The sequence below is a fragment of the Bactrocera dorsalis genome, chromosome 5 (assembly GCF_023373825.1).
Source record: "Bactrocera dorsalis isolate Fly_Bdor chromosome 5, ASM2337382v1, whole genome shotgun sequence".
Classification (NCBI taxonomy): Eukaryota; Metazoa; Arthropoda; class Insecta; order Diptera; family Tephritidae; genus Bactrocera; species Bactrocera dorsalis.
In genome coordinates this window covers 58,688,237-58,760,325 of record NC_064307.1, presented here as the reverse complement: position 1 = coordinate 58,760,325, position 72,089 = coordinate 58,688,237, and the positions used below count along the sequence as shown (strand labels likewise).

The 72,089-nt window shown below is 36.2% G+C and overlaps 2 protein-coding genes across 2 annotated transcripts in view; both read left to right on the top strand.

Annotated features, from left to right (window-relative positions):
- LOC105221892 (knirps-related protein) overlaps window positions 1-11,998 on the top strand; it is a 71,999-nt gene extending 60,001 nt beyond the window's left edge. The window contains exons 2-3 of the mRNA XM_049457578.1: window positions 807-884; window positions 9,564-11,998. Of these exons, the coding sequence (XP_049313535.1) occupies window positions 807-884; window positions 9,564-11,825 (2,340 nt within the window). The 3' untranslated portion in view covers window positions 11,826-11,998. The remainder of the gene's footprint in view (window positions 1-806; window positions 885-9,563) is intronic.
- A 36,368-nt stretch (window positions 11,999-48,366) lies between these two features.
- On the top strand, window positions 48,367-48,738 carry LOC125778901 (uncharacterized). Its single transcript, XM_049458515.1, has one exon. It carries the CDS (start codon window positions 48,367-48,369, stop codon window positions 48,736-48,738), a length of 372 nt encoding a protein of 123 aa, XP_049314472.1.
- Window positions 48,739-72,089: the final 23,351 nt, after the last annotated feature.

Sequence of the window (72,089 nt, the reverse complement as noted above, 5' to 3'; positions counted from 1 at the left end):
TTTCGAAAGTCGAAAACTAACAAATTTTTTTCATCTTAAGCAAGAAAAGCTTAATATGATAAGCTAAATATTTCAAATTGAGCGCTTCTGCAGATGTGCTAATCTTTGTTATTCATTAATGCTTAAAAATCGGGTTATTTTTAGTTATATTTTTCCTTATATTCTTGACAAAAAAGTTTTATAATTTCAATATTTTTTTAATAATTATATAATATATACCTAATTATTTACTAAAGCCAATTCTTTTTTGTAGCTTACTTACTTACTTGTATAGTAAGTTTAACGCACGCTTGTCACAGCCAAACGCCAAAGACTTTAGCAACGAACTTGGCAATATTTTTCATGTTTTTCTTTTATGCAGAAATATAGCAAGTCAAGCTTTAAAAGTTGTAAAACTCAGGATGATATGTGGAATAAATAATGACAAGTAGAAATTTTTAATTTATTTAGAAATTCATAAAGCATGGATATATTCCTATATTGAAAACTAAGGTGTTATTTCCACAACAAAAATTTATTTTCTGACAAAAACTCTAATATTTCTTACTGATTTCGCTTATTCGATATTCAGAGTATACAAAATTATTATAACAAAAATTTATTCAATTTTATATATTTAAGTCACTGCACTAATTTTTAAATTTTTTTCATAATGTTATTAACAAACGCGCAATTTCTTCTTCTTTAATATCTAACATGGTCATTCTTAGTCTAAAAATTATATTAAGTTCACAAATTTGTATAGTGTATTTTCGCTGAATATAAATAGTTAATTTTAATTTCTTATTTGATTTGTTATTTTACAGATGAATCAGACTTGCAAGGTCTGTGGAGAGCCGGCAGCGGGTTTTCATTTTGGCGCCTTTACTTGCGAAGGTTGTAAGGTGAGTTCAACCATTTGTTATTATAAATGGTATTATATAATATTATGTTTTGGTTACACATATATATTTTATTTCACAGTTTTATACATTAAAAATATATTATTAAATTTTTTTTATTTTAAAATTTTTATATACACTGCTGTATGTTCTTCAAAATTTCTAAAAAATATTGATTACTTAAAGGCAGCTCGGTAGTACGAAAAAAAAAATAAAACAAAAAGTTAGATTTTACACATTATTTGGTACTTTTTTGCTAGCCATAATTCGGAAAATTGTTAACTTCTAACGATAACAGGACACGCCGATCAGTAGGATCACTTGTCGATGAATGAACAAGTAATGCTCCAATATAAGCAAAAGAGAGCTGCATTCATATTTAATCCACGCAGAAGGTTGGACTCACAAATATAGTGGAGCACCTTTTGTTAGCACCATCAGAGTTAGCGCGTAATTCAAAAAATATTTATTCTATTTTTCCTCAAAGGCTTTTTGGTGTGTGTGTCCTTACTAATACTTAATATATCTGCTTTCGGAAAGCTGTCTTCTTTAAATATTGAAATAAATAGTTCTATTAATTACTTTCTATTTTTCACCAACAGAGTTAGCATGTAAATTGAAAACTGTTAAGTTTTAGTAATACCTTTCTAGCCTCCAATTATTGACTGATAACATTGCAACTGTTGTTAACTCGGTCATAACCACATCAGCGGTATACATGCCAGCAAATTTCTTCTTCTTTGCTCAGTCATCGCATTCAATACACTTCGGTACTACTATCTGTCGACACATTTATTTCCTTCGTAATGCCTCAGATACAAGTGTAGGGCTCTTAAAATTAATAAATGCCACCACGTATGACCCCCCCTTCAACAAGTAATTCAATAAATCTAAAGCGATAGTCGTTTGGCACAATAACTGCTGCTCATACAATTGCTATTCTAAAACTTTTCCTCATTACTCGCTTGAAATTGTAAAAAAAAAATCTCGTTTACTCAATTATATAACAACAACATTATAAGCACACATTTGAGTGCACACATGTGTGTCTGGGTGTGTGCTTGTAGTGAAGTGCACTGGCAGAGTTCGTGCAGCGTTGTTATTTACAAGCAGTGCACTATGCTATACTTGCAATTGTTGTTGTTGTTTGCAACTAGTTAATGCGACTTGCGAACGACCTTCAACTCATCTTCATCATTAGCTAATGTTATGCGCATATGCAGGTGTATACACGTATAAATACTAGTATCAATGTATGTGTTTGTGGCTTTGTATATTGCTTACAATACAACAATTAAAGCTGTGTTTGTTGTTATTGCTGATATGGCGCTCATTATGTAGACACATTGTGCTGCTTGCAGTTCGCCGTTTTGCTGTTTGTTTCTTTATTTCGCTTAGTGTCTTTTTTTGCTTCAATTTTTGCGCGATTTTTGTTGGTTTTTTTGCTAAGTTTTCGCTTAAGTTTTCTTCTACGTCTAAAGCAAGTTCAGTGCAGCTGATTTTCTTTCAGACTAATTTTTTTTAATTTCTTCAATTCTTATGTTTTTTAGATATTTTTACTTCGATATTTCTTTAATTTTATTTATTTCGATTTTGGATTTTTATTTATTTCAAATTTTTTAGGTCGATTTGCTTTTTGTTTTAAAGTTTTTTCTTTACTTTAAAATTTTTTTTTTAATTTTTTGGTTTTGCTTACATTAACATTGACTTGCTGCACTGCTGCAGCGTAAGAATTTTTTTTGCTGCCAGTTCAGCTCTGTTTATTCTTGATTTCTTGCTTCTCTATTGCATAATGCCGGCACTTCCAGCGGCCTCACATTTGTTCTACGTACAAAAGACTTAAGCCACGAACTTGGTTTGCAAAACGAAACAGGCGATACGCGTTCAAGCATCAAAAATATTGCTTTACCTTATGGAAATCGACAATTGTAATTAAGTACACCGTTAGTTTATTTATTGTGTTCCACTAAATGAAATTAAATGAAGCATATCGTTGGGTGCTCATTAAGTTGGCGGCCTACACAAGTCGCTGAATTGGCGGTTTTAGGCTCGAACTGTGTGATTTCATATGATCGAACGCTTTATTTAGTGATGAAAATGAAAAATCGTGAAATTAGTAACAAAAACCAAGACTGTTTGTAGACTAGTTTTTAGTGATTCATAAAAAATCTAGCATGTTACAACATGAAAGCAGTATTAAGTGTAACAGGGCATGTGAGACATTGCTTGAAATTAGCAGTTAACGTCCCAGTCCACAAAATTTAATAATTCTGTAACCACTTCTTCTTTAATTTAGAAGGTTATGTCTTATTATGCCTTCATTTTGCCCTGCTTGAGCCGCTCTAAACGTTCTTTTTGCGTTTTTTTTTTATACTTTGTGAGTTAAATATGACAAATAAAACATGAAGAGTTAAGTAAACTTCGTGCAAGCCTTAGTAAAATGCATTTGTATGTGTGAAAGTAAACTTTAAATAAATGAAGTGAAACCAAACAGAGCCTTTTATTGCTACTTAAAGCCATAAATGAGTGGTATAATAATTTGTGTGTACATACTGATTTGTCATATGGATATAAGCCATTCTAACGGTATTTTATTTACTGCTAATGAGCGAAATTTCTCATTCTCTCTGCGCTCTTTTTAATGCTATCACAAATCTCAAATGATAATAAAGGTGTAATTATAAATAAAAGCAAGCAGTCCTTAGGTATCAGGAACTAATGAGATTAGACGGGAAAATAAAGGGTTGGAAGGGAGAAATCGTAAAAACCAGTTGCTTAGAACAATAGAAAATACACAAGAGGTAATTACGAAAAGAAGTGAAATGTGATAAAATGGGTGATCCAAGCAATGGTGTTTTTTGCAACAGATCATGCGTGAGTCGTGTCAAGTCGTGAACAACGTTCGCAAATCGTTCAACTTTATAACGAAAATTCAATATTGATAAAATATTGACAAAATCAAAAACTGAAAAACGCTTTAACTACTACTACTTTAACACTGAAGCTTCATAAATATTTTGCTTCAAGCTTAAAAACGTATCAAAATTTATTTATCCTTTTTCGAACCGATTTTGATTCCGATCAGCTTGTATGACAACCTTTTGATATAATAGTTCGATCCACGCAATATTTCAAGATATTATAGCGTTGCTTTAAATAATAACGCATGCCAATTCCATGAAGATACTTTGACAGATAAAACTTTTTTTCATCTAAAGACTTGCTTCTAATCGCTTGGTTAATATTGCAGCTATACGAGTATTATAAGTACTTAGTATGAGATCGACGATGCCGAGAAATAATTTGCATCTTAGGAAGAAAAAGATATGTCAAAATTTCAGAGCGATATCTTAAAAACTGAGGGCTGATAACTTTATACATACTATTTCATAAGATCCCCGATGTCTTCTACTGTGTGTCAAAAATGTTTTTCCCTAAAATATTTTTACTGCAGCCAAACAAAAAGCGTTTTGTAATAACGCTTCCACTCCGATATGCTCTCAACCATCAAAAATTAATAACCAAAAATTAAACACCCACTTGGCAGTGATTCATACGACGAAGCAAAGCTCGACCTTTGCACGGCACAAGCGGCAAGCACGAGGTATAGCTTTGTGGCAACTTACTCACCTGTATATACATACAAAGCAAGTAACTGCAGCGCAGTTGCCACCTACAACATTAACCATTGCCGCAAAAAGCAACGTGCCGCGGTCTTTGATTGTTTTTGTTGTTATTATTTTCATTGCAAACAGCAATATAACGTTATGTTGTTGTTTTTATTTACAATATTCCGCTTTATTTTTTCCGTGACAACTAAGCAAACAGACAATTTAATTCAATGCAACAAAGCGCAAATGGCAAAAGCCAGCAAAGCTGTGGCAACTTGGTTGGGGCTGCTTAATTATTATACGAAAAGCAAAAACAACAATTATTGAATGGCTATAAATAGTGGACAGAAATAAAAAGTACAGAAAATTTGAAGAAGCAAGCAAAGATATAACAACAAAATGCACTCAAATGCATTTAGCAGTTATACTCATAGTATCCACCTGATTGCAGGTGAAGTCAACTAAACTGAGGTACAAAGTTGGTTCGCTGGAGTTGACTGGCAGCAATCAGTGCTGTACATACTACAAGGAGAAAAAAAATAGTAAGACTTTGCTCATAATTTTAAAGCTCTCACTTTATTCTTCAAAACCTAAGACGTGTCCCTTATAATAAAACCCTTGGCCAACGGTTTCTCTAATCCTCGAAACAGTTATGTAAGTCAGTTTCCGGAATAGATTTCAATGCGCGTAGCGTTCAATGGCTTCAATTAACTTAAAGGACTATACCAGTTTTCGTGAATTTTTTTAAGAGAAAGTACCCTATTGAATATTTCAAACTTCTTTGAGCATAATAAGGTATATTTTCAGTTACATTAAAAAAATTTTTTTTTATAAAAATGTTGAAAAATAACGGAGTTATAGGCTGTCTTCGGAGGTGCCCAAAAAAAAAGTGTCCCAACTGCTGGCATGATTCCGGTCTAATGAGTAGCTGAAGCAAAGAAAAAATTGTAAATTACTCCATGACGTACTTTTCATAAGTATTTCAATGTTAAATCCAACAATAATTTTCTTAATTACCACAAAAATATGAGGATCCAGTTACCAAAGTTACCACATTCAAAAATATTTATTAAGACCGCACATGAGGAGCTTTCTCCGTGCAAAATATTTCAGGTCGATATGGCAAAAATGTAGGATCGCAGAAAAGCATGAAAAGAGTGAGCCTGCAAGTGAAACATACCAACAAAGGGAAGTCTTTTCTCCAAAATTTCTCCTTTCCCCAGAAGAGAAAACATTTGAGGTCTTGTTACTCCCAACGTACGCTCAAGAGTGTCTAGCAGAACATCAACATAGTTTTTGGAACGTGCAGAATATTCATCGTCATAAGCGTTCAGATAATTCGTGGTCTAAATCAAAAAGCATACAGTGAGAAAACTGTTCTTAATCGGAAATGTTCCGTACTGTTCCAAGAACAAAACTCTAAGTTTATAACAATTAAACAGAGGATTTAACTTCCATATTTTGAAACTCACTCAATCAACTGAGGGAATTTCCATTACCTCATACGCAGATGATTGTACGATATTGAAATGAGGCAATGGACGCGACGACATGTGTTGGAAAGTAAACAGCATTCTATCCCATCTTTCTCTCTTCTTGTCTGCAATGAGCTTTACACTTCCAACCCCCCCGACTAAATCCACACAACTATATTTACTAATTGCAACTATTCTGACTGTCAACAGCCGTACAACTTTTAATGTTATATTAAAAAATTTGTGCTCCTTCTCTCCTTAGCCAGCGCGATTACTCTCATATTACAGTAACAAAATCCTCAAGTCCCTAATCGACATCTCGACAGCTTTTGGAGTAAGAACAAAAAAACATTACTGACATTGTATAAGGTAATCGGCTGATAAGGTCGCCTGAATGTAGTGAAACGCAGACAAAGTAGCTTCAAACCAGACTTCAGACGCAGCAACCGCCATTCACAGTGGATCCATCAACACCTTCTCAATGGCCTACTTGGACTCAAACGACCACCTATCCAAGACGAATAGCGGGAGTTGCCACGCGTAATTTATAGTGATCCTTGTGCAATTTCTTTGCGAATAATGTTGGAAGTTAAACTTCTGCTTAACCAGAATTGACCCATACACACTAAATGTATACCCAGCGTGCAATTAGTCCAGGCATGAAACTAACAATTCCTTTGTATATCAAGCGAACTCCACTTATCTCACAGCCCTTTTATGTTACAAATAATAAACTTTGATTTTCTAAAAAAAATAATTTTACGCAAATAAAGCGGCCTCGATGAGAACGATAAAAAGATATGCTGAAAGATATGATTGAAAGTTCGGCAGAAAGATTTACAGTACTGCCTCTAGTAATAGAACTTTTTATGAATATTCAGCTCATCTCTATTTATGAGCCACCTAAACGTAAACAGTGATCTCTTCTTACTAAATTTTTGACCTGCTTGGCTGCCATATCCTAACTATATTTGATTTGTGGAACAACCGCATGGCGAGTTTTGGATGCGCATAACTTTGCTTGCAAGCATGAAACCAAATACGAAATGCAAATTGATTAACTCCATAACAAAGTAGTATTATTTTAATTACAAATAATTTATTCTTTCGTAAAAAGTACATAAAATCAATGGAAATAAAAACTTTAAACCAAAAAATCAAAAATCGGCGCAGTCAAATTCAACCAGCCGGCACCACCAGCGACGCTTTTAAGGTTTATTGGGCATCAAGATTACTAGGTCGGAAATGCGCTCTTTTAGTTTCGTAAATGCCCCAACAAAGTCAACAACAATGCACAACAAAGCTAGGTATGTAGCAATCGCTTGCTAAAATTACAAGAAAAGAGCAAAATCAAGAACGACGGCACTCAAAGACAAGCAGTGCGCCACAATTACGTCAGTATTTACAAGTAATTCAACGAAACACCAAGCATAGATGCCAAGTAAATACACACACACATATGTACATACAAAACTAGCAAAGAGACGAGTGTGTGAGGCGTGTGGCATTGAGTGAACGCGGCACGTCACAGCGCCAGCAGTGGGTGCAGGTGGCGTATGAGTGATGTTGTGCGGCATGATTTCGTTGAAGATGCAACGGCAAACGGTATTTGCTTGTCTTGCATTCAACATTTTATTAGTTTTTATTTGTAAGCGGAGCTCTTTTTTTGTCTTTTGTAGCCTCAATTGGCAATTAATGAGTTTTTGCTTTTGTTTGTGTGTGTATGTGTGTTTGGTGTTTCTATTCGATTATAGTTTCTCGCTTATTTGGCGTATTTGTTTTGGTTTGTGCCCGAGTTGGCACACTTTGACATTCACACTGCAGCAACGGCACTTCGCGACAGCTGACAATGTCGTGGCTGTCAATTTGGAAGGTGTGAAGAAGATTAGTGCGCTCCAATAAAGCGAGTAAGGCTGCAAACGAATTGGAAATTAGAAACCGTAACAGCAACACAAATAACAGCGCAATCTAGCAGAAGAACAAGAACAATGGCGCTGCTTCGGCATTAATTAGTTTTGTGCAGAGTGAGCGCCAGAATTACAGAAAAGGGCAAGTTTTTGGAGCAAGGTGTGCTAACAAGTTCATTTTTAATGATTGTAATGCTTTTTTTTAATTATTTGTTTATGTGAGAAATCGTAACGTTAGGAAAATGAAATTTGGTGCTCAAGGCCTTTACTTTTATTCGAAAAGTTTTAAATATTTTTTTGATGACGGCTACAGACATAATACTGATTTTCTGATCACAATAAACTTGATAATTTTTGTTAAATAAGTTCTGTTGAATAAATATTTAACTAAGTATAATTTTGCAAAATCTATATACAAACCTGGGACCAGAGTAGTTTAAGAGTATATTTCGTAGGCATTCATACATCAATTCTTGGAAGTTACTTCGTTTCTGTAGAAGCAGTGCATCCATCGGTTAAAAATGATGCTAATTATATTTCACAAAGCAGTAAAGAACACGTGTACGAATATTTTGAATTTATCTTGTTTGTTTTAACCAATGGATATACCATACTTTAGCTGATCTAAAGTTATTCTAAGATGCAAACTTTTGATCTAGTAAATATTTACCATCTCCAATGGGTTCTCATTCCTTCAAAGTGGCAATATGACTTATTTCTAGTTGATTGGAATAACATCGGATACTTCAAATATTTGCTCCACTTATTTCCGACAAAAAAATCTCTACATAAAAATTATGTGCTTAAAAATTCTTCAAAAATCTTAAGAAAAATTCTACAAATACAAAGACCAATTTGCTTAAGATATTTTGCTTTTATCGATAATTATCGATAATTATCGATAAAATATCGGTCATGGTTTTATCGATAATTTTCGATTATTATCGGTTATCGTTTTTATCATTATCTTTAAGAAAATCATCAAAAATTTTTATCGATACACATTTATTCAGTTTATAATAACTAAATTTATAATAGTTATCGATTGCTAAAAATTAGGCGATTTCGATAAGATGCACCACTAAAGTCGATTCTAAGGACCAATGATTTTTCATTTTAACGTATTCAAAGATGTTTGGGAAACAGTTCTACTACAATACCAACAATAAGTAATGCTCGAAAACGCCGTTGCTCATTATTAACCGACAAAATTTTCGAAATTTCGATTACTATGAGTATTGTTGAATATTTATGCCGACTAAAACTAATATTGCTTATCATTATCGATAATTGATATCGAATATATTTTTTTATCAAACACTCTTATTATTTATCGCTACTTATATCGATATATTTGTTATCCGTATATTGTTAGTGTTATCGATTATTATTGGCATAGTTTGTTAACGGTGTTTTTACCTTAAGGACACTGCTTCAATATCAACTGTCTTTGTTAGCAATAAATATTCATCTATCATCACGAATAATCTATCATTACGAATATCGAGTAATCTTATACCAAATTTATTTTATTATAGTTCCTAAATGAGCAACAATCATTCACTTTTGTTCTATTATTTAAATATTATAAGCATAGTAGCCACTGAAGAAAATTGCGTAAAATTTCGATAGTGTTTTTCTTCAACCTCGTCAATTAATCACTCATAACTTTCTTATTTATATTTGCAGTCCTTCTTCGGCCGCTCTTACAACAATCTCTCCTCCATCAGCGATTGCAAGAATAACGGTGAATGCATAATCAATAAGAAGAATCGCACCGCCTGCAAAGCTTGCCGCCTACGCAAATGCCTGCTTGTGGGTATGTCCAAGAGTGGTTCACGTTATGGCCGACGTTCGAACTGGTTCAAGATACATTGTCTTCTACAAGAGCAACAGCAGCAAGCAGCGGCAGCAATGGCAGCACATCATAATAATCAGCAGCAGGCAGCGGTGGCAGCCGCCCACGCAGCGGCACAACATGGTGGACCACCACTTATGCCGGGGCAGAAACCACCAGTGCCGCACGGCTTGTCACCACATGGACCGCCCAGCAGCGCTGCAGCAGCTGCCGCACTTGGCATGCTGGGTCATGCAGGTGCCTACCCGGGACTCTATCCGCCACGCACAAAGGAGGAATTGCTTATGTTGGGACTCGAAGAATACGCTGCGGCAGCAGCTGCAGCCAAACATCCAGCCACAGCATCACCAGCCGTCAGCTCACCAGATTCGCACAATTCAGACAACTCATTAGAAATGAGTACGCGTGGTAGCGCTGGCGCCAATGCGTTGCTACACTTAAGCGCTAAACATGCTCCAGAAGCGGGCGGTGCGTCTGCGACAGCGCCGCCACCACCGCAACTACGCAAAGACTTGCCACATTTCCTGCCGCTGCCGTTCCCCGGACTCGGTTCGTTGCCAGTCATGCCACCACCTGCCTTCCTACCGCCGTCACACTTGCTCTTTCCTGGCTATCATCCAGCCTTGTACTCACATCATCAAGGGCTGCTCAAAACTTCAGCGGAACAACAACAACAACAGGCCGCCGCGGCTGCTGCCGCTGTGCATCAATTATTCAATTCAAATAATGTTACGCAAAATCGTTTACCACCCGCGATGCAAGCGCCCAGCTCACCATTGACAACGGCTACCACTGCGCCATACAGTAATAAGTTGGATGCTTGTAAGGATGCGGAGCGCGTAACGCAAAGTTCGAAGTGTGGTGACGCGCTCAACAACAATCATATACCCAACGGCAGCAAGGCGGCAGAGGAGCTCACGAAGCGTTTCTATTTAGACGCTGTGCTCAAGTCGCAGCGCAATAGTCCGCCGCCAACAACAACGAAATTGCCCGAACATCCGAAACACGATTACTCCATCTCCGCTCTAGTGACGCCGAATTCAGAGAGCGGCCGCGAGCGTTTACGTAGTCGGCAAAGCAACGACGAAGACGAGGAATGTGAGGAGCGGAATGATATTACGCGGCGTTCCACAACTGCTGCTAATGATGCGCATGCGCTTATAGGCAACGGTGGTGATACTGACGAACGGGCCAAGGCGCAGTGCGATAATGATGAAGATGACGAGGAGGAACTGGTCGTGTCAATGACGCCGCCGCATTCGCCTGTGAATAATCGCACACTCAACAGCGGCGCGGATAATAGTACCACTGCGACTAATATAAACAATACTAACAACAACAACACCACGCCCGCCACTACACCAACGCCAGCTGTGGCGACGCTACCGACCGTCTCCCCCACTGCGGCAAAGTCGTCACATCAACAGGACAACCCAATTGATTTGAGCATGAAAACATGCAGTTCAGTGGCAAGCAGCTCGCTTAGTAGCAAATGCAGCTCCACTGGCTCTGTGCAAGCAACCGACAGCGACAACGAAATCGAGTGTGTAGGTGAGCAGGAAGAACAGACGAAGTGTCGACAACACAGTAAAGACGCCGAAAAGCAAATGCAAAGTTTCAAGCCGCTTGCGGAGTGCGCGGTGGAACCATTACTCCAGGTGGAGATTGATGACTCGGATAAACCAATTGACACAAGGCCGCTAAAGTTATGTGACAACAACAAAAACAACAATAATAATGACAACAATAGCGCTAACAATAATAATAACGGCAACAAAAGTAATAACAGCAAAAACAACAGTAATAACAGCAACAACAACAGTAATAACAGCAACAACAATTCAACGCAGCTTATCAACTCAAGCGATAGCGATGAAAGCGTTCTGCAGTTGGACACCGTGAAGCGTAAGTTACAGCCCGTTAGCAGCAAGCCGTCAGAAGGTGATGTGCTGAGCGCCAAGCGTTTGAAATTGAGCGCTGCGGCCACGGCGTTGGAGTGCGTCGCCAATATAAAAACAGGTGTAGACGATTTTGTCGGCACGGCGTCTAAAGCAACAACAACTACACCATTGGATTTGACCACTAAGGTTTAGACTTTCTTTATGGAGTGAAAATATTAGTTTAAATATTTTAGTTTCTTGTTTTTGTAGATCATTTTTATAAAGTATATTTGTTTATAAAAATTTTCAAAAATTTTGTTGAGGCCACTATTTAGTTTGCCTGGACATTTAACTTTACTATTATACCTACCTGTAGATATTTCATTTTTGACAAGTTTTCTAAAGGTCACTGATTCACAGGCAGCAAAGTTTTGAAATTTTGAATAATTTTTCTTATTAAGGCTATTAACCCAAAATAGCTGATTACTTTCGAAGTTTTGAAATTCATTTTATTTTTTCCTCCCCTAAAAGATACTTACTTTAAATAACAACTAAATGAAATCTCTTAACAGATGATCATGCGATCTTTTAAAAATTATCCTTTTAATGATTTCATCCATCACACTGGTTTATTTATTTGTGATATAAAAATGGTACTTATTTATGCAGCAATTACCCCAACTGTCACTTATTCATTATTCAGCTTACTCCAGTCAATATAACTTCACAAGTGATCATCTGTGTTCTCCCACCAAGTTATCATGTTGCCTTTCTAAAACGAAATTAAAGCAAAAATCATAATAAATTATGGCTGCGTGCTTGTAAAAGTCATCAGCTGCTATAAATACCACAGTAAAGCGCTATAGCAGCGCAAGCGCATAACTAATTGAGTTCAGCCGTCGCAAGCGTAGCTAAAACATACATACAAACTCAAACGCCAGGGTAATTAACGAATTTTTCGGTCATGTTATCACTTCATTGCCATTAAACTAAAGATATATTGACTATCAACCGAAAATGGCGAAATAGATAAAAAGAAATTTGCTTACAAATAGCTAAAGCACAGCAGTGGCGCGCAAATGGCGAGCGTGTACTAGCAAACCAACGCTGATTTGCATGCAAATTTCGCTAAGTGCACAGCGGGCGGGCCAATCAGTTGGCAGCGTTTCAGCTAGCTGGCGTATTTTGTCGGGCGCAAATATCATTATTGAGCTGTATAACTGCACCATTTTGTTGGAATTAATTTGTGAGCATAAGTACGTATGTATTCACAAACATATATATAAATATATAATATTTTACTACCTTCTCTATTACTTGCTGATTTTATATCGCTCCTCCATTCGTTCGGCGCGAATGTCACTGCTGTTATAATTCTTGTTTTTATGGCATAACAAAATAATAAATTATTTATGGTGTTCGCAATAAATAAAAACTCTGAATGCCATTTGACAAAGCAGTTGACTTCTTAAGCTAACAAAAGCAGCCGCCGAAGTGGTGACAAAATGGTTACACAAATTTTTCAGAAATTTTATTAAACAGTTTATATGTGCTTAAAGTAGTGGCAAATGCTGTGGGTCTAACAAATGTGTCATAAATTTTTTTATATAGTTATGACATAAAAACATGAATGATGAAATTAGTATGGCGCACCACAATAGAGATAATATGAATTTTAACATTTTTAATACCGACAATTAAATAGATTATTAAAAAAAGCGCAAAGTCAAGTGAATGTTAATATTTTTGAGTTTTTCAAAATTAAATTTCATTGACATTGATAATAAAGAAAATTATTATTTATTTGTTTTCTTGTTAAGAGTGTTTCGGTTCTCACACATAAGTAATTTAATGAGACCATTTAAAATAGTTTCCTATCTGACCACCGTGGCGTATGAGTGTCGTATGAAAAAATGTACTTCAGAAAGATAAGTCTTCAAATATAATAAAACTGACAGCAGATTTTTGCAAATTTTGTCAGATATTATTAAAGTTAACGGAAACGTCAAAAAAAATTTAAATTATTTTTCCGTTTCCGTAAGACCTGGAAACTCAAACTGTTCGTTACGTTTTGAGAACTAGAAAATGTAAAGTACGTAACTAGGAATTTTTAATCCAAAATCATCATTAGTTTCGGAAGTATGTATGACCCACAAACAACTAAAAACTTGAACCTTAAGTCTAAATTAAAATTGAAAGCAATTTTGAAAAATGCAATAAAATTGAAATTTAAAAAAATTTTAAAATTATTTGAAAAATGTTTCAGTATTTTATTTCTGCATTTTTTTTTAATTTTTGATTTTTTTTTCCAAATATTTGTATTAATTTCACAAAACATGTTGGCTTTCTTGCTGTAAACGTAGTTCATTAAATTTTAAAACTTATTATTTGAACGTTTCAAAACTCGGAATACCTTTCTATCATGTAATTTTCTGAAGGATCGGTGTCTAATACTTACAAAAGTAGAGGAAGTGAATACGAATACTGAAACGAATTTCTGCAACTATGAAAAATAGCAAATTTAACTTTAATTTTTATAAATATTTAAAATTTTTGGTATATTAAAAAAAAAAATCTTAAAAAGGGTTTACACTTTTAGAAAATTATTGAAAAGTTTTCGAAACTTTTTAAAAATCAAACAAAATGTTAAACGCTCAAAAATGTTTAAAATATATTTTTGAAACTTTTTGTATAAAAATTTAATTTCGAAAACCTGCCTAAAACTTCTGGTGTATTAAAGAAACGTAGAAATGTTCAGAAATTTTTAGAAAATGTTTAAATTATTTTAATGCCGAATTTTTTAAAACTTTTTAAGAAATTTAAAAAAATTGAATATTGTTTAAAATCGTTTATAAAATAATTAAAAATTTTATAATTTTTTTTTTTAAATAATTTTTGTCATGTTTTTGAGGACGTGTGAAAAATGTTTGAAAGCTCTTTTTTAGTTTTGAAAACTTGTTTAAAAATTTTGGTATATTAAAATCTATCTAAACATATTTCAATGTTTCAATAATTAGTTTAAAATTTAAGTAGTCCAACTTTGGAGCAATATTGAAAAGATATGTTAGTGGGAAAAATGTTTCTGCTTTGCAAATATATATCACAAATTATCGTTAGGATAAAGCTTTGGAATCAGTTTCATCAACTTGAATAAGCACGTCTGCTGACGAAACCCTTACAGCTCGCAAATTTTACATTAGCAGAGTGGGCTGATTCAAATGCATGAAAAATCAAAAATATATTTCATAACAGTATTTAACCATACTACGGTTTCTAAAAAAATTATTGTTGCTACTTACATTTTTTTAGAAAAAAAGTTTTGTTTCATGCGTTATTTTTTTTTTTTTTTCTTAAAACCTTGAATATATTAGTCAAATAGAGAAATGTTTGCTTGCTTAAATAAATGATATGATATATTATATATATATATATGTAAATAGAATACACTTTTATTAAAATGTTAAAAATATTATTACATTTTATCTCTTAATATAAGTTCACTCAAAAAATTTTTATAAACTAAAAATAAAAAAAAATAATACAAAAAATTATTAGAATATAATACATAGAAAAAAATATATAATAAAAGAGTAAAATAAATTTATGTTTAGCAAATATATACATAAAATGAATTGTTATACTTACAATAAAAACATTTGCCGCCTAGATTTAAGTTTTTTGTAAAAATATAAAATATGCGCTATCTGTTAGCATAAATTATTACCTTTAGCTTAGTTATGACAAAAAGTATGAGTAGCTAAAAAGTATGACAACAAATTGTAAACTATATAGTATTTTAAATTGCATAAATATTTATCTTGTTCTAGTTAAACTGCACTTAAATTATTAAATAAAAAGACAATTATGTAGAAAAATTTTGAAAATCACAATGTGTTGTTTTTGTGAAAAAAGTACTCAAGTTATACGCTTTTCCCAATCGCCAAATTCAAAATAAAAAAAAGCATTCCAACACACCCAGTAATCACTACATCAGCTTATCTTTGCAACGCCATCAAATACAATTTTCATGCAAATCGTGTTCATTTATTTCAACAGTTATTAAATGTGTGTGTACTGTTGTTGTTGGCGCTACTTTAAGCTACAACTTCCGCTTGCAAGGTTTGTCGTTGGTTCTGCAGAGGGTGTTGCCGTTGCATGAATAAATTTTCATTAATATGCATATGTATGCCTATATATATGTGAACTGAAACGCTGTTTCCAGTGCCAAAGCAAATAAAGCAAGAAATATATCTCACTGCCACGTAGCTTGGAGGCGCGTAACGCAATTGCAGCAAGCAAACGCATTTGCATACAAATTTCACAGCTAACCAAACCTTGGTAGGCAAGCAAAAACAACACAACAGCAAAATAAATGGAAAAACATTAAAAAGAAATCAGGCAAGTATATATAATTACGTATGTATATAAAGGAGTGCAAAATGATCGGAAAATGCTGAATTTAACCCGCTAGTGGCGAGAGTATTAAAAGGTTATATTTTCCACAAAATTATTACCAAATTCTATTTGTCTTATTAGATTCAAAATAGTTGGGGTACATTCTAATAAGCAGCTATGATGAAAAATTTTCGGAAGTTTCTTTTCAGATGATTTGCACCACTTTGATTATTCTTTATTTAAACATCAATCTTGTAAATGCCGCCAAGATTGTTGACTGGCGGATTTAAATTTGATGTTTAATTGAGGTTAAAATTTCATTATCTCCTTTATAAAAGTGCTCTTAACAAAACTATTGCTTCAAGTGCTACTGTTTTATTGCCATATACAGTGACTGTGGATTCTTCAAACTCCACACATTCAAGTCCAAATATAAATAAGTGCAATACAAATAAAAAAAACTGCATCAGAGATAAACAAAAAACCTTAACTTCAGTTGAACTGAACATATATTTTCCTTCATACGAAATTTTATTTTGAACGGCTAGGCAGCTATATGCTAGTAGTTGTAGTGCTCTGATTTATTACAGTTACCTCCAGCAATCATCCATACCAGATTTCTTTTCAGATATCTCATAAAATAATTATACCGGAATTCATGCAAATATCTTGTCAATTAAAAAAGCTTTCTATAAAAAGGCCATTAGAGTGGCCCAGTATCGGCGGTTTCAAAAGATGAGCAGCTTCTTGCAGAGAAAAAGCTTATATAAAATTTCTCATACTCTCATTCGATATCTAAACCAATGTACCTGAACTAGTTCACGTATGTACAGAAAAATGGGTCTTGGTAACCTTGTCCTTCTAACTATTTTCATATATATTTTACAGAGTCTCTGACGTAACGTGCTAGGTATTACAAACTTCATGGCAAATTTAATATATCCTATTCGTTGTATAATTACCAGTAATCTCATATAATAAATAACAAAATAATATTTATTACCATCTTTACAGTATTTTGTTGTAGTCTCTTCGCTGTCGCTAATTTTTTAAACTTTCGCAACAAAGTTGCTAAGGAGAGTATTATAGTTTTGTTCACATAACGGTTGTTTGTAAGTCCTAAAACTAAAAAAGTCAGATATAGGGTTATATATACCAAAGTGATCAGGGTGACGAGTAGAGTTGAAATCCGGATGTCTGTCTGTCCGTCCGTCCGTCTGTCCGTCCGTCCGTCTGTCCGTCCGTCCGTGCAAGCTGTAACTTGAGTAAAAATTGAGATATCATGATGAAACTTAGTACACGTATTTATTGGCTCCATAAGAAGGTTAAGTTCGGGCAAAATCGGCCCACTGCCACGCCCACAAAATGGCGGAAACCGAAAACCTATAAAGTGTCACAACTAAACCATAAATAAAGATATTAAAGTGAAATTTGGCACAAAGAATCGCTTTAGAGAGGGGCATATTTGGACGTAATTTTTTTGGAAAAGTGGGCGTGGCTCCGCCCCCTACTAAGTTTTTTGTACATATCTCGGAAGCTACTATAGCTATGTCAACCAAACTCTATAGATTCGTTTCCTTCAGGCATTTCCATATACAGTTCAAAAATGGAAGAAATCGGATAATAACCCCGCCCACCTCCCATACATACAGTTATGGACAATAAAATAGAATCAAAGGTGTTGCTTTGAAACAATATCATAATTTTTTTGAAATTTTACATCTATGTAGTAACTTTTCGGCATAATAACAAAGGCAATAATACGTACTTTTAAAAAAGAGGAAAAGATAGCATTGTCGAGTTTTACAGTTAACTGTAATTTAAAAACTGTAAATATCGTGCCTTGTGCTTAGTGACAAAATAATAGAATCAATAGCGAAATAGTTTCTTAAATGAAAAATGTTGAATTTAAAAAGCGTAAGAAGTAGTTCTTCTTCTTCTTTACTGGCGTAGACACCGCTTACGCGATTATAGCCGAGTCAACAACAGCGCGCCAGTCGTTTCTTCTCTTCGCTACGTGGCGCCAATTGGATATTCCAAGCGAAGCCAGGTCCTTCTCCACTTGGTCCTTCCAACGGAGTGGAGGTCTTCCTCTTCCTGTGCTTCCCCGGCGAATACTTTCAGAGCTGGAGTGTTTTCGTCCATTGGGACGACATGACCTAGCCGGCGTATTCGCTGTCTTTTAATTCGCTGAACTATGTCAATGTCGCCGTATATCTCGTACAGCTCATCGTTCCATCGAATGCGATATTCGCCGTGGCCAACGCGCAAAGGACCATAAATCTTTCGCAGAACTTTTCTCTCGAAAACTCGCAACGTCGACTCATCTGTTGTTGACATCGTCCAGGCCTCTGCACCATATAGCAGGACGGGAATTATGAGTGACTTATAGAGTTTGGTTTTTGTCTGTCGAGAGAGGACTTTGCTTCCAATTGCCTACTCAGTCCGAAGTAGCACCTGTTGGCAAGAGTTATCCTGCGTTGGAAAAAAGTAGTTATATTAACTTAATTAGATCTGTGGAATGAGATCTGAAATTGATACAATTACAATTATGAATTTATTTAAAAAAATGGGTCGAGCAAAACATTGTTTATAGGGGGAAAGATTGTGCGTCCAAAATTTGCAAGGAATGGGTCACGCGTAACGGCAAATTGCAAATATATGAAATATGTCTCAAATATTTGTGTTTGATGCCTTAAAATGTCTGAAAAAATAGCCCGATCACAAAAAAATGACTGCGCAAGTCGTTCGAAATATTGCATGATTGCCGATGCGCGTACCGTTAAAGGCCTCTGCAGTCATTCAATAAGAATTATTTGCAAAAATTTCTTCGAGAACAGTAAGAAGACGACTTGTGGAGAAAAATTGCTTTGTCACATGGTCCCGAAAGGTGCCAATGCTGAGAAAAAGGCATAGATACAATCGTACTCAGTTTGCAAAACGACACATTAATTAGAGCGGAGCTGAAAATTAAGAAAAAATGGTTCGACATTTTATAGTCTCAATGCAAAATTAATATGATAGGAAATGATAGTTATGCATGAGTCCGACGTCCAAAAAACAAAGAAATGCGCGTCCGCTACACGACTAGGTCTTTCAAACGCTGTGGGGGCAATATAATGGTTTAGTATTGTTTCTCATATTGTGTTCCGGGACCTATATTTTGAATACAAGAAAACATAGACCGCCATATACACGTTAAGGTTTTAGATAATCTGATATACTCAAATGCTGACTGGAATTGGCTTTGCATTTTGGCAATTCCAACAAGAGAGCGACCCGAAACATATTTCGGTTCTTGCCAAAAAGTTGTTTTCAGATCATGGTGCTAGCGTTATGGTTTGGCCAGAGTAATCAGCAGTTCTGAATCTCATCAAAAACTTACGGAAAATTGTTAAAGAAAATATTGCACCCCTTAAACCGAAAAATAAAGCAGAATTCTGAGAGAAGGTACAAAGGTCTGGTATTCTGCTCCACAGAACACTTTCGGTAGCCTAATTAGGTCTATGCTTAGAAGATGTGCATCTATATTAGACGATTAAGAATACACTACAATGTACTACCAATTTTTCTATTAGTTCCCTTAAAAAAATATTTTTTTTTATTGAAAAAGTTTTTGATTCTATTTTTTTGTCCATCGAATTTTTGAAATATATTGTTTACCTTTGTTTTTGTAATATTTATGAATTCTTTTGTTCCAATATTTTTACTGCTACCAATAGCACTTGATATGAAGTACATAATAAAAATATAACTTAGTTGAATTTAAATCAAATTCATAATTTTTTTGAGAACGGAAAATTAGTACCACGGATGATTCTATTTTATTGTCCATAACTGTATGTTGAAAATCACCAAAAACCATATCTCAGGAACTACTAATCTAAGTAAGTTTACAGCAAAATAAAAAAATATGTAAATGACGGATAATGAAAACTCGATTATCACTTTATCATGCGAGAGTATAAAATGTTCGGTGACACCCGAACTTAGCCCTTCCTTACTTGTTTCTAAATAAAATTTTGTCAGGTATGAGGTCAACCAAATTTTAAATTTGAAAGCAATTTATGGGCAAACTCTTGCAATGTTTACATCGTTTTCATTGCTTTGTGAGATAGTGCATTATCTTGAATACAATTTTCTTCTTTTTGAGGTCGGTGGAAAATTACCAACATTTAGTTCTTCTTCGCCAGCACGGGTGGATGATAGATAAATGCTCTTTGAGCCACTTCTACATAGAAAAATTTGAATTCCAATTACCGCGTCATATTCGTTTCTGAAATCTCATTTATGAGATTAACTGATTTCAGGCTATAACTCGAGTTCACGTTTTGAATAAGAAATATTTTAATGGACTACTTATTCCACCCAATTTTCTCGATCTCAAAAATATAAACTGCAAATAAGAGGATGGTTACTTGGGTATAAACAAATTAAGTTTCCCCTCAGTATCAATAAATATTTTTTTAGTATTCTAAATGATACTTAAATTTGTCAATAAATCTGAATATTTCCGTTTGAAAGTCGCTGTATGTAAAGTAGCATAATAATATTGTCAACCAGAACTCTCTTGGTCTCTATCAATTAAATATACATAAACTTCATTAGATAATTAGAGACTGGGATAGAAATATGCTGGCTTGGCAACAAAGCAGCAAAGATCATGCTACAAAAGTTATTCTCTTAAATATGTAAAGAAGAAAGCTAGGCCTCTTCGTTCACACTAGCAACTAAAGGGTTAATTGTAAGCAGTCAACTTCAAACTGCGCGCTCTACGAAGTGTCACTGGAATGTCAACATTGCCAATTGTGTCTTCCAATTGCGATTTATTTCATAGCAACAAAAGTGAATGCCAGTGCGCGGCTGCCAATACAATGCAATGCTTGTTGTTGCGTTAAGTAGATTGGCGCAGGCAAAGCTCATTTTGCCAGCAGACCCCAGACTAGATACTGCTGCTGTTACTACTGTGTTGCTGCTACTGTTGTTAAGCAACAACTGCCACTGCCTACAGCGCTGTTGTGCTACTTTGTTGTTGGCAATAATGCCGCTGCTACTTATTTTCAGTTTAGTTTAATCTTTACGTTACTTTTGTTTATTTGTCTATTTTTTGTATTACGGTGTAAATGGGCACGTCACCCAGCGTGCGACTGCTGCGCGCTGTAACAATTGCTCATTGTACGTGCAAGGCGCTGCGCGCGCGCGCATTCAGCATCCGTCGCTGTCACATTTTGTCACACTACGTGGCTTTTGTACGTAGCTATACAATATTTATTTGTGTGTACTCAGTTTGTTTGCTTGTGCATTCGTTTGGCTGTGTTTTCGGTGCGCAGGCGCGCATTTGCAAATGTCAAACGCGACGAGTCGCATCATTCAAGTGTGAAAATGCAAACGACATCGACAGTTGGGTGGGTTGCTGATGAGTGCGCGGCAAGTAAGCGCGCTGTGGATCCGGATGGTAAGTGCTTGGCAGACAAGGCGCGCGGCTAAAACGCGGCGCTATAAATAAGCGCGCAATGGTTAGGATGCGCGGCATAAGACGCGGTGCGCGGTTAGCGAGCGCGCTTTTGTTCAGCTCAAACGCTCGACTTTCGGCTATAATTTTAACACCGTTCGCAAAAGCAATCACGTCACAAACTAAGCAAAGAAGAATTGTAACAGCAACAACAATACCAATGAGCTCAGCGTTGCAGCGCGCGAGAGTAGCGTGCAGCAAAATGTTGGCGTTTTGGCAGAATGCGGAGGTTGGCCATTGAGAAGATCAAGAGCAAGAGCTCGTCGTACTAAGTAGCTGCCAAACTGTGCTGCTGTCGCGTTAACAAACAATGGGAGCAGCACAGTGACAGCCAACAGCAGCAACAACAACTGTAGCAACAGTAATCGGGTACAACAATATTAATGGTAGTCTGTGCGCTTTGCATTGGCAGCAGGGCGCGCTTTGTTGACAAAAATGTTGAAAGTATTTGCAATTACGCGAAGATTGATTGAAATAGATTTGCGATTGATTGGCGTGAGTGCAGTAATGCGACGTGGTGTTTTGGGTAACAACACCAACGTAACGTTGCACAGCGCAATAATTGCAGCGAAGGCGACAATGGCAAGCATTGACACCAGCAACTGCAATTACTGTAACTCTCATTGGCAGCTGTGTGGCGTGAGCTGTGAGAAACTCAGTGGCTCAATGGTTAATTTCGACTTTACAACTTTTTCTGGTATTGGAACTCTGGTTCTTTTCAGGTTGTTTGAGGAATATCTGCGTCTATTTTTTGGGAAATATTGAAAGTCTTTTCCCTAAGATGTGCTACAATAATCTATTAATAGCGCCCATACAGATAGTTTGTATTTGTTCATGCTGTAGTTATAATGCAGTTTAAAAAAGGTGTCTTCACATTAATTAAAGCAATGGCTTTTTATGGCATGTCTTAGTGTTGAAACACCACGCCTTCCATTCAACTTGTAAATATTTCCAAAATATTAGCTTAATAGGTAAGTGATTTTGAAAATCAGTTGACTTAAGGGTAAGAAAAAAATAAGTTTGTTTCAGACTAGAAAATAGTTATTATACTCATACACGGTTGATTAGCCTTCGATCGAAAATACCAAACCTCCAAGCTTATGAGTGCAATTGTAAAGAAATCTCTCTTTGCATCATCATTTCTGTATACATTTACAACATCTAAAATTAATGAGCAGAGGCCATTTTTGCAGTACCAATACAGAGAAACCCCAAGTACCTTCAAAAGACGGTAACTCCTAACGAGTATACTAATGGATCTAGCTAATTTTTTTTCATTGAGTTATAAAATTAATAAGAAATAAAGAATTTTTCCAAAAATAGTCAAATTTTAACTGTTAATATCTTTAAACGGTTGGGTTTACGAAAAAATCATAAGAGACCATATTTTAGAGCATTCAATTTCCTACAAAACCTAATTAACAAGATATTTTTTTAAGTAGTTGGAAGCGAGATATAAATTTTTCTATCTGATAATAAGAAAAAATAGAAAACCGTTAGGCGGAGGACCTTCCCGTTACAATTAAAAATCTCATATCTCATCTTAGAGGTGTCTAGGAACCTATTTTAGCGAGTACCAATTGAAAAAAAAAAAGTTTTTTGAATCACCCTAATATACATTGTACACATTACAAACAATAATACAATTTGGTCAATAATATGTCCAGTCACCACCGGCGTCGTTAATTGGCTGGCATCTCCGAGGCATGCTTTCTACTAATTTGACAGCATATTCTAGTGGCAAAGATCTCCAGATCCGACGAATTTCGTGCGACAACTGCTTCAAAGTGTACGTGCGCCTTTCACGAAGCTTCTGTTCAATATATGTTCACACAATTTCAATAGGGTTTGCATCGGGACGACTGCGACGGCCAATCTAATGTATCTCTAACAATATTCTCATGCGCCCAAGCGAATCGCTTTGTCGCAAGTTTTTCAGTCAACAGAGGTTTATTCATTGTGTAGCGCCATTTCAGATCATGAGTATGAAAAAGGGATCGGATAGTTTCGTAGGATATATCTAAATCTTTTGCCATTAATTTTGCTTGTCCTTTCCGCAGTGCTAAACCAGTATTCCGCGAAAAACCGATTCACTATCATTTTGTTTTTTGTTCACTTTTCTTATCGAACCACATTCTGGTGAATCATCGACATTTTTAGCCACTATATATCGCTGTATCCACTTTTGTACAAATTACTTCGACTTTCTTATATATTTAGCTGATTGATTGATTGCGACATTTTCGGAACTTTCGGGTGGATGCAAAGGAACACAGCCTCGTAGCGCGACGCGTACTTAGCACTCATGGCGTTTAACGTCTTTCTTTCTAAAGATCAATGATAACTGAACCCTTGTTTACAATGCATCAAAGCTTCCCTCTATTGGCTCGCGAAGGAGTTAGAGCGAAATCTTTCATTAACTGTAGGTAAAGTGGACCACGCTCTTACTTGACAGACTGTATATGGTCAGTTGTTACCAATTTTGGAGATTACAATTGATAAGACGCGCACTTGGAAAGATCACGTAAAAATAACAAGAAGTCAGCTAAAATTAAAGTTGGTCAAGCTATACTGGCTTCTTAAGCCAAGATCCCGTCTCGGTCTGAACAATAAGTGGCTAATTTATAAGGTAATACTTAGGCCGAACTGGACGTGTGGCATTCAAATATAGGGTAGGGGAGCGAATTTAAATTTAAACGTTTTTCAAGATTTTCAAAATAAAGTTCTGCGCAATATAGTGTGGTTTCCTTTCAATGTGAGAAACGACATCCTCCGCCGGGATCTCCAGCATCTCTTGTTCTCAAAGTGATGCAGTATAGGGACCAATTCATCCTTCCTTCAATAATTTTTTTTTCATTTATTAGATTTTTTATTTTGAAGGCTTTAAAAAAGGTCATTATAAAAATTAGATATGTTTGTAAAGTTTGCCAGTAATCAATTATTATTTTCTATCATATTCGTATTCAAAACTTCTTTCTCTCTCCCATCAACAGCATGGATTTTTTTTCTCAAAAATCAACATAGTTTTTAAATTTAAAGAGAAGTAGAAAAAGTCATCAATCGGCTTCCTTTCGTCATTTCTGTATAGGTATAACCTCACACAAACAATGGAACAAATGGATCATTTATTTAAGCTTAGAGAACTCTTATCCTTACGATGTATTATTAAGACGTTGTCGAGACAGCAGCGAAAAAGCATCGCAGTTGGGCAAGCATCGCAATTGGGTGAGCAGCTAAGATAAATGTGCCAGGGGTGGTTTATGAATTTGTATAAATACTTGTTTTACCTTTTGTCTAGTTGTAGAAGTAAGTGTTCCTAAACCTTCGCTCTCTGAGAGAGATTTCACAACACTTTCCATAAGATATTGAACGTTAAAAGTAGCCTATAGTTTAAGCGGTTCTGTTTTTTCATTTTCTAAGTATTGAGAATGACATTATTAGTACTAAAAAGTATGTTAATTGATCATTAGTTAATTAAGGGTTATTCCTAGCGCACCACATGCATATTTAATTACACAACAATGTTAATTAAATAGCAAGGAGAACACATGTAACTTAGTTCATCAAAAAGATATTTGTATTTTTCTAGTCAATAGCTAGCGCACGAAAAGAACAATATTAACTAGCTTATAAGCAACAACAACAAGTGTGTGGGGAATACCCCACAAACCGGGTAGCAAAATTTGTTCGGTTGATTGAATTGAAACCCACTGGGGTTATAGATTTCTAAATCATTTTCCAAATATATAATAATAATAAAAGCAACTAGTAGCAATCAGCGGCAGTTTGTGGTGCGAGCAAAGCCATTAATCACAATTATGAACACAACGTAACAGAAACAAAAAAAGACTAAAAACAAAAAAGATGGTAATCATAATAATAAAAGATAATACAATGAGAAAAGATGACCGCGACTGCGCAGCAAAGCTTAACTGAATACTACTACGCATACACGCGCAAGCACGCAAGCGAGACTGCCCACTGTGTGCCACCAATTCAGCAACGCTTCTGTTTCGCCAACGCACCACACATACAACTACTTGGCTAGCTGGTGTTGGGGAGCCTGATGATAGCGGTCATGGCCTGAGGGTGTCTGCTAATACCATTTTGGTTGCGCTGAAATCAAGCCGCAATTGAAAGCTTAGCTCAGCGCCGCAGGCTGAGCGAGTTGTTCGAACAAAAAATTCAAAATTTAAGTGATTTGAATGCGCTGCACTGTTTAAAGCGGCAAAAATTAGATTGAAATATTATTTCTTCAACTAATTTAAAATTCTTATTGTATTTTAGTTTTTGTCACCTGCAGGCCATTTTCGCCGCACTTACGTCAATTCGACGCTTTATGTTGACCCTCAAGTCTATGGAAATTGTTTAGAGTTTTGTTTTCTTGTCATTGGTTCCAATAGCATATACGTAAGCATAACTTATAATGCGGTTGTTAGAAGCACACTGGGTTGAAGTTGGATAAAATTTAGGCAAAAAAATGTTTTTTAATTTTTATTTTAATTAAAAAATAAATCAATTAAAAAAATATAAATAAATAAACTTTAAAACTAAATTTTCCCTTGAAGAATGCTTTCATATTGTCATCTTGAAAATATTATAGGAGTTTTTAAAACTCAGCAAAAGTAACGCAGTAAATATATTTCTAATTTCATGGTTATTGCTGCAAAGCCAAAGCTAATTTTTGAAACGCATCTATTTTATTATGAGCTAATATTATATAGACGAAGTAATTACAACCACAAAGTCTAACTTTTTGGAGAATGGAGAGTTGTCTTAATTTTCTTCGTTCTCAGTACTTTTCGTTTCAAGCTTTTCAGAGAATTTTTTACAACATAAAACTCTTATATCTAAGGTAATTTTTTGGTCGTATCAAAACAATACAAAAAACGGTATGGTAAACAACTTGCATATATTTCTGTATGCTTAGGCTCATTGAGTCTTTACTCAAATTGGTAGCTCCATGGAACTGGGCAAAAGGAGAAGTTACGATTTTAGGAACAGTTTATGGTACATGCTATTTTAGGGCTGGTTACCACGTAGGAAGTTCCGAGAATTCCTCCTGGACCGTCAAATCACTGGTCGAGTCTGATTACAAAGATTCCTGAGTATTTTTAGGTATCTTCTTAGCAAGAAGTTCTTACAACAGCGACAGAGCGCAGTTTGGTTAGAAATTTTGTCTTCATTGTAAGAATCAGTTGATATGAATCTTAGTTTCTGTTATTGAGTGGAAAATCCTAAATTTAAACATTTAGAATTTACCAGAGTTCATTGTATACCCACTTTAGTAATTCAGAAGGTAATGCTGTTGCAAAAATATATTTTGAAAATTTTAAGAATTTTTTAACAAGGTTCAGGTGAGCTTTCTGCAAACGGCGGATAAGCCATAATTGGATGAACCCCTTATAAAAAATGTGTTATATTTTCCCAGAAAATGAAAAGTTTTCAACTCGAGAATCTTAGTTTTTTAGCGATTTTTTCATAACAAAAAAAGTTCTGTATACTAATAATTTCAAGCTAAGTAATAGCAGTCTTCGATTGCATTTTTTTACTCTCGCAACATGCTGCTGATAATATAATAATTTTGTTCACTTAATGGTTATATATGTATGTATGTATATATAAATGATCAGGATGGCGAGGCGAGTTGAAATCCGGGTGCCTGTCCGTCCGTACGTCCGTCCGTCCTTGCATATCAATGATCATGGTTGACGAGAAAACTGTAATTTGGTGCAGGGAATCGCAGTATTGAGAGGCACTTGTGGGCTAAGCTTTTTTATAAAGTGGGTGCGGCCCCATGTTTATATGTTCAAATCTTCCAAACCACTAACGTTAACTAAACCACTTGTACTGAGAAGAAGTTCCTTGAAATTCTTCATAGACTAAGGAAATGAGTAACATCAGATAATAACGACGCCTATTCTCGAAGTAAAAGTTTTGTCGGAAAAAGTGCCATAACTCAATGAAAAAATGAGTCAACAATATAAAACTTTAAAACAACAATGACAGGAAAGTGCTTAATGGAAGTCTGTGGAGGGCATGGCACCTGCCAATTTTAGGTGCAATCCTATATCTCAGGAAATATTTGAGAGATTTCAACTAAATTTGGTGTGTGAGGTTATAACTATTACTTACTGTTGAACTGAGCGAAATTGGTTGGCAATCACGCCTTCTTTTCAAACTTTTAATTTCAATTACTCTCTAAAACAGATGCCGATTTCCTCCATTACTATGTTTCTAACGCACCATGAAATTCAAACTTCAACTCTTTATGGGAAGCTTAATATCTATGACTAACTGTTGCTTTTTATTAATTTGTTTGTCACCATTACAATCTATTACAACTTTGATTCCGCCGTTTTCCAATAGATGTCTCTAGGGTCAAGCACTGGTCGATTAAATCGTTTGATATCGATCTTGGACATTTGTGTCAACAACATTAACCCAACAAAATATTTGTAGAGATCTGCTACTTATTCTCAACTGAAAATGTCACTTTTTGAGCCGAATTCTCGACATTTGCGGGAAATTTTGCTTTTCTGTTTTAATTCCAAGAAAAGTGCGGCTGAGGACCCGTCCACGCTTTATTTATATTTATTTAAGCATATTTTTACAAATTCCAAACGCTTTATATGATCAATAACAATAAATTTATCAACAAATTTGAATCTAAGTAGTTTTCTTTTTTATTTTACTATTATATTTTATTTTTATTTTTATTTAAATTATTTTGTATTTTTTGTTTGGCCCACAGTCAATTGTGCGCATGCTCGTTTCATTGTTTTGTTTTTCTCTTTTTTCTGATATTTTAGTATTTCATCTTTTGTGTACTGCTTTTTAACTACCTTTTTGCCACCACATTTCGTAGCTACTGTGCTGCAGGGCAACGCTTCAATAATCAATACGCCGCTGCTTTGCTCTGAACTTGCTTGAATAGCTTCGAAAAATTTGTAGCATTTAATAATTGAAATTGCCGCTCGCCACGGCGCACTGATTGACATTTGACCAACGGACAAAGGTAACTAATTTATTTGAAATTTTCGTGCTGGTTTTTGTTTTACTGAAAAGCCGCTTTTGGCTAAAACGCTTTGTTCAATAACAGCTCGAATACAATACGCACTTACACACACACGCACACATACGCATGCGTCACACATTATTACAAATAACAGCAGCCGTTAAGGCCTTTATGCTCTATTCTTTTGGCCAAACAACACGCGCCATTTTTGTACATCTTTTGTCTGTCAGACAAGTAAGAAGAAGCAACAACAGCAGTCCGCCTTTAAGCTCCGATTTTAAGTGCAATCAGCTGCTTTTTCGGCTATCGTCAGCTTTTGTGCTGCGCCGCTTTGCAGACAGTGGCAAATGTTTTGACATGTTTCCAGCTTTGTTTATATGTATTTGTATGCGGGTTTTGTATTGTATGCTATAGAAAAGTGAGGTTAGTAATCATAGCCTGTCAAAGAGGCATACCTGAAGCATATTTTTGGTTATTAAAGCACTTGGCTGACCGCCATTCATCCGTTTGTGCCACATAACGCATGGTAAAGCCATCAATTATAGCGGTATTGTGGCATGAAGCAGGTCAAGTATTGCTGCAACGCCCACAAATTGCTCTAAAGAAAGTGACCGCAAAGCCATCAAAGTCGTCTCTATTATTCGGCAGTTCGACCAGCTACTACACTTTTCATTGATGGACTGTATTTCTAAGGGGTGGAACAACTTTTGTTGTGAATATTTGTGGTATTTCAAGCTGTCAACTACGTTTGGAGGAGTTGCTAAGACTAAAACGTCGAGTGCACAGAAAAAAAAAATTAAAATCAAATTCATCAAGCTCTTAGTGTGATAAAATCTTGAATTCAGAACAACTTTGGGAGGGCTATTTACTAATGGTGTGTGAAAAAGAGAAGCTAATGAAAAATATTTTAAATTTTAGTGTTTTAATTTTTCCGATTTTGCGACCTTTTTCGATTAAGATAAAATATTTCTGCAAGTTTTACGTCCTCATAGACTTTAGTCCCAGCGATTATCTTTACATTTTGCAAGACTTTTTAGTTGCGCCCATGAAAGCGAGAACGGAAATAAGTTGCCTGTAGCCAGATTCGGAGAACGTGGTGAATGCATACGCAATGCAGGGTCTAAAGAGAGATTTAATTTATCCATTTTTTCTCTCCAAGTTTATAAAAGTTTCTATAAACGGCGATCGACTAGTGACTAATTAGGAAACATGAAAATGCGCTGGAGAATCCGTAAATTAAATTTTTTGCCTTGATGTAACTTCAACAACTTTTTCTAAACTAAACGATAATGATGAGAAATTAAAGCCTCTTTAAGTCTCTTTATTTTACAAGAGAAAATTTTTTATGCCTCTGTAAACATTTCTGGAAGTCGACAGTGTCTAGTTTGCTATCTTATGGACACTCTATCCACTATTCCAGTTTTTGCAAATTAAGCAGTTAAAAAAGAAAGAAAAAAAGCAGGCAGTTGGGAAAATTTCAGTTTTTATGTACTTAATATAATAATTTAACTCCATTCGCCAACAAATTCATATCACAAACTGGACTTTCAACTCACCATTATTTTCATACTCAGCGTGTATCCCTCAAACTCATTTGCCTGTCAGCGTATAAAAATATTGGCGCCTTCAATGAATGGCGGAGCTGTCCACTGATCATGTTTCACACCATAAACATGACAATGACAGCAGTGTGACAATGAGGCTTGGCAACAAAGGCGTCACAGTATTTAATAGAATTACATACATACAAGTATGCACATAAAGCTATGTTCCTATGTAGCCTTAGTTTGTAATTACCTTTACAGTTTATGTAATTTGTTGGCAAGAACTGCATCTAAACGCCAGCAAATTAAAATAAAACAAACTACATACGAAAAAGAAGGAAAACATCTAATAATTTTAGAGAACTCAAGTGCACGATAAGCAAACTCTCTCATTGGATATGAAAATATTAACCAGAGCCACATAGGGATACTGGATAAGTATAAGTGTAAGTAGGTTAGGTTAGGTTAGGTTAGATGGCTGATCAAGAGATCGCACATGGACTAATAGAAGTAGTCCTTTGTGAAGCCATTGAAAAACGAACTCCCGTGTTCGGACTTAGATATCGGCAAACCGTTTAGTATCCAATACAAAATTGCAGAGGCGCTTAATTTCTATGCCCGCCAGGTCGGCGGGTATTCTGAAGCTATGTGCCCCCAAGTTTTTAAGTCTTGACCTCCCAAAAGCAGGGCAGTCAAGAAGGAAGTGCTGGCTAGTTTCTACTGCATCTTCTTCCAGCTTCTGCATGCGGCGTCCGGTAAGATTCCCAGTCTTACAGCATGTATGAGAATAGGGCAGTGGCCCGTCAGGAGCCCCATCATTAATGAGAGGCTAGCCTTACTGAGGGCAAAGAGATCACTAGATCTTCTGCGATCTATCTTGGGCCAAAAGGCCTTTGCGACCGCACAGGTACCAATGCTGGACCATCGCTGACCGAGCAGTCGCGAGGGTAGTAGAGAACAGGAGAATGCAGGAGCACCTACCCGTTCCCATTCTACCGATAGCGATTCTTGGGTGCCTTTCCTTGCCAGCTCATCAGCCTTGCAGTTACCTACGATTCCGCTATGGCTCGGCACCCACACAAGTCTTATAATAAAAGCTCTCGCCGCCAGAGACAGTGACGCCAGACACTCTTCGACCAACCTTGAACGTACTGTGAATACGTTCAAGGCTAGTATCGCCGCTCTGCTATCTGAGTGAATGGTCACTTCTCTGAAGGTAGACACTCTTTGAGCAGCATATCTACCTTGATGGCTGCAACCTCAGCCTGGAAAACACTGCAATAGTCGGGAAGTCTGAAGCTGGATTTTATAGAGAGCTCCCTACAGTAGACCCCTCCACCAACCTTCCCCCCAAGCTTCGACCCATTCGTAAAGAAGCTTACTGCCCCTCTCATCCAGCGACTTCTCCATGATCCAGATGATCCGGTATGCAGTCAATAAGTAAGTATAAGTATAAGTATAAGTATAAGTATAAGTATAAGTATAAGTATAAGTATAAGTATAAGTATAAGTATAAGTATAGGTATAAGTATAAGTATAAGTATAAGTATAAGTATAAGTATAAGTATAAGTATAAGTATAAGTATAAGTATAAGTATAAGTATAAGTACAAGTATAAGTATAAGTATAAGTATAAGTATAAGTATAAGTATAAGTATAAGTATAAGTATAAGTATAAGTATAAGTATAAGTATAAGTATAAGTATAAGTATAAGTATAAGTATAAGTATAAGTATAAGTATAAGTATAAGTATAAGTATAAGTATAAGTATAAGTATAAGTATAAGTATAAGTATAAGTATAAGTATAAGTATAAGTATAAGTATAAGTTTCATAGTTAGCATAGTTAGAAGGGGAACTTTCAAAATGTTTGAAAACACTATTAACAACCACAAAAATCTGGTAAATTATTTTCAAAAACTTTCATTACAGGAAAATTCGTATTGTTTCTATGAACGAGCGCTTCTAGAACTAAGATGTGTACACCTCGAATTGCTTCCAAAATCATCGCATTTGTCGGTGCTGGTTTTCAAATATTTTTATTGTTCTCTGTCCTTACTCGTACAACAATGATCGTACCGAAACTTTTATAGAGAAAATAAAAAAAATCAAATTGAATACTTGATAGATTCATACGAGTATTATCAGTGTAACTTTGTTGACTAAAAAAAAGTTTTCGCCCACCTATTTTAGTGAACACAAATGCCTTCAAACATTCCTTATGGTCATCTCTAATCCATCTGTTTCTTAGCAAAGATCAAACTATCGTAGTAAACCACCAGATGATCATATAAACTACAAAGCCTTTACTACAAAACCACCAAGCAGCATTCAGGAAATTACTAATCTCCAAGCTCATAAAAGTAGGCACTTAGTGTACTATTATCAATTTAGTTATTACTGTGATAATTGAAGTGTAGTTGTTGTTGCTGTTGCCATCATTAATACTGATGTTAACAATCAATTATGAAAATAAGTTGTTCACAAATTGCATGCTTCTCCAACACCCAGTTATACATACGAGCCATAATTTCATAATGATCCTTATCGAATTTTTTTTTCTACGATTTGCTGTCGATCATTCAACTTTAAATTGGCAACAAGTTGCAAAATTCTTTTTTTGCAACTTTTCACAACGGACACGTTTGCCTTGTTGTTGCGCTTAGTGTGTGCAAATTCGAACGTGCGTGGCAGGGGCTTAAACGCCGGTAAAAGCTACAAGCCCGAGCCAGGTGTATATGTGTGTGTGTGTGGTATAGGAAGAGCTATGGCTGCCTACATAATAGTAGTATCTGCGGCAACTATTGCGTTGTCTAGTCAAGCTGATAGACTAATAACTAAACCGTCAATTCGGTTAGACAGGCCAGCGTATAGACTAGCACTCAGTCAAATACAGACAGCTCACAGGCAGGCAGAGCTAAAGCCATTGTGGGAGAGGGGTGTAGCAGTAGCAAGGCACCTATGTTGGCACATGAGTAAACTTAGGTACTCAGCAAACAAAAACGCGTTCGTAACGAATTAATTTTATCATGCCACCACTTCGATAGACATTCGCGAATATCATGTTTTTTGCACATGCGAAATACTTTCTGAAAATATTTTAATTACCCCAATATGGTTGGGCGAAAATATGTTGAATAAATTAATGCTAAATTAGTTCAATAAATTTTGGCTTGTGGAGTTCAACCACCTGATTGCGAATGGGTGGATCAAACGCGTGCATAGTTATTAAGTAAATCGGTATACTCAATTGACAGCGCTACTGAGTGTTTAAAACGTCAGTATTACAAAGGCATAATTTACAAGTAAGGAAGGGTTAGGTTCGTGTGGAACTGAACATCTTATACTCCTGCAACTTGCCGTAATCATTGGCCAGGCAAATACCTTAAAGTTCAAAACGTCAACCAGATAATCGGAATGCCGCAATGCATACAATTTTCCTCTGGCATCCATGCATTCAATGAAGAAGGATTTTGAGTGATTCTGGCTGACTTAAAAGTGACATCTTAATGTGAACCGCTACCCTAGGTGTATCAGGTCGGTTGTTCAATGAAGCTTTCCTTCCTTGAGTCTTAGCGATTAATTTGATATCACAGTAGCCAGTTCTAAGGCTTTACAAATAACTGAATATTAGTTATTCCATCATAGACTTCCATTTTTCGATTTTTTTTTTCGAGACATACTTTTCATAAATCATTCAGAAATCTGGCAATCCTCTTAATTCTGCTATTTAATACCTAATTTATAATATACATAAGTCATCTTATTATACGTGAATATTTATACGTTTGGTAAATTAAATGTGTTTTAGTCGTTCAGATGTTCGTGTAATTATCTCATTTTTCCCCGAATTTGCAAATTTTTTTATGTTCCAAATAAGAGTTCATCAGCTTAGAAAGCCTTTGTTTCATTTGCCGCACGCTATCATTAATCAAAAAGGAGCAATTAGCGATTGTTTCCATTAAACTCTTTAAATATTGTACACGTTTGTAATTTCGCACATCGATAATAAGCAATTCGCAACAACTCAAGCGTGGCGAATAAAAAACTGTTCGCGAATTTTCACAGCATGTTTTGCAATTTTTTTTTCAGTGCGAAATTTGGCTATAATAAAAATTGATATGTGCTCTTATAAAATTGATGGTTGTTGCTCTTAATATTTAAAATAAAAAATATATTAAAAGTAAATTAATGGGAATATTAATTGTGGGTAATAGCGTTCATAATTTATAACAGTAGCAATGAACTCGCTTGGGAGAGTAAACGGCGATTTTTTTTTTTTCATTTTAGTTGCTAAGCAATTCAGTTGATTGGGGACTTCTATGAGTAATTTCATAACTTCAGCTGGGCTTATTCAATTTAACAGGCGTCTCTTATATTATTTAAAAACATACTTAATTTAAAAATCTCCACTAATAGTTTATCCTCGTACTTTTCAGACTTCAAAAGCTCATACATTTCAGAAAAAGTTGAAAAATATGTTTATTAGTAACAGGAGAGCCAAGATCGTGATCTCTAGAGATATTCAGTCTCGTTGTCGTTCGTTATAGAATTAATAGTCGAAAGCTCTCTTCGTGAAGCTTGAATGCCTGATATTTCCATCTAAAGTATCACAATGGCAAATTGTCTTGAACCCTTTAAAGATCCGCTTAGGTTTTACATTTCTGTCCTTTTGAGCTTACGTGAATGATCAAAGGTGTAAACTTCGAGGTGCTTCAGTCTGCTTGTTGCAAAAGTAAGACAGTTATATGTAATCACTTTACATAATTAATAATTTTCGTTTTTCCTCATAGTGGTTTCAGTTCAACAATTTCTTTGTGAATTTCAGAGAATATTGCTAGATCCCAAATCCAACTAGCTCATCAAACATAAAAACAGTAGATCCCGAACTTAAATCAGTACTTTTGATATAAATACAGCAGATTCTTAACCGAAATCGGTATTTTTGATATCCAGATTTATTTTTCTGCAATAATCAAAACGATATGGTTCTCGATTAATCGATCACCCACGACGGAAAAGTTTTCTTAAATAAATTATCTATTGTATTTCCTTTTCAACACTGACATTTTCTACTTTCATATATAGAGGGTGAGAGTTAGTTGCCTGCTTAAAATATAATTTATATTGAGTGGTTCCCTTTACAAAAATTCTACAGACAACTTTAGCTCGCGTCCTAACTGCTATATTCGTGTGTCCTTTCTAAGGCTTCATAACCAGTTTTATTTGTTTCAAGTACTTCCACTTACATTAAAATTATATAGCTCGCCTTAAGTTGAGAACTTTAGAAACAATTTCTTTTAGTCTACAGAATTTAGGCCACGTTGGTCTGCCTGAAAAAGAAAGACTTTCTTTCGGCTAATTTATTTTGTATGACTAGAGTTTTAACATCGGATTTCACTACTACTATTAGCAAAGTGGAAATTTTACGAGAGCATCTACTTCAAAATGCTTTCTCTTCTGTCTTAAGTTACTCAAGATAAGATATTAAAGTCGATCAGGAATGTGTTGAACCTTTTAGAAAGTCACAAACTTCCCAACAGACCCTAGTATCTTCTTATTGCATTAATATTGTGAATGATAATTGCTGCTGTCAATATCACACCCACACGAAAAATGGCAACCCATTAATATCAAAATATTTGACGAGTCATTCAGTTAGTCAATCAAAGTGCGTCAGCAGTCCCTTGAGGCATTTAAGCGGTTATTTAGACATCAACGCACAGAAACGCAAGCGAAAGGCGCATTCAAGCACTTTATGCCACAGCGAGACAGTAGTACGTGTGGCTTACGGCATGCGTTGAATAATGGAGCACACTCGACTATTTAATGATAAAATGCAGGTTTTGAAATTATTTTTAAATATTTTTGTTTATTATTTATTAGAAAAAATTGAAACAATAACTGCACTTTGAAACACATTTCAAAAAGTAAACGCCTCTCACATGCTTGTTAATGTAACGGCGTTTAAGTTTTGCTCTTTTTTTACATATTGGAGCACAAGTGTGGCAAGTAACCTTTCATTATACATTTAGTAGTTAGATATATGTTAGTTGTGTGGCAAAATATGAGTCAGGGGCATAAAAAGTCAACGCATGCAGCTTTATGCCATGCCATAACCCAAGCTACCTATACTAAAAGCAAAACAAATTTTATACAATATGAAGCATAAACAATGCATTGCTTTGTGGCAATATGGCACACAGTACTGCGCAAGAGCGCTGCCACAAGCCAGAGTCACAGTCGCAACATGCAGCGTGGCTGAAAAAAGGATTTCTTTGAGTGAAGTAATGCAGAGCGCTGCGTGCTCTAAGCATTTAGACGTGAGTGTGAAAAAGGTTATGTTTATTGTGCATCCAGTTCTAGTGCTTTTATTTTTATTGTCTTACTACCATAAACGCATGCGTAAACTTCACACTTCGCCAGGCGCTCACATATGCACATCCTGCTACTCGCCTTGAAGCTTTATTTATAGTTCAAAAAAATGCTTTTTATCTTCATTTTTTGCAAAGAAGTAAATGCAGCGCTTTTCTCTTTTGCAGCTGTCAGCAATTTGCACCTTCGCGTCAAATCGTTAAACGCTGGCACATGGCCACACAGGCAATATCGCTGCGCATGCGCGTCAGCCGCTCACGTGCAGCGGTAGTCTGCACCCGCGCCCGCCAACTTTTTACGACACACCACTAGCTCTGCGTTAGTTGTTGTTGCAAAAAAGTACAGTAACATATAGAAATTGAAAAATCAAGCACTGAAATTGCACCTTGGAGCATTTGTGCGGTGCGCCTTTCGCCACTCCAAAACGTTCAACGCACTGCCACTAAATGTCGGCACTTGGAGGTCAAATGTGTTTTCGGCAAGTGTGTCTGCAGCCATTCTATTTGCCTCGCTGAAGTCATAAATTCTTTACTAGAACATGATTTTTCAATTGCAACGCATTGAAAGATGAAATGAAAGCTGCTCAAATTTAGTTACGTTAGCAGTTAAATGGGTTAAAGTAATTGAAGCCAATAGCAGACAGTGCTGTCATAAAGTGATAGGAAGTTAGTAGGAAAACGGTGTTGTGGGCGTAGGCAATATATGAAATGCTCTTAAAAATTGGCACTGAAAATTGTTTGCAGCGTAAATCGATATAAAGTGGTATATTCTTTCAATTTTTTTATGACTGGAGAAGCTTGAGAAAAAAAGTTACAACAAATTTCGTATACACCTCGTTATTTCTGTTATGAGGTAGTAGAAATTATTTGACTCTCATTATATCAGATAACTATGCACCATATTGAAAATATAATTTTATGAACAAGTAATGAGAATAGAAGTTTACAAAAATATATAAAATACTCTTTGTAACAGTTATTGTCGTAGTTCTGTGATAAATTTCTCTAAAAGGAAATAGTTTTTGCAACTTACGTGTTCTTTGAATAGTTGGACATAAAACCAATGCTTTTACTGATAAAATCTATATTCTCTTATTATTTCCACTTCTTCTGCTGATATAAAAACAATTTTGAGAGTTCCAGTATCTTTACACAAACAGTTGAAAATTATGCGAAACTATTTTCCGTTCGTCAGATTTCAACGTAGAAACTTTCAAGTAATGCATTGCACAACGAAAGCATTGTGTTCCAACCCTCCAATTTTTGAGAAGTTTCGAGTTAAGGAGATTGTGGCCATTTTTGGTTTAAGTATTTTATTCACTTAGAAATCGTAATGTGAGAATCTTATTCTGTCGAGGGTCTTAATGTCTTATTTTCATAGAATAATAATGTTTATACACTATTTATTTTTAATTAAAGTTCTTAAAAGGCATCAATTAATCTATCATTGAATACTACTATTCAAATATAATATACCTTGTGACAAAAAATCATGCACGAATTGTAATTATAATTCATGGGTAAATGATATTTCAAAAGAATCTATGTATTTTGCTAAGTTGGAAGGACTATCCTTAATTGCTATGTCAAATAAGAGCGCGATCTGTCAATAAGTGTGTTTACAGTCACTGCTGAAGTCGGTACATCTCAGTAGTGCGTTGCGATTTTTACAATGGATAAAAACTTAAAAGAAATAATTTGTGTAAAATTTTGTATTTTTAACCAAATTTCGTCGGGATCGTTGCCAATTTTGGAAAAAGCTTACGGTGATCCAAAGCAAGCCAACGAGTGGTACAAAGCTTACAAAGATGGCCGCTTTAACTGATGAAAATATTAAAAAAAAAGTGATAGTGGGGCTTGAAAATCGCGAAGCAAGTGTTTGAGAAATAGCAAGAGATCTGGACATTTCTGGCGAGTCAGTTCGAACGATTTTTGTAAATATTTTGAGTATGAAACGCGTTCTTGTTCGACTCGTTACCATAATCTGTTTTTTTTTTTGTTAAATATATGTCATAAACAGGTCTCTTTGGATATGTTTGCTCGTACGAATCCCGATCAAACATTCTGCTGGTGATACATGGGTTTTTAAGTTTGATATGTAAGGAAATCTGCAATCATCGGAATAGAAGAAAAAAAAACGAGCTGAAACGAAAAAACTATGCCAAAGCCGCTGAAAAATAAAGATGATGCTCATTATTTTTTCCGATATTCGTGGTTTGGTGCATAATGCATTTTTTCTGGATAGACAGACGGTCAATAAGCAGTTCTCGAGTAGTGTAGAGACGTTTGCGCAAGAACAAGCGTCGAAAACGGCCGGAATTGTGGAAGAAACATTTACGGATTTCACAAGATAATAGTTCACCATCGCATCGAGCCACGATTGTAACCGAATTTAAAACCAAAAACGTAATGCCTACCATTGATCAACAACCAGGTTTGGTTTCGTGTGATATTTTTGGTTCTCCAATGGTACTTAAATACTTCGTATATTTCAAAAAATGACAACTTCCATTTTTTTCAATGCTACTAATATTAAAGAAGATAATTGAAAATATTATAAGTGTTATTATTTTGGACACAAAATTGTTTCCAGGTTCCTAAATTACCAAAAATGGTAGTAGATTACAGATAATTAATGAAAGTGATTCCAACTAATCTAAAACTAAGCTTGAAAAATTTTTAAATTTCTATTAAAATAACTATTTTCAATCACCTGAGCAACATGCTTGAAATTATCTGTACATCCTGAATTTCTCAATGATCTTCGTGGTCTTTCCACTTTCAACTTTGCCGAATACTCTTAAAAATGTCTAGTCTTTAAGTTTTCCAAAAGATTCTGCCAAAATAGTACTTATTTCACAAAAAAATGCTTTACTTTTCATCTACAAGTGCTCGCACCTCATTTGTTAGCAGTGAAATCTATATATGTATGTATGAATTCCCATTAAAAACCGCCCATAAATCCAAAGCAAATCAATAACTACACATCATTTTTTCTTCGTGCTCTTCTTCGTCTTCTTCAAGTATTCTAATGAATTTCCAAAGCTGCAGTCAATTTATTTTCATATTGCCTCAATCAATTTTACAAACCTTTGACCTATTAAATAAATAAATAACGTGCCAGACCGACATACAGGCAGGCAGACGCGACGCGACGCGTAGAGACAGTCCAACGCGCGGTGAAGCTTCATTCAAACAGCTATTTATGAATTTAGTGAAGATTTTTAATAACACCGTTGTTTGTTTGCGATCGTTCAGCAGTTACTAAGTTAGTGCAGGTTGGCGGCTTTGTGCGGTATCGAACGCCTTGAGGTGAAATTCCAGTTGCTGCCACAGCAAGCAATAATCAATCAAAATCGTTCATAACTAATGCTACGAAGCGACGTTAATGCGAACAGTTTACAATATATATGTATGTATGTATATAGATATTTATGAATATAAAATATATATTTATGTATCTATGTGTGTATATTTTTGTGTATATGAATCGTTCAGAATCGTTTCAGGTGCAGTTGGAAACAATGCTACTATTTTTTGTTACTAAAGCGACGACGACTAGCCCAGAGCATGTTTTGAAGAACATCGATCTGAACTCATTCCTCAGTTTTTTTGGCTATATAGCCTCTAGCTTATTGGCAGCAAATGTTTTCGAGATTATTAGCTTGATTCTAATGAACCATTTTTTAACTGGATTATTTTTGGATATTATGAATACACATATATGGTATATATAATTATCATTATTACAAAAAAGGTACACTGAAATTAGTGCAGTGAAAGCAAGTAATATTTAAATAGTGTTAACATCAGAATATTATCAAAATTATAAGATACTATCAGAGTTTTAAAATACAATTATTGTCAGAAGTAATATTTAAGATGAAGACCAACCAATATTGAAAGAGTCCGCGATTTCCATGGGTACTTTGTTTATCAAAGAATACTGCAGAAATCCCTTACCTAATGTGCCATAAGAGCCTCGTAATAATTTATTTATGGTGAATTTTGTTCTTAATATATCTATATGTTTGAGAGACCATTTGAAGTTGGAGAAAGCAAAATCTAGATAATACTACGGAAAGACTCTGCGAACTCTTCTAACCTGTTGATATTCGAAAGGTTCTATATAATAATTAATAATTTCAATACCGATACAGTATCATGGAACTAGAGATCAGAAGACTATTCATTACCCCTAGTAAGTATAATTCTGGATGCTGAACAATATACGAGTCATTTGTATATTGACTTTGTCACGACATAAACGTTGTCCAAGATTTTTTTGCAAAATTCGCCACGACGACAGATATGCCCAACGCTGGAGAACGACTGATTTGGGTCTTCCTCAATTGATGCGGTAGCGGCAGCAATATTCTCGACACTACGGGCACTCTTTGTCTCACTGGCACGGGAACATTTTTTACTGTGCCTGTGGATTCCAGTTTTTCCACTAGACGCTCAATTGTTGATCTCACAGTACGATTTTGACGATCATAACTGGGATGTAGCGGTCTTTAAGTTGAGGCCGCTGACTCCGAATTTTGGCAGTAAATTTTAATCATTTCGGCTCATTGTTGAATCGTATATATTTTTTATGGTAAAACCTTAAACCTTACTGAAGAGAAATGTCAAAGAAGCGGGAAAAATTATGGCGTCGTTTGTTGTCCCTATCGGTCTACGTTTGTAGCGTCCTTTTAAAAAGACCCCTTATAATATAGTCCAAGAAATATGTTTTTATATAATTTGTATCATGCATACCTAACAAATGATCCAAAGAGCTCCCGATAGCCTTTTGAACAAATATCCAATCACACGCTCCGAGATCGAGTAAATCATCTGATCAAATAGACTCGCTATTTTTTTATATTTGGAGGCAGCATCGAAAGCCGCAGTGCGGAGCTTTAATCCGCTAAACCTAACCTACTTTCAACTCATATCTCTACCACGGAACAACGGGATTGAATATTACTTCATACGAGAGAGAAATACTGTGTGTCTCCTCTATCAGGTCTCAGTCTGGTCCATGTAAACTGCAAACATAAACTGAATTAATGAAAATGTTTAATTTCTTCATGTGCAGTTGATCTCTATATTAGGGTGTTTTTGGCAGCTGACGACTAAAACATGGCGAAAATGATGTAGAACAATTTCAGGTAGTCTACTTTATCATGAGCTAAAGAAATGAAGAGATATAAGAAAGCAAAACTTAACACTAAAGGACCCCATTGACTCTGTGTGGTACCAAGATATATCTTCCACTTCTAAACTTGTATCAAAACTCTTTATGAAAATGGGAAGAAGATATCGATAAATTTTACAAAAAAATTCAAAATTTTAAAGAAATATCTGAAGCTTCGAAACTTAAAATACCGCTCACTAAGTATTCACTTTAAAGTGGGACAAAGCACTAAAATCTGGCAGAAAGTTACGAATAGAATCTACTTCTAAAAAAAATTCCATAAATCTTATGAATTCAATGCCGCAAACAACAAAGTGCAGCAGAGATGCACTTGCCACAACAAGAATATGCATAATATTGCAGCAACAACAACAGCAAGAGCAAATGTTAAAATTCTCATACACACACATACACACATTTACGAACATACTAATATATTTCGGCGTGGAACTAGCTGGACCGCCATGGAGTCGACCACAGCGACTGATTGACTGCTGCGTCCACTTGACATGTGAATCTCAAAGATTTGCACACATTTTTATGAGCCACACAAAAACGCATACTCACACACACACAGATGCATACGCACATGTGTTGAGCATCATTCGCATACTAACCAGTATATTTATTCGCCGTTTGGCATTCCAAGCGGTTTTTCGGTTGCCAAGAAAGATGAGCACGCTGACCTAAACACTTTGTACGATAGATGGTCAGTCTGATGGATAGTTGGTTGGATGGATGGTTGGTTGGTTGCTTGTTTGAGTATAGCAGTGGACAAATGGATTGTTGGTTGTTGCGTTGCTTGCTTATTTGCTTGAATATTTGACCGCCTTGACTGACTATTTACACGGTTCGTTCTGTTTTCGGTTGCTGTTGTTATTATTATTATTTTTGCTGTTGTTGTTGTTTTGCGATTGATGTACATTTGAATTGATGGGTGGCGGTGGTTGCAAGCATTTTTGTTTGTAAGTGGCATGCAATCGCAATGGATTGTTGCACGTTTGTTAGCGGTCAGCGTGTTGCGAACAACGGCAACAACAGCGGCAATCACAAAGTTTCAGGGATTTCGCATCTGTACCGGCAATGCTTGTAGAAACATATAGTATATGCTAAATGTTCTGTAGATGGCGCCCAAATTATAACTGCAAATTCGGTAGGGCTTTTTGCTCTGTAGTGTTATAGTATTCGTAAAATATATATGTAGGTATGTGCCATATTCTACTTATGTGGCATATTTTGAGTTCATGTGTTGAAGGATGTAGGAAATGTTCTTACCATTATCTGTCAATATTGTTTAGATTTTGTATTAAATACTTTTGTTTCCTAGACGACGCATAACCGAGCTTTCGGATGCTGACTCCTATCCTATAAAGAGTCCCATGAATCTTAACAACAATTTCAACAAAATATAACAACATAGTATTTATTTATGAAAAAAGCGCATCTGAAAGTTTATTATTGCTTTCTTAAAAAAAAATGTTTCTTAGGTCTATTCTGAAATCGTTCGGAGGTATATTTCGAAGTTCTAACTATTAGGCGGATGTATGGTTGACTTAAATATACAGCTTTGAAAATTATTTGCAACGTGTACCCCTTTAACTTAATCATTGAGGGACCAAAGCCCGGTAAATAACCTCGCCTTCATTTTATTCCCATATTTTCCGATATATGGTGTGTAAAGATTGTCGGAAGTTCGAAAATCGTCATAGCTCGCATGTGGGGGCTAAGAGAAGTATTCAATTCAACCCGATTTTGACAAACACACAAGAGTATTTGATAATAGATCTCCCTAAGTTTCATTTAAATATTTAACACTTTGACCGAAATTTCCTTTACGGGTTTAGGGCCAGGCACTGGGGTCTTCATGTTCGGTAACTAGGAGCTTGAATAGCCTTAATTCGGTTTGGACAGTTGTGGTCATATGATAACACGCAGGGGTGTAATGAGGTAAAGTCATGCTTCTGGGTAAGCAGTTACACGCGTAGGGCTATGTCCAATTCCTACTATTGCATCCTTGCCATGCACCCTGGAAAGGTGGGTAACACAACCCGGCTAAAAGAGAGGAAGCTTCAGGGGAGGCACTCCGACATTTTCGGTTTAAGGCTCCACTGAAGTTTAATTACAGAGTCTGTTCATTAGAAGTGCGGCTTCGAGCGGGCCTCAGTATTGAAACAATATATAAACGTGTATAAAATTTTATACTACTGCCCTAGCGGGGTTGTGTGCTGGGTTTGGAAACCGCCACGTAGAACCCACTCCCAATAGAAAAGACGCAACAGCCTCGAATGAAAGACTCCACTTTCGATGACGAACATAGTAACCGAAATGGTTCAAGGGAATCCACCTGGAATGTCCGGTCCCTAAATTAGGAAGGAACCTATGCCTAGCTGGTTGATGTCCTCGATAGAGTCAAGGCTGACATCACCGCCGTCCAAGAAGTGCGATGGACGGGACAGAAATTTTACCGAGTAGGTCCTTATAGCGTTTACTACAGCGGCCCTATAAAGGAGCGCACATTCGGTGTGCCACTCTTGGTTGTAGAAAGACTCAGTCGTCGATTCCTGGCATTCAGTCCGGTAGATGAGCGTCTGCCAAAATCCGCATTAGAGCAAAATTGTTCAGCATAATTCTGATTTGCACCCACCTCCCGATGGAAGAGAAGGACGATATGAGCAAAGTTGAGTTTTATGAGCGACTGGGATACGCTTATGACAACTGCACCCACCACAATGTAAAAATTGTAGTTGGCGATTTTAAAAATTAAAAAATTGAGCCTCCATGGCGAAACCTCTCCAAATGGTTTAAGGCTGATCATTTTCGCAGGGGCCCGAAATATGGTTGTTTGTAGTGCTAGTTGCAAGCACAAGAAACTTCATCAAGCTACTTAGCAATATCCGGACTCGAACCACTATACAAATATATAACTGAACGGCACGCTCGGGCAGAAATAAGTAAATCAAAAATTTCACTATACCGTTAAATATTGTAAAATATAATAAAGAATAATCTCCCATCATACCTCAAACATTGATATAATGGGTGATGCAGAAACTCTTTATTAATTCAGATGAGTAAAAATTATGATAAGCTTCTTGTAATTGTTTCCCAGCTCTATTACTGCTGCTGTTTCATATAATGCTTCAAATTCCATTGTATTGTATCAATCCGCTTAATTGTAGCATTAAATACTCATATATACAAAATCAATAGGTATGGAAAGACTTAAGACAGAAAATCGACAAAGCTCTCACTAAATTTTACTCAGCGAGAAAATCAAAATTATTATTTGTTTTAACAACGATATTTACTGGGATCGTTATTGAATTGCATCTTTCTTCGAACACAAGTCAGTTGTAGAAAGATGAGCTGCAGTGCAATGAGAAGAGTATAAAATTTCTATAAGCGCATTTGGTCGCAGGCAGAAAAACTGCAAACGCAATCAGCAAGGCGCAACTAATGAAGTCGAAGTGTAATTGTAATCGTGTTGGTAATTAAATTTTCTTCGCAACTTTACTACTGTTGTTGTTATTTCTTTTTCATTTGATTTGCTTACATAGGTATTGCTCTCACAAGTGGAATAAATCGCGAATAGTTTCAATTTTTGATTTTTGTTTAGTGCAGCACTACTAAAATTTTCACAGTAAGTTTACTAGGAAGATTTTCATAAACGCAAACCATATCCGGGCGGTACAACAAAAATGTGTGGCATCGTCGGTGGTAAGAATCTATGCGAAATATTGGAGCATCTTTAATGAGATTTCTTGAGGTGTTACATAGAGTTAGAAGGCCAAAAACTAAACGATTTTTCAAGAATTTGTTCTGAGAAAACGTTTGAATTTATTGATACAAAAACTCATACAAATACTATGGTATTTCATAATTATATTTTAAGACTTAGTATTAGTAAACATATTTCTTTGGAAAGGAATTGAACTCTGAACTCGATCCTCTGAAATTAAAAAACCAAACAGATGTCGTTAAAGTAATGTTAAAGCTAGTAATTAATAAGGAATACACAAAATAATTTTTTTTTTGACAAAATATCGGATTCTAAAAAAAAAGTCGATTTTTGACCAAATTCTTGTTTATAAAACAAATTATCGGTGAGAAAAAATCTTCAATTTATTACTAAAAGATTTTTCAAATTTGTGTGTAACTTCGAAACAATTCACCGGGACGATATGAAATTTTCTGTGGGTATTTTTAAACATATGTACATTTAGAAAACAAAATAAATAAAAATCGTTTTTTTTATTATTATCCCTTAAGTATTAATAAGATATTGGTATTGACATTGATATGAGCGTAAAGTTCATGAAATAAGAATTATTGGCGTTGCTTTTGATAAAGGTATTGGTATTGGTATGTATTGGTATACTATATATATAGGCTACTTGGTATTGGTATTATTATTGGTATACATTGGTCTTGGTATTGGTGTTGGTATTGTTAAAGATATAGGTACTGGTATTTGTAATGGTATTGGTAATGGTATTGGTATTGGCATTGGCATTAGTATTGGAATTAGTATTTGCATTGTTATTGTTATTGGTTTTGGTATAGGTTTTGGTATTGGTATTGGTACTGGTATTGGTAATGGTATTCGTATTGGTATTGGTATTGGTATTGGTGTTGTTATTGGTATTGGTATTGGTATTGGTATGTATATTGGTAATATTAATGGTATTGGTATTGGTATTGTTGGTATTGGTATTATCATTGGTATTGGTGTTGGTATTGGTATTGGTATTGATATTGGTGTTGGTGTTGGTATTGGTATTGGTAATGGTATTATCATTGGTATTGTTATTGGTGTTGGCTTTGGTATTGGTATTAATATGTATGTTGATATTAGTAATCGTAATCATATTATTATTGGTTATGATATTGATATTGCCAATGGTAGTGGTACTGCTATTGTCATAAGTAGTGGTATCGGTAATGGAATGATAAGTGTGGCGATCTAGTTAATATTTCTATGAAGTCAAAAGCTGAAGCTGCAGTATGTAGCTCATTCATTGTATAATACCCTGTGTATTTCTGCTCTGCTGTGTCTAATTCACATATTTTGTAACAAAAAAATTAATTAACTTACTGCAAGTTAAATAAAATTTTATTAGTGCTAAGAAAGTGCAAAATAAAACAACCTAGTTAAAATAAAACTGAGTGAAAATAAAATGTGTAGCTGTTTGTGTGCCATTTTTATACACATTTAGTGCCAAATAAATTAGTACTACTGAACTTAACTAACAAAAAATGTCGAACAAGAGAAAGGACCGCAGCACAATGCACCAAATGCCAATGAATTCTAGTTGAAATGAAAAGCTGGCAACAAATAAAAATAACAAAGAGAAAATAGTTCTTTAGAATTCGAAAGTATTTTAATCCGTTCTTCTGCTGTAAAGCTATAAGCATTGCACCGTTGCACATCGACAGCTACTGCCCATCCTTGCCACTTACCTCCACAAAGCCACTCAGCGCATTGTCTGCTTTGTCGCTTTGGTGCTTTAGTGCCCATTTTTATTATCGACTTGTGCTTGTGCTGCCAATGCACTTGTTCCTTTATCTGTCTGTCTGTGGCCTAACTGAAAATCCCGACTGTCTGCCACTGCCACAACGGCAGCCAAACACATGGACATACTTACATACATATGCAAATAGACGCGCATGCGCACACGTATCCTCAGCCCTGGGAATTGCACTTCAACATGTTATCCATGCTCCAGCACTTGCCCTGCATGGTCACAAAAGGTGACACAACAGCAGCAGTTGCACAAACCCACACACACACATATACTTACACCGAACTTATGGAGCAATTGCCAACGCAGCACCTTGCCACAGAGCAGAACATCGTCTAGTAGCTGTGCTTATTGGCTGCCTGTCTGCCACACAGCGCTGTGTGGCGCGGATACACGGTTGCTACATGCTTGTTGCACGGCTGATCAGCGCGAAGTAAAACGTAGTTCAAGCGGAAGCACCTTCGGTGTCGCGGCGGTCAGGCAGTTCTGCGACTATGCGGCCTGTCGAATGTGTGCGCTGCCTGCCTGGCGGTGGGCAAATCTGTTAGCCCCAGTTATGCTGCGCCGCGCACCACATTACATCCCATCGCACTGCAACGTTTCGTAGAGTCGCATCACACATCTGTATATTGCCACTTTAGTTCAGTACGAGTATATCTCGCTTGCTGTGCTTGGCAGTTGTCTTCACTTCGGTTTAGTCTTTTCATTCGGTTCATGTGAGCTTTCCGTTTTTACACTGCTTTAGTTTCAGTGCGCTGCGCTGCTATGCATGTGTGTACAGAATCGATCAGCTCGCGATTCGTTTCGGTTCGATAGTAGCTGGTGCACTGATGGATGGATGGCCGGCCGCCAGGCAGTCAAATAGGCTGCTGAATAGACAGATCGATATAGATTTATACTTCGTACATGTGTCGAATCAGTTGAGTTCAAGTGGGTACACAGTTGGCGATGACACACTGTGCGAAATTGATGCATGAAGGGAAAATAATTGGTTGTCGAACGATTTATTTCACTTAGAGTTACATTTGATCTTGACCTACATAAAATTAGCATTGCCCGGGGTCATGTTTTCATGATCATGGTTGTGGTTACCCATGGAATTGGTTTTGATGGTTGTATGTATTGTCATTACTTATCTTTGCCTCAAATATGACGTTGATATTGCACTTGGTTAGACTTATGTCTTAAGCCTTTCTGAGTGGGTTTTATGTTAGGAATAAGTTATAGGAACGATCGTACTCTTGGAGTCAGCTTTAGCCCCGTAAGTGGTCTAATTGTTGGTATTGTAACTATATATGAAAGTATTAATAATGGTGTTGAAATTGGTATTGGTATTTGTACTGGTAAAGGTATTAGTATTGGTAATGATACTGGTATTGGCATTGGTACTGATATTGGTATTGGTATTTGTACTGGTGCAGGTATTAGTATTGGTAATGGTACAGGTATTGGTATTGGTGCAGACTTGGTGTTGGAAAAGATTAATAATGATACTGGTATTGGTACTGATATTGGTTTTGGTATTGGTAATGGTAATGGTATTGGTATTGGTACTGATATTGGTATTGGAAAAGACTAGTAATGGACTGGTATTGGCATTGGTATTTGTACTGGTATAGATATTAGTATTGGTAATGGTATTGGTATTTGTATTGGTTCTTAATTGGTATTGTGAAATATTTCTAGTTATCTTTCATGCGTTTGGTTTTGGTTTAGTATTATGTTTCGAATGCTATTCTGACATTCCGCTGATTTTATGTACATAGATAGATTTCGTTCAGTGCATCTGATATAATTATTACCTTTTTCAACCATTAAATTGTTTGAATATCTAAGTCGAATATAAAAGGCATTTGTAATAAAAATTTAAATGAATAAACTAAGTAAATGTATTAATCGATTTCCCAGCTCAGTAAAGAGATCCAGAGCAGTCAATCGTAAAGTTAAAAATTAAATAAGTCGTAGTTAGCTTTCTTTTCCATTCATTTAAATCTCCTTAATTAATTTAGTTAATGGTGCCGAAAATTAATTATTCGGACATACGAAATGAACCAACTTCTTACTTTAGAGAAATTTGTATTTCAACTTTTGGAACTATGCAAATAGTTATATGTATGTTGAAATACAATAACCATACTTAATATAAATTTAAAATATTTTCTAGTTTCTTGTTAAAATTCTTATATTTTGAGTAAACAAGCAATATCGGATGCCTCATTCTTTGCTTTGATTTGTGAACTGAAATCTTCAGTTCTTACTTGAAAGGAAAATGGAGTACACTCATTATACTGTTGCAACCCCCATATACCATTTAATATAAAAAATTTTGAACTTCCTGGTGACTTTGTACCGCAAATATAGACCAATGTGTGAGTTATCCCAATGAAAATAAGAGACCGTTATTTATTCAGAACAGTGTACCCTTGTGCCTGATATAGATAAATTTGAGCAAAAACTTGGCATATCCCCTAAATAACTAATACCAAGGTCTTCGAACATCCGACTGGCTTACTCTACATGATTGGGTTTACACCTTAAATTATTTCCCTGGCTTTGATTTTTGCAAGTTACAAGAGCTTAAAATGTTCGGCTACACTCGAACTTAGCGCTTCCTTACTTGTTTTCTTATAACTTTATAAAACACTTCTCACTACTTTGTACTCTTCTGATATTATACTTATTATTTTTAACGAGAGCAATATTAAAAAATAAATTTAAGTTGGCTTAGACAATAATTATCTAGCTGACAAGTTGGTGCAGCAGGGGCAGTGAGTGCCATCTCTGATCCGAAATACAGCATGGAAGCTTTTTAATGTATATAATTTATATAAAATTAGTGCCCCAAAAAGTAGACGAAACCAACTTCACCCAACACAGAGCAATATTTGTTCCTCCCAAGCATCAAAACATTTATGAAAAGTATTTTAACATTCCTCAAAATTCCAATCAGCACATATCACAGAGCAAACTCATCAACGAATGCCAGGCATAGAATTTATTGATGAACGACGTTTGTGCCCTCGATTTTCCGCATCGATTAAGTAGAAGCCAATCACGTACAATTCCCACCATTCACGAAACAGAAAACGAAAATGAAGCCACCAAAGGGAAAATACATACAAACATATACATGTAAGAAGTACGCTATTACCGTGTATAATTTATGCAGCGCAAAAATGTTTAAAGATGCCTTGAAATATCGCTGAGTGTGTGTGTGCTTATGACTTGTACCGCAACTATTACTATGAATGAGGATCATCAACAAGATCAGCCGACACGAACGGCTTGAGCCAAAACTGGAAGAGGAAGACGCTTTTGATACACCTAAAATCAGTTACAACAACAACAAAGAATGATGTAAAGAAAACCGTAAATGGTGCAGATGAGTGTTAGATGTTGAGCGGCTAGACAAACGAATGCCGATCAACAATCGGCTAGACACACTCGCACAAGGCAGCGCGACTTCGTAACGCCAAATTTGTGTGCGGCTGTCATAAAACAAGATTATTGGCATTATTGCATTCAAGTGTTGACAGCATAATAAAATAATTGTCGACAACTAGGCAGAAACGCAAAAAAAAACTTTTAACTACAACAACAAAAGCAGAGTATCGGCAAAATAAGATGCTGTGATCGCAACAAATCAGGCAAAATGTAGTCGATTCGCCTGGATCATGTCGACTCTCATGTAAAACAACTTAAGAAACAACAATAACAACAACCATCACAACCAAAGTCACACTTGGCAACAAGCGTCGAACGACAAGGGCAACACAGCAACAACAATGCGATCAATAGCCGCATGCAGAGCAACCAAATCACGCCAATCAACAACGAATGCCATAGCAATTGCCTCTCTGGTGTTGAAAGCAGTAAGGCATATTAGATCTCGAACATGGCAGCTACGGCACCTCGGCCGCAAACGCACGAATTGTGCCAAGCCGCCCGCAAACTCAGCCGGGGAGGGGGTGCTCATCATATTTTTGCAACAAGATCAAACGAATTGTGCGACGCTGCGGCGTTGTCGTGTGCAAAACGATAAAAGTGTAACAACAACAAAGCGAAAACATTTCAAAATGTGTTCTACACTTTAGTCATTTGAAGAGGCTACAAGCACATAAATGAGCCACAACGCGAACGCTGCCCAGTCGGGTCAGCAAAGGCGAAAAGCAGAGCAATCTATGGCCGAACGCAACGCGGTTCAAGTGCCAGCGCCAGCATTATAATTCACCCTCATTTCGTAATAAATTGCTCTCAATTGATCACGACAAACGCGAAATATCGACAACAGTTACAACAAAAGCAATAACTAATGTGGTATGACTCGGCTGAAGATCATAACGCACCGGTAATTCATATCAATGGTCTATAAGTACGAAGTATCTTCTTCGTTGTATTTGTTGTTGTCAAAATATGCATAGTTTATGTAGTCGATCGATGGGAAAAAGAAGTTATAATGAAAGTAGAGGAGAGTTGTGTGCTGCTGTGGAGTGAGGATTTTTCACTAAAGCATGAATCAAGCTAAATATGTATCGATTGTGTTGGTCTCTTAATGTTGTCGAGGTGTTGATGGCGTCTCGCAATATATAAAAATATTTCATGTTATAAGCATTATGCCTTAATGAATTTTATCATTATGTTTCGATAGCTTATGTCTTCAAAAATACTATACTACTAATTTAAGTCGAGTATATCTTTGAGATAGTTTTAAGTTACAGACTTCTACGTAGACGCTTAGTTCAATCAGCTCCTTCAGTTAATCTTTAAACGAGCTTTCCTCAAAACTATATTTTTCAAATTTTCTTGAGGCAATGATCTGATCATAAGTAAATTCAGCAAATGTTTTTGCTCTGATCAAAAATAACATTCTCGCAAACCAAAAACGACCAAAATTTTTTGACAAAATCAAGTTTCTTCCAAAGTCCAAAAATTTTGCAGTGGTTTCTTAATTAATAAATTCAGATCATCTTAGTTGTTCAGCTCTTCTTTAGATTCGAGAAATCGACTCAATTATATAAATTTGGCAAATTTTCTATCTAAAAGTGCACTTCTTTTCTAGAAATCTTCGGATACCATTTGATCAAGCTAATAGTATTTATATCATAATTATTCATTATTATAAGGTTTTTGAATGGGATTCATTTTAATTATGCTCTACCAAGTTCCCTTTTTCATTTTCACAAGAATTTCGGTTCCATGGGTTAGCATGTCTACCTAAAAAAATTTAAAATCTTCAGCATTAATTTTAAGCTCCATATAGTACTGGTTTCCTACTTATTTGATTCCACAAACTTGTTACAGCAATAGAATAAAACAGTCTCGATATAATTTTGATTCTATCTAAATAAACTATACAGGTATAAGACTTACCACGATTGAATTTATACTTTTTTTTAAATAAAGCTGGAATATTTTCTTATTGAACACCATAACAAGTGCTTTTCTTTACAGTTTCACAAATTTCTACGAATTTCAAATGATCCTCTAAACATTACTCATCAAATGGACTAGCTTAAGATTTTGCCTCACACCATTGTCACCACCGCCGTCCCACTTTAGCAAAAGCATATCCTCGCCATCCATTTCCAAGCCCAGCCGATAGTACTTCTACTCTGCCAAGCCGAAAGTGTAGCTGAGTCGTGGTGCAAATGATGCAGCTTACTTAGCGCTATCCAATAAGTAAAAACAAACCGAATCAATGGCACTGCAAGTGTTGGCAAAAAGGAAAAGAGGCTGACAGAAAAACAGTCGAGACAAACATTCAATCGTTACGCCGATTTAACCATCGATCGCTGATCGTTACTTCGTTTTGGTTTGATGAATTATGTAGAGCACGAAAATGAACGTGTTGAAGGCAAACGGATCACGCTTAACCACCACATTTTTCTGTTCGTTTCACGCTTGTTTTTGCAATTTTTTAGCGAAAACTTTTTTCTTCATTTTCTTGCTTATCTCTCTGTGCTCAAAATGAGGAATCACGATATTTTGAGAGTTGTGAGGAAAAAAATGTAAAAATAAGTAATTTTAACAAAAAGAAGCATAATTGAAAAAAGGGAAGCAAAAAATCGCGACTGATGGGTGATCACACTCATAGTTTTGAGGTAAAAGTTGGTGGCACGAATTCAGAAAATGAAGTTTAAAGTATTCAACAAGAAATGTGCTTGGCATGCCAAAGGTTACTAGAAGATTGGATGGGGTCACACGACCACAACAAGTGACTAAAAAGATAAACTTAATAAGAGTCTGATAATAATTATCAAAATCTAAGTAAAAAAAAATGTAAAGGCTGTTTTTTGACTCATTTTTAAATTAAAGAGGTTACTCCATCTTTAATTAATTGCGTTTAGCTTTAAAAAATAAAACATATGCTAAAACTTTATAAATATTATATTATTAAATTATTTTTCGAACTCTACAAAATTTGTAGACCTCAAATTTTTATAAAAATTTAAAGTTAAAAAAGCAATAACTTAGATATGTTTGTTGAAAATTTTTAAAGATTCATAGGTATATAAGTCTCCATAAAGTGGAGACTTTTTAGAAAATTTCAGCAAGCATTTACATCGCAACATAACGAAAATCGCAATCAAACCCGTGAACAGCTGATTATTTTTTTATGGAAAACATCTCTTGAAAGTCTCCAAAAATGGAGACTTACAAAATCAATAATTGTTAACGATGAAAATGAAAAATTACAAGTTATTTATTTTTATTTGCATATAGAAAACATATTTTGAAAGTCTACAAAAAGTGGAGACTTAAAAAAACATTAAATTTCTAACGCTGAAAAAATATTACATGTATTTTATTTATTTTAATTTCCTCTAATTTGTAAAGTATATGAATTCAAATACAATTACGGATACTATCAGCCTAAGCATCACTTTCAACTTTTTCATAAACAATGCCCTATTGAGCAAAACTGCTTTGCGTGTCGAGTTTTTAGTAAATTTACATACATACAAATGTGTGTGCTTATACCCATTCAAGTAACTACATATGCATACACTGAAGAGTTTTCCGTTCGTGCTGTTATTTGCGCAAATCAAATGCATTTGTATCCTGCAGGCAAAACATGGTATATTTGCTTGCTTTGGAGCTCCTTAATCATCACCGCCTCTCGCATTAGCTTCGGCTCTACAAATGCTATCAAATCACATAGCAATTTTACTCCTATTTTGTAAATTCTCATGGAAACAAATCTCAATTTGTGCATATGCATTACTTGATATGCGTTTACATGCATATTTCATGAAGCATGTTTGTGGTACATATTAAGATTTAACCCGCAGGCAATCTCCAAATATAGTTAAGTTGAGTGTTTGTTTGTTTTAGTTGATGTGTTCTCTTTTCACAGTTTGAAGTGTGTGAATGGAATTTTAAGTACAAACCCTGTTGGAAATTTTGTGAGTTTGAAAGTTGTCACAAAAAAGTTTTTCGGGAAGTGTGGTATATATATGTACATTTTGAACTAGTATATATACGATTGTAATTTCTGACATTTAACCGACTGCAACCGTAGACTGCCTCATTATGTTGGCTATTGTAAACTGACTATTTGTGAAGTAATTTCTATCCTGCTGATTTCTCTTCAGGGTAGCCAAATAAACTGTTATATTCACTATTGATTGCATGCATTCATATTTTTCAGAACGTGCATACATATCCACTAATTCCCACCTCAATATGTGCAGAGTGTAAATGTGAGTTTTGGGAATGCTAAAATAAACCATAAGGAAAATGCAGGCTCTCTTTAGCGACGTATGTAATTGCCCGGCAAAGAACTAACTCCAAATTTCATAAATGAAATATTAAACACTATTCGAAGAAATAAAAAACCAAGAAGCTTCTTATTCGTTTCAAAATTTTGTCGAAAAATAATCAAAAATAACATAAAATCTTCTTCGGATACATTCTGCTAATAGATACATAGATATGCTGAGATTCATCTAAATACAAGTTATTCACTTCTTTATACAAATTAAATCCAAATTTTACTTTCTGGCAAACTATATGCCGACCAATTAGATTCTTTAGAACTTGAACTAGGGAAAATAGAAATTGTGCTCATTAGCACTCGACAAATCGACAAAGAATGTTGCTCACCAAAAGAGGATGTGAGATTACTTATCAGCCATAGCTGAAGTAACTTGGGAGTCCCACAAGTCAGGTGAAGCAAATGAAATATACTTATAACGCTTTATCGATATTGATATTGATGACAAATAGATGTAGCGATGTAGCGTGCATTCCAGCTGACGATTTTTAATGGCAACATTAATGAGATCGGTTATGCTATATTTGGACCCTATAAGGATACAAACCCTAGACATAAATTCTGCAATTCGAATAATAAGTGCTAACCGAATCATATCAACAGATGCGGCTGTAGTATTAGACATCATGGCGCCCAATGACAGGGGAACGAAGTCGCGCAAGTATACCAACTATCAGAGCTGTTTATAGGAGAAAAAAGGAGAGAAACCCGTGAACATTATAATGGGCTGGAACAGGGGTAATCGTTACCCAAAGAAAAGTGGTACTACAGACTGGATATGAGACATCCATACGTAGCTAGATAGACAACATGCAGACCAGAATTTTGGACTTAACTGAAATACTGAGTGGACATGGACGCTTTATAAAGTATCTGTTCCAGTTTCAACATTACGTTAGTACGTACTGTGCATTGAAGACTATGGGCACGCATGTATTTTTGCAGTGCCGTATTTTATAAATAGTTTAATGCTGGAAACTTTATAAGCGTATATTGTATGTACTATGTGTCAGCAGCCTTGTGGTCCAATATAGAAGTTATATGCCGCCTCCGAATGATTAATGGATTTAAAGGCAACTTTGTTTTTCATGGCAGAAATATTCTCACAAATTTTCTAAAGAAGTAAATCGTGCCTTGAATGAAACTCTGATCTTCCGTAACTTTTTATAAATTTTTTACACATTTTCTATGCACTTGGGCCTTCTTATCAGAATAATAAAAGTTTGAGTAATCCTACAAATATCACTTGAGGAGTTCTGTTATTAAAAAATTAAAAAAAAAATCACAGAAATGTCAATAAAATTTTGTTTAAATTTCACTTTGAATAATCCAAAATTCTGTTTTAAAAAAATTGAAAAAATCTTCAAAAAAATGTCCAAAAAATTTATTTTATAATTAGTTTTTACATATATATATGAGCACTAAACTTGTGCCAATACCAGCTTTAGCTTGCAACTAATAGCTTCATTTGATCCACTTTGTCAGCAAGTAACGCATAAACTTACCGTTACGCCGCAGACACATTTATCAACATTAAGAATCATTCAAAATGAGTATAACAGGAACTGAAACATTTATATACCATCATTTGTCTGCACATAAATACGGCAACAAAGGCGGCACTTAAACGCTAAACCGCTGCACACACACACACACCCATCGGCCCACAATCGAAATGTGACATTGTAAACTTAATTTGGCCATACAAATTGCCGATTGAGCATGTGTGTGTGCGTCCACGCCCGCAAATCGGCGACAAAAGCGAACACTTAGTGGTGTAATAATAAAAGCAATATATGAATATACAGTAATATGGCAACGCTAACAACATGTGATGCAATAAACCAGCCTAATGGTGCACATAAAATAATTCCCACGTTCAAATTTGCATTTTTCGCGCCATAAAATGCGTCACTGCAAAGGCGGAAAACTAAAGCAACGCTTCTCATCTGGTGCTTGGTGTTTTTGGCAAACAACAAAAGCATTCGAGGAAAGGCACTGCATTGCTGGGAATTACAAAGAAAGAGCAGCAGCCGAGCGGAGCGCATATAAAAAGTATGAACTTTAATATCAAGCCAGTCTTAAGCCTCGGACTCATAAAAGAGTTGCCGGCAGCAAAAGCACCAATACTAGCACAGTTTACTAAACAGTTTGGGATGTTGCAGCCACATTTGTTGCACATATTTGACATGCATTGCTGCACTCATTAATGGAATTGGCTTAAATGATTTTTTATGTGTTTGCTTTTATTGCAGATTTAGCTTGTTTTTTATTGTTGTTGCTGTCATCAATACAATTGGCATGCGAGTGTCATAAGTGTAACAGCATGAAGTGCATGTGTGTGTGTGTGTGCAAATGTATGTGTTTGTCTATGCAACGTAACTTGCAACATAAAGTCTTTTGTTGCCACGGGCGAACAAAGCTTCTACAATTTTACGTGCAACAATAAAATCGGCAGACATGTATGCATGCAACACGCTTGTATACGCCGTGAGCAGCAACAGCAGCAGCGGCGGCGGCGGCGAAAACGTGACACTTATAATAACAATAGCAATAGCAACTCACCCCGTGGACAGCAGACAGCAGATATATATGTATATACATATCTATTAATATATATCTATATGTTCATGTGTGTGTGCACTCGCATATAAGTGTTTTGCAAAATGAGCACAATAAAATAGAACAATCAGTTCAGTCGACTCCACGCCTGCACTGCTATTCGCCGCACACACTCAAGCCCACATACGCACGAAAACAAATCAGCAACCTCACCTTCTTTTGCCAGCGTGCCCATCAACCTACATGCGATCGCCTGATCTAATGTATTTTTATTGTTACTCACTTCAATCTTATTGTTTTTGTATTTTTTTTTGTATTCTTTTTTTGTGTTTTGTTGCCTTTTTGTGTTATGAATATATCAACTGAAGTGCCGAAATGTGGAACTTGAAATTGAATTGTACTGCCAAGAGCAACTTGCTGCACATAATGCCATCAGTATTTATACGCGAAGGCAAGAGCAAAGTCTTTATTAGTCTTGAAGTAATATAGGTACGTATTCATAAAGGTTTTCTATAATGCAATATAACTAATAAATTTGGTAATTGAGGGTCGATTAATAATAAATAGAAATTTTTCTTATTTTAGGCAACATAGCCACTATAGACTAGTGTTAACTAAGTTAACGTCAATAATCCGTATTAAAGATTAAATTTAAGGAAAAGGGATCCCGTGTTCCACAGAGTGGTGTCCTCACTTCACTACTGTTTAATTTTTATACCTCCAAATTCCCTCAACTACCGCAGGAATTTTCATCACTTCTTCCGATGATGGATATTGGCAAATTACAAAACAATCGATCTGCAGCACCGGTATGTAGGTCTGTCCTTTATATTCTCGCAGTCCCTCCAATAAGCCAGACCAGTGATGTTATCGACCAAACTACGAATGTAACGGACTTCAAACATTTGCGTTCACTGATTCACAGTGGAGCTATTAACGCCTTCACTTACTCCCCTGTGAAAGGTGTAGTTTGAGTCAAAACGGCACCAATGGCAGAAGAAGAGCTAGACTTAAGCTTGGGGCAGTAAGCTTCTTCACGGATGGGTCAAAGCTTGAGGGGAAGGTTGGTGGAGGGGTCTACTGTCGGGAGCTCTCTATCAACTCCTGTTTCAGACTTCCCGACTGCTATAGTGTATTCCAGGCTGAGGTCGCAGCCATCAAGTTAGCTGTAGATTTGCTGCTACGGAGTGCATCCACCTTCAGAGAAGTGACCATTCACTCAGATAGTAGAGCGGCAATACTAGCCTTGAACTCATTCACAGTGCGTTCAGGGTTGGTCGAAGAATGTCTACGTCTCTATCTCTAGCATCTAGAGTTTTTGTGACTAGACTGGTGTGGATGCCGGGCCATAGCGGAATTGCAGGCAATTGCAAAGCTGATGAGTTAGCAAGGAAAGGTACCCTAGAATCATTATCTATAGAATGGGAACAGATTGGTGCTCCGGTATCTTCTTGTGTCTACTACTAGCTAGCTGGGCCACGCGGATGCTCGTCCAACACTGGGCCAGCATCGGTACTTCTGCGGTTACAAAAGCATTCTGGCCCAGGATAGATCGCAGGAGATCTAATGATCTCTTAGCCCTCAGTAAGGCTAACCTCTCATTACTAGTGGGACTCTTAACAGGCCACTGTCCTATTGGCTTACATGCGGTAAGAATGGGTATCTTACCGGATGCCGACTGTAGAAGCTGTTTGGAAGAAGATGCGGTAGAAACAAGCCAGCACTTCCTGCTTGACTGTCCCGCGTTTGGGAGGTCAAGACTTAGACACTTGGGGGCGCATACCTTTGGACATCCCACCGAACTGGCGGGTGTTGAAGTTAAGCGTCTGTGTAACTATGTATTGGCTACAAAGCGCTTCGCCAATCTGTAAGTTCGAACACGGGAGTTCCTTTTCAATGGCATCACAAAGGACTAAGCTTAACCGAAAACGGAAATCGTTTCAAAAATCGGAAGAAATGTTACTCCTTAAATGTCATGCACTACAAACCACAGGTCAGCGGCGTAACCACCTCCTGTTTGTACTGCCGTTTTATTTTTTTTTTTTTTAGTTTTGCTTATGAAATAGGAAATTGTATATCGGATATTATAAAACGGAAATATTTACAACTACCATTATACCAAAAAATATTTTTCCAAGAGCTAGAAGCAAGTTTTCTGAAATTTTTTACAAAATATGGATGTATCACAATAACAGAGAGAAAATTTTCTTCTTTCACCCGATTTCTCTATTTCTATACTAATGTCTTAAATTATTCGAAAATGTATCCCCATTATTTTGGATGTAGTCTAACTTGATATTATTTTTTCCCTTTTTCTTTTATACCAGCATATTGTTGAAAATTGCTTCATAACTTAGTGTTATATGGTTAGCTAGGAAATTCTGAACTAACAACAATCTTTTGCGAGGCTCACTTTATTTGATAAAATCTGTATCTTTCATTAGTTAATGCATTTGAGGACTACCAAATTTCCCATACTAATTTCTAAAATTTTATACAAAGGTAGTCAATAACAATATCCTTCCACCCCCAACTTAGACAAATTGTTTTATTATTGCTTAATTGATCATGTATTAAAACGCTGAGTTCATTTTGAGAATATAACTTTAGTGTTGGTATTTCTCCCTCACATTCGCTTTCACTAGTAGACTGTACCGATTTCTTGAGTATCATAGTTTTTGAGAGAATGCAAATGCTTTGAAACAATAGCAAAATTTTTATTAAGAAAGACAGGCTATTTTGTAGACAGTAACTCTTAACATTTCTTCATTTGATTTTTATTTAAACCTTAAAACCTTCCACAACAAGTTTCGCATATTTAAGATAATAAATTCAGAGTAGGGACCACGTGATTTTTGTTTGCACGAAAAATGTATGCAGAACCTTGCTCATGACAGAAAGAATGTATTTTATTGTTTACAAACCCATAATTCATAAAAAAATATAAAATATGACATCTTCAAACACAATGCCTTCATGAATTAATTCGTAATCTGGACATTTGAAAACTTCAAAAGTTGTTAGCATATTTAAGGCAAAAAAAAATTTTTTTGTGTTTTCTGTATAGAGCTGCGTAATGCATGGAGGGAGCAACGACTGTTCGATGGCTTCTGATAGTGTTCAAAATTTGTTAAATGGTATTGGGCGACCCCAAAATAAAATTTAGTTAGTTAGTTAACATCATTGGCAACTCAATGAAATTTATAGGACATTTTATTACTGAATTTTCGTAAAAAATAAATTATAAATGGCTTTGCGCCAGATGAATGCTAAGTCATCGATCTAATTTTCAAAGGGTTAATCTGACACTAATTAAATGCTATAAGGGTGAAACTCCTATCCTAAATAGTCGGCCACTTCGGTTCGAGCCAGAAATTTAACTCACGATTTCATGTTTTTATTGTTATAAATTACAGCTTGTGCAAAAACTGTAGCACCCGACGTTCTCAAGCGAAATCGGTTTGTTGTATGGGATCTTTAAAAGTTCCAAGAAAATCCGACGTTTTAGAGCCAAATTTTGTTCAGTGATGAAACCTATTTCTGGATAAACGGATATGTAAACAAGCAAAATTTACACATTTGAGAGAAAGAGCAACCTAAAGAGATGACATTGCACCCAGAAAAACATCGTTTTAGTGTGGTTTGTGAGCCGGTGGATTCACCCGTCCATATTCCTTCAAAAATAACGCCGGTGAGTATCATCTGAGCTTTCTGTGCTTCGGTGTGATGTCACAGCGCATTAACTCATTTTGTGTTGCAACCGAATATAGTTTCTAAGCGACTTTAAATTGCTCTCAATAAAAAAAAATTATATTTACGAGGTACTTATGTGCTTACAGAGTCTTCGCGGGTAAACTATTGCTGTGTGCTTATAAATATATTTACATATGCATATGTAAGCATGTATAATTCTGGTAAGCGCTTAGCTAGGCATGAGCTCACTGCACATAGAGATTACTCATTCAATCTTCAGCAAATGTTGCAACGCCTACACTTCGAACGGCCGCTCCACACAGCAGCCACACCACATTTGTTGCACATGTTGCACCTACGCGCATCCATGCAACATGCTGGCACAAGCACATCAACACACATGCGCACACGTGGTATAAACAGAATTTATGGTACCACGCCGCCTAATAAAAAGTCAACATTTAATCCAATTCGCGCAGAATGAAGTCATTTCCAGTCATTAAATGGCATATGGCAATAAAGCAAAGCGCCGAACACACCTACCAAAATGAAATCGACATTTAATTATGAAACTAAAGCGTTTGAAATAATTAAGTGAAATGAAATTCTGCAACGCTGATGCATGAGCGTGTGTTTGGGAGCAGTTGATGGCTATGGTTTCTAGGCCAGAGGTGTGTTGATGCCGCAAACATGCACATACACATTTTTGATGCCAGTTGAGTGATTCATCTCTGAAGTAGTTGAGCTGAGCTGTCACAGTGAGAAGATATGGAAAGTAGTGAATAAATTAAAGTTGTAAAGTATCGGAATTTGAAGAAAACCATAACACCAAATTGGAACCAAGGACTAATTATGTATATATTGTTTAGGTATCTTCCGATATCTTACTGCCTTCGGCTATCGGAACTTAACTCTGAAAGTTTGCAGATTAATACGCAGATCTAAATATTTTAGTTCTCTTTAGTTATGTCATTTTTTCACTTTCCGTTCTTATCCGATACTAACAATTTAATTTAGGGACTAAAAGCTCTATAGTATAATAAATGATACCAACTCTTTGTTATTGGGTAGTCACTTAGCGGTTTATCTGTAAACAACCAGAACTAGTCTCGAGACTCAGACACAGACGAATTCACTTGCATATTTTATTGAAATGGCCAGCGAGATAAAGGAGGTTTTCCAACTTTTTAAAGAAAAACACGCAGAAACTTCAAATATAATGGAGAATTTTTTATTATCATTCGAAATAATATTCTGTGGCATTTTATTTTTTGAAGATTACCTCTTACAAATGTTGGAAGTGCCAACGTCCTAGATGGTACATCCGCTGAGTCCAATTTTCGATGACTACTTTGAGCATTTCGACTGGTAACTGGCGAATGGCGATTGACTGGTGATGTTTTGCTGAAAGGCATGATGGTCCACATATACTTTACACTTTACATATCCCCACAGGACGGTGTGATATCAGACGATCTTGTTGGCCAATTGACGGACCAAAACGTAAAATTATCTGCTCACCGAAACCAAATGTCGCCGAGACCACGAGCTTCAGTTTTATATACTTTATTTGTTAATGGTATTGGTACCATTGGTGTCAAACGGCGTTGCCACATTGGCCTTTTGAAATAGCCAAATGTTGCACGGAACTAAATCAGGCGAATACGGAGTTTACGAAGCAATAAGAGTTGACTTTTTTGCATTATTGTGATGAAGTAACCAAAAGTAAGGTATACGAGGTTTGACAAATAAGTAATGAGACTGATTTTATTACCGCGCTTGTGGTAAACCTGGCAACCTTCCCCTCTCCATTGATATATGTACCATCACTCTAGCTTGATTAGTTCGCCTGCTGCGTCAAGTTGAGTAGACGTGTGTTCGTAGTGCTCGTCACGAAAATGGAAAAACGAAATCAAGAGCAACGCGTCGCGATAAAATTGTGTGCCAGATTGGGAGAAACAGCTTCGGAAACGTACGCAAAAATTGTAAGAGTGTATGGTGATAGTGCTCTTAGTCGTGCCCAGGTGTTTCGATGTCACAAAGAGTTTTAGAAGGGGCGTGAAAGCGTGGAAGACGAGGCGCGTAGTAGCAGTCCGCCAAGTACTCGAAAGATTGCGAAAACGGGTCAACAGGGTGCGCCCAGACATCGCTCGTAACTGGATCCTTCATCACGACAACGCGCCGTGCCACACCGCCCTCAGCATGTCCCGGTATTTGGCCTCTAAAGGGATCGCCATGTTGCAACCGCCTTATTCGCCCGACATGTCACCCTGTGACTTTTTATTCTTTCCTAAGACAAAATCGGTGGTCTAAGGAACCCATTTTGAGTCGATTACGGACATCCCAGTCGAAGCGTTCTAGAAATGTTACGAAGCATGGCCCAAGAGGACTACTTTGAAGGAGATGGCAGAGTAGTAGAATAATTTTCAAATATACGGTTTTTATGGAATCAGTCTCATTACTTAATTGTCATACCTTGTAGATATAACAATAAGGTATAAAAATATTACCAAAAAACAAAAATTGGCTTAATTGCCGTACAACTACTCGTAAAAAGTTATCAACTTACAACAACAAAGGAGACGTCTGCAACCATTAACAACTACAAACTTAAGCGCCCGCCAACGGATCTACGAATTCGCCCTTTTGCATATGAGATTCAATTCGACAACTGAAGTAACTTAAGTGACGCCCAAAACACCTACGCAAAAACGATAATGCCATGATTATCGCATAAAAAGTTGCATACATAGAGACATACATACAAATAATCAGTCTGTCTCAACCACGAAACCAATAACTCAAATAAAACGCCCATTTGTGTTCGATTTCCGAGACGGAGTCATTAATAGACTTGCACACACACGTGACTCCAAAGAAGTCTAAGCGACATATGAGTTCAGTATAGTTGTGTAACCTAAAATACATACATACATGTAACTATATAGTTACATCAATGAATTAATGGACACGCTCACTGAAGATAATATTTTTTCCCCATTTTCAGTATCCCCTTGCTTTCACACTACTCTGATTGTCTACTTGCCACTGAGTCCACACATATTTTGCTCATCCATTCTAAAGATTTATAAATTCATCTTCCCGTCTGCCAGACACATCATCGTCGTCGTCATCAGCACTCGGAACCTGTCGCTTGGGCTGTGCAACCTTCATGCATTTCAAAATATTTAACACGTGATATGACAAATAAATTGCATACATCGACACATGTTGTTGGTCTTTTATGGCACATTAACTAGTACTTGCCGCCGTTTATTGAACGCGCCACATTATAGGATATACATATATATGTAATAACTTACTAACTTCGCCTCTTTCACCGCTCGCGTCGCCGCATTTGTCTGGCAGTTATGACTTAATAAAAGTCTGTAGTTGCCACAAAAGGATCGATCATCGATTGCTAGACACCAAGTGGCCCCAGCATGTAATCTCGGATGTGTCTTTAAGTATTTAGATGTATATGTGCGTGTATATGTGGATATACAATTTATAAATATATAGCGAGATCTGCCACCTTACAACCCTGCCGTGGTTTCTTATGCATTTATTTGGCAAATTATTTTGACCTGCTGCTGAGTGTTGCCACTATTTAGTATTACGAAAATGTATGTCATATTATTGTCAGCAAATTTGTATCAATAACCAGATGATTTCAAGTGTCCGATATTTTCACAGTCTTTATCTTCTGAAGACAATGAAAACTTTGTCGATCGAGTGAAAGAAGCATATCACGGTATTATGTACAAATAAAATATCTGGAAATATTTAGGAAATGATAGATGTCATTAATAGCCCGAGTTACAGCTGATCAAAGGAAAAGTAAGCAACGAACTTCCTAAAATAATAAATTAAGGTTTTGAACCAAGAGAGTACAGCATGAAGAATGGAGTCATGTGTAGAAGTTCACGCAAGTGAGGACAGTTCGTCATTCACTTGAGAGTGACCAGAAACGATTATTTTACATACATATGGCTCAAGTAGCTCACTACTTCCGGTCTTAGACCAAGTATCCTCTGAGTAGCCAAAAACATTCGTCATGATAGATGGACTGGCGCGCTATGGCGAGCTCTACTATAACCGCGTAATCGGTGTCTATGCAAATAAAGAAGAAGAACAATATACTACAGCATGATCTAAGAAAGCAATGACAAGGACTGCGTAGAGACTGAATGTAGGAACGCAAATTTTACGGTTTTTCAGCGAAACTTTTTATAACAGAAAATAACTTTAATTCGTGGCTCTAAACTGTTTCTCTAGATATTAAGGGATACCCATCCCGAGCTTTATAAAAACAGAACAAAAATATATTGATATATTGAATATATATTGATAATATGAATATATGAATATATATTGAAAGAGTTGAAATGAGCAAAGAAACCAACACTATCAAGAACGAACTATTCAACAGATGTCATTAACCAATGCAAAAGTATTACCTCATAACCTCTGTCGAATCGTCAAGAATGTAGCTTAAGAACTTCCAATTTGACTATCCCGCTTTTGTAAGGTTATGAATGAACCAATAAAATAAATAGCCCTTACAAATTTGTGGTGGGATCTAAGCATTTGGTGGTTTTGTGGCAAGATTTTGCACCTTCAGATGTTTTTGATAACAAAATCTAAGTCGATTCGCCACTAATTTTTAATAGAACTGTAAGATGTTTTCCTCTTTAACTTACTCAAAGCTAACTCATTCCTTCCTTAAGGGTTACGAGTGAATTTTTCGTGCATACAAGTATGTCTGACAGGTCCATATGTACGAAGAGCGAATAAATAATAATGTTTCTTCGTACACCTTAGGCTAGTTAACGTTGCATAAAAATAAAAATTTTACCATAAATCGATAAGTTCCTTGGGTAAGAATGAGAAGACTTTTTAAAGTAGAACTGCTTATTAAAAATATAAATTTGGCCCATCTTATACATTTTCACTAATATGTGTAATCTATATGAACTTTTAACTAACTTAGCCTACTAATGAAATCGATGCCTGAACCCTAGAATAAATAGTTGCGGTGTTGATGAATCCATATTTTTGAATAATTCTTTATCAACAAGTTTCTAACGGAGCTTACTAATTGGCTTCCCCTTATTGTCAAACTATGTGGGAGACTTTTTCGACAAGAGCTACGGTGTAGCCTCCTGTTTAAACTCTTCACTGAACTGTTCGAAATCTTTTGAAAATTTGCTAAGACTTTCATTACTCGAAATTCTCAATTAAGAAATTCGCACAAAGAGCTGAAAAAAGCTCTCTTACAAACGTCCACCAAATACAGCTAATTAAGATTCTGCAAAGACTAACATAGAAATTGAAATCAATATTTAAATTATATTCCGAACTACACGGAGGATACATATGACTTTAGGAAGCTTCCATACGAAACCTAAGTGGCTTCGAAGAAACATGTGTCTCATTAACTAGTGATGATAGGTTTAGTTAGAGACTTGTCCAAATTTCGACAAGGACGTGGCAATTCAGAGATCCCTAACTAACATTAAATCTAACCATATATGGCTTTTATTTCCATCATTTCAATAAGAAACTCTTTATTTATTGAGTCTAAAAAAAAGTAGAGAAAAAAGAGATAATGCCAGTATTGGAAGGAAACATAAATATCAGAGTTTAACAATTTGCATACTTTATAGTGGCAAAAGATACCTCCTATAGAGTAAGATTAAGCGCACTTTTATGAAATTGAGATCTTTATATAGAACCTTATACCTTGAAGATTATATTATTTCTTAGTAACGACTATGCTGTATGCAAAAATTTTATTAAGTACGAATTTCCGTAAATATCTGATAACACTATATTCCTTCGTCACTCTTTTCTTGACTTCGACTGAAATCAAAATGAGTAACATCAGCAGATTCGTGATGACTTTAAGATGATTCATCGATATATACAAGCGACTAATTCTACTGATACAATTATTATCTCGCAACCTTACCTATGGGTTAGATTATTCTTAAGTACGTAAAAATATGATTGTAGACCTCTTCTCAATTACAATGATGAAACTAAAAAATTACTTCCTATACTAAAGTATAAAGTCAAAAACTTCAAGTCTTGTAAACACACAATTGTGATCCTCCGATCAGTGGAGGATCGATCGAGAATCAGCGATATTAACTAACCTAACCTAACTTATGAAGTATATCAGTCTTAATCTCTTTGTTTTGCTGATTTCCTTTCATTTATAAAGAGGAAACTGAAAAATGTCTTTCCATTCTAGTTCAAATCTTCAAGCTTAGTACTTAACCTCTTAACTGTTCAAAAGTTTCGTCAAATAGTTTTCAAATTTCCAAGTTTGGCAGCCCAGCTCGTGCTCTTCACTAACTTTTACGACTTTTCACTATGCATTTAGTGCATCTGCTTTTTTGCCACAAGCCTCGTGGCATCCATGCATCGTGCCATATGTGCACTTTACCAAGCTTCACTGAAGTGGCTGTGCTATATATTTATAAGTACATGTATGTAGCTGTGCTGCGCGAAGCAAGCGCGTCTTGCGTCGTCACTAAACGCCTCTGATATTTCATATTTAATGTTCTTTGACAAGTGTTTAGTGTTTTTCAATTCAAATCATTTGCTCGACTGCACTTTACGGCACTCAGCCACAACCTGCCAGTTCCCACATAAATGCTGATCCCTCATATTTCCACTCAGCTCCTCTGCAACCGTCAGCGCTGACAATTTCATGCACTGCTCAGTTCGAGCTCTTCTATAACTTTTAACTTTAATTTGCATCTTGCACTTGACATATTCAATAAAAGCAATCACAGTCATAAATGCAACAGTGGCAGGCGCAGGAGTCGGCTAGGTGCAGCGCGCCTGCAATTTTACACCATTCGGTTGGCTTGAGCGCCTCGCAACCCAAGCTGTCAACAACGGCCACATTCACCAGACAGGCAGGCAGCCAGATAAGTGCTCAGCGTAGCAGTCATTCAACATCAACAGCACTTAACATTTCACTTCTTCACTTGCAGGCGCTTTGCTCTTTCGCCACTCCGCCCGCCATCCAGAGGCTTTTGCTCCTTTTTCCAACAATGACGCAATATTTTATTTACTGACGTGAAAATTGCAAATTATAGGCTCCTCGCTAGACATTCAGCTCATTCATACGTTCATTCAAATCATTTTTGCTATCGTTTGCCATTTGTTGGAAATTATGGTAGCAATGTATGAATTTTAATGATGGCAACAACAACAGCAAGCTATATCAGCTGAAGTGACGGTGACATATGTGGCTTGCATTCACGTATTTACTTCTGCCTAACTGGAGGATAGCGACAGACTTTTTGAAAAAAAGTCTACAATTTGGAATATACTATATTCCTCTAGTTTTGAGGAGTTTATCCCTGGTAGTTGGGTGAGCTAAGCTTCCATCCACAATGATCCATAGTTGGAACTCGTTTTCAGGCAGACATGAACTTCGTTCTTAAAGTCACAGACTCTGATTAGGTTGTGGGTCTGCGTTATATAGTCTGAGAAATTACTAGCTCTAGTCACAGACTTATGACATACACTCTTAACTGATGCTAAGTAATTAACAAGAGTAATCTCACTGAATCTCTTACGATTTACCTCGAGCCAGAAAGAACTTGCTAGCTTTTGTAAATCTCCCAACCTATTTCTAGAGCACGATAACGTCGCTCTTGACCAGGACATTAGTAAAGCTACAGGAAAAAGAATTCAGATGAGGTTCTCTAATATAACTAAAGCGAGCCTGCACCTAAGTCTATATTGAAGAGGGAACAGATATTAATGTCAAGACTAATTTCGTAAATTACAAGAGAATACTGTGAAGCACGTTTTGCCCGAAATATGCACTACGGCTTAGACTGGAGGTCTGTGTATAACCTGAGATGGAAATAACTTAGGTTTCAGTAAAGACTGAGGTACATTAGTGACAACTCAGGGAATGAGAGGACATAAATGCGAAGCTTAAACCATAATACTAGTAAGAATGCAAACACTGATTGAAATTTTAAACTTCGACCTAAGCCGAAACTGAGCATATTGGAGAGCATGGATCCCTCAAAATAGGTAGGGATTCAATAAGCGAACATTTCTCAGATCGAGATCATATTATATCAGACTAAAATCGAAGATCTGATGCTAAGGCTGCAGAGATTGGAATCGAACCGAAGCTGCTCGAACCCGAACTGCCACTGATATTAGGAATGAGACTGAGGCAGCGTTTGGGGCTAAAACTGGGACTGAAACTCTGACTCACACTTGGAGTAAGGCTGAAACTGGAACAGTGACCGAGGCTGAAAATGTGACTAAGGCTGAGTCTAAAACGTAGAAAATCAGGTTGAGATTGGACTAGAATTATTTCTAAAAATTAAGTTGAAGTTGAGTATAAAATCAAGATCTGGATAAAATCGATGATTTGAGTTTTTTTTCAGATCAAAACCGACTTAGGACTGCACAAACAGATCTCATGTTTTCGAATGCCACTTTGAACAATCGACCAGATAGTCAGTCTGAGGTGGTTATTCTTATATACCCGTCCCGAGAATTGGAAAAAAGTTAGGACAAAAGCGTTTGATGGAAACATGTGAGGTTAATATGAAATGCGAATAGCGCAGATATTAAAATTTAAGTTAGTTTAAAGTTTGAATTGAACTCTGTAATTATAATTTAAAACTAAATTAGCTTTTGTTAAGAAATATTAGCTCATACTAATCTTTCTCAAATACAAAAAACTAATCTAAACATCTGCATTGGCATTCCGTTTTGTTTTTTTGTTTTTTTCTTCAGAATTTAGTTTCGCCACACTTGTTCTCCAGCCAAAGGAATCGTCTCTTCATTTCGTTTGAATACTTTTGAAATAAATCCAAGTATTAAGCCTACAATATACTCGATGTTCATGCCGTGCTGCGACCCGGTGTGGCTTAGCCAGTTCATGGGGCAATTATTCACTTGTTTTCGTTGCCAATTCACACATCTTGTTAGCGTGGCTTAATAAATTGCACGCAATCAGCTCAATACTTCGACCAACAACGGCAAAGTGGAGCTAGGGATATGGTGGGGTGGACCAGGTACATACAAGCAGACAAACAAGCCACCCATTAGCTGTGGCGGCTGAGCCTTGCACTCAAACTACCAACTAAATATCAGGCTAAGCTTGAATTTTAGCTCAACTATTGAGCTGGTAAATCTTAACGTTTAGCTGGCGCAGCATGTGGTCCAAGCGCTGAGGCCACTAACTGTTCGCAACACTATGCGGCGGGAACATGGACTGGCGCGTAATTGATTGCACTTCAATTGCAATTACAACAAAAGCCAATCGTTTGCAGAGGCGCTGTTTCGGCTGACGGCTGGACGACTTGCCGGGCTCTGACGGTGTGGCAACACCACGTCCGTGCGGGTGGGGTGGTAATGCGTGCGACTTACAGCACTGCGACCAACTACCAGCCACAATTGGCTGATGTTGCAAGTGCAACACTTGACGCTCCATGTAAAAAGCTAACTACACCTTGTTGCCGCCGCTTGGCTTGTTGCTGGCTGGCCTGCTTAGACGGGCAGTCGCATGGTCGCTCGGTTGGTGTGGCATTCACATTTTTACAGCCATGTAATTGTATAGTAATAATTCGATTTTGTTATTGGAAACATGGTGCGAACTTTTTACTCGAGGATAATGAATGAGCCCGAAGATTATACAAATATACATACGTACAGAGATATTCAGCTGTTAGCTTCGTTAAAATTCTGTTGGGACAATACCTAAGGATTCTAAATCACAATTTCTATAGCGCTGTCTTGACAAAAGGTGATGACAGTTGCCGCGGCGTTGAAGAATTGTGACACTTTTGTAGAACTGAACAAAGTTACAAGGCACAGCTGGATTCCATATGACCACTTTGCAATAACAGTTCAAATGGAATTGATTTACTATTATTGTTTTAAGGGCATGAATGTAGAGATAAGTTGACAATATTATTGACAAATACCAAGAAGCGTATTTTACTGAAGATCAATGTATTCTAGGCTAACCATACAAGATTTGTTCACGTCCGATACTTCGCAGATTTATTCTGATAATTACTCTCAATTTCATTCTGTCAATTCATTCTTTGTTTACAAGTCATTTAGTGTCACCATGCCACAGTACTTTTTTACAATGGAAAAATTGAATATCGTGCAATGGTAAAGTTTGGATTTTAGTAAGCTGTGTGCATTATGGGTGCCGCATTCGCTAACAATGGGACAAAAACCCATTCGAATGCGCCTTTCTCAGCAAGATTTAGAGCGTTTTAATTAAGATAAAGTGTATTTTGTGCATCGATTGATCACTATAGACGAGACTTAGGTCTATTACAATGATCCTAAATCAAAACAAGAGGCTGAGGAGTGGTGTGAACTTGGTTGTTCGGCTTCGAAACGATTGCGTGTCCACAAATCGCGCAATAAGTTTATGTTTATCAGTTTTTTGGGATGCGAGGAGAGTTATGTTTGTGGATTATTTGCAAACTGGTGAACCAATTAATTCTGAATATTATTGCAACCTTTTGGACCAGTTGAAGGAAAAAATTCGTGAAAAAGACCCGGTTTGCAGAAGAAAAAAATCTGTTTCATCAGAACAATGCACCGTGTCACGAGAGCATTTTGACAATGGGTAAAATCCAATAATTAAACTTCGAACTGTTGAAGCATCCACTGTATTTACCAGATTTGGCCACCAGCGACTTCCATTTGTTTCCAGAACTCAAAAAATGTATGCGTGGCAAGCGTTTTTCGTCAAATGAAGAAGTCCTAACGGATGTTGAAGAGTATTTGGTAGACCATCCGGATTCTCACTTCAGGCATGGGATCCACAGATTGGAGGATCATTGAAGCAAGTGTATTAATGTTCAGGGAGATTATAC

Bases quoted from the DNA above. Each gene is read 5' to 3' on its own strand.
- LOC125778901 (XM_049458515.1), top strand. From the start codon at position 48,367: ATGTTAGGAATAAGTTATAGGAACGATCGTACTCTTGGAGTCAGCTTT.